We start from the raw sequence: 72,089 nt of genomic DNA on the forward strand, positions 1-72,089 counted from the left end.
AGAGAAAACAAGGTAGGACTGAGAACTGAAATGCACACATTACAGGGATCTCCTGTTGAAGATGTCTGTTGAATTTAAGGGCTAGCAGCACAGTATGAGAAAATGGAGGGTTACAAAAATAAAGAGGAAGAGCAGCCTGGTGACTTGTGTCTGGCAGAAATGCCTCTATTGTATTTGATTTGAAATTTACATAGATGCCAGTAGTTATGACATGACTGTCACTCTAAGTTCACTTAACTGGACATGAAACAATAATGACAAACAGTCAGAATGACAGTTCTCCTTCTATTCTGCACTGAGGTTCTTCATATCTCAATTCTGCAACATTCCTTCTGTTCACTCCGCCAGACAAATGTGCTTCTGTTATTATGATTTCTCTGTTTGACTCGGCGCAGCCTTGCTTTCAGGAAGAGTTTCTAGGCTTTCTATTCAGTTTTTTAGTCATACCATTTATCAAAGCAAGAGTTTCTTAGTAACAGTTTTTAACATTAACTCTTTAATAGTTACTGTGCTGATGTAATCCATTATTTAAAAACATTTTCTTGCGTAAGAATATTACATTATTTTTCATATAAAAATATAGCCCTCTACTTTTCTTAAGTTGTTTTTCAGAACTGGAGCAATGACTATACTCCATGACCATAACTCTTTTTATCATTCTACTATGATTCAGTAGCTTTTGCCGTCTTATAAACAATCTTACAATTAAGAGCTAATGTTAATGGAATAGATTGTTGTCATAGGATAATGGTTTCCTGCTGCTAGATAAATGCTGTGGCAATGCTAGGACATTTATTGAAAGTAATAGTGAAGACAAAACTAAAAGATTTATTTTTAAAGCAGGTGCTACAGATCCAGTGACACCATTCTGTTACAATTGTTTTATTTCTACTTCACTAAAAGACTGATGAAGATGGAAGCATTTTGCCTGATGTATGCAAGTGCAGCAAAGTGACAGTGGCTCATTTCACTGTTACTGAATAAGCTGCATTGCACTTGGCTCAGGAAGAGATTTATTGTGTGGTTCATCCAATCAGAAAACAGTTTATCCATTAACTACAGCTTTAAAATATGTTGTATTTCTATGAACAAGATGGGGCTTGATGCTTTCTTTCACTGAAGCAGTTAGGCGTAGTTCACAGAAAAGGAGGAAAGCGAGGCCCTACAGTGCTTGTTCCACCAGCCCATCCAGAAGCCCCCATTTCCTCTGTGCCACAGGGATGGCAGGCAGGGGAGGGTGAACCTGTCCATAGCGTGTTCCCCTCCTCCCAAATCAATGGCTCCTTGTCTCCCTTCCTCTGCATTGGAGGGTGTTGCCTCAGCATTGGCAGAGCAGAAATGGCAGCATTGTACTTACCAGCACTGCTGTGCAGGGGGTGGAAAGTTTTTGACTAGTGTTTCCTCTGTCTTTGACTTCACAGGATCCTGAAGTTTTGGAAAATATGCCTTCTTCCTTTCCCATGGCTTTTAAAATTGCTCACCCCTGAACACTGCAACAGAGAACCGTGAAAAGCAGAGCCTATAAAGCTTCCTAGGCTCTCTATCTGCTCTTGTGGAACTGCAGTAAAACACCTTGATTACCCCAAGTATCCAGCTCCTACAAAATTGGAGCTGATTGTCAGGAAGTGCAGGGGATCCATTCAATTCAACAAGCTTTCTCCAGAGAGGTATGCCCCAGTTGCCTGACTTAGGCCTCAACAGATCTTTTGTCTTTTCTTTTGAACTGTAGAGCAGCTATTCCAAGTGGCAGTGTTGTAGCTATGACAGCTTAAGAATATCCCACAAATAATAAAAAATATGAATCCTTCCCACAAACTCTGATCGTTCCAAAGCATTTTTAAAGTTATATTGTAAAACGGCATAATGACTTTATATGACCATAAAGTCCCTGCTAGGATTTCCTTAAGAAACAAACTCATTTTATTATTAAGGCCCAAGGACCTTGACATCAAACCAGCAATTCACCGTTCCAAGGACTTACTCTCTGTAGCTGCTCACAGCACAGCTCTGAATTAACTTATAAGACCAGAGCTTGCAGGCAGTAAACAACTTTAACCTTTTCTTGACCCCAGACACATCTCACAAACAGGAGTTCAGTAAATGCATAAATTTCACTTTAACCCACGTGCAGACATTCTAAGAACTAATCCATTCTTCATTTTCTGAGTTTTAGGAAAATTTTTATACAAATAAACAGGCAAGTGTTACAGAATTTGTGCCAAAGAGCCATCAGATAAGGTTGGTCCTTTGCTGAGACTAGCTCTTTATGAAAGGTGAGCACCAGAGAGAACATCATAGAGAAAAGCAGAAATGGGAGAGACCTGTAGTCCCGACAGAATGAATCCTGGCAGCTGTGAGGTCCGTCAGGTCGTCTGAAGAGCACACAGACTACAGAGCTCCAGCAAATACATACTCTTCCAACTAGATCATCTCCATAGCAGCAGTGTATCAGACTTGATCTTCTAACACTTGTGCCTTCCAGTATCAGTCTCTTATCTGAAGTTTAGAATTCACAGGAAAGTTCTAGGAGATGGAGAATTTCCACATCTTTAAAACACTGGAGTCACTTACCTAAGTACCTTTAAGGATGTGACTGTAAGTATTGTAAAGTCCTATGATTTTATCAAAATATTCAGTGTATCTATTTAAAGTGCCAACTCTGGAATCATGGTCTTTATACAAATGTGCTTTCAACTTTTTTTAATAGGAATTTTGAGTCTTCCTGGTTAGGTAAAAACATTATTTCTTAAAGATCAAGCAGAAACAAAAATAATTTCTTCCCATTTAGTATTTTATTTTAAAAATGATTCTTCGTTTGATCTAAGAAAGAGTGAGGAGTCATGGCTTCTGAATTTTTAGGCTTGCCAGTATGGTAATCAAATGTCCTATCACCACATCCTGAATCTGCTCAAGGAATCCTCCTCAGTTCAAGGAATTATTAAACGTATTTTGTTGATAGGCTTCTCCATATTGCATAGGACCACACACAATAAATCAATATTTAACTTCCATACTGCATATTGCTCCCACAGAGGGCCAGAATTCCCCATGTCAGCTATGCTATCTTAAAGCGAATCCCTAGCCTCTTGCAGCTCTTTTGACTAAGGCGGCTATGTATATCCCACCTGGATCTGGCCCAGATGCTTTATTTCTATTGCATGAGATGATTAATTATGTGGTTTCTTTCTGTTTCTCTGATAGATGCTGAGGTAAGAGAGTGATGGTTGCATAGTGCACTATTATTAAAAAGCTGCTTTTGATAGCCCTGAACAGGCTTGAGTTGCGTGCTACAACTAATCATAAAGCTGCTTACTTGGAAATGTAATGCTTGTTAATACTATACTGTACTTTTATAAGTAAACTCATTTTTGATTGGCTAGAGTTTAACTATAATCAGTAATTAAGGGTCAGCCATCCAGTAAACTCATTAGTTTACACCAATTACGTTTGGTATAGTAACTAATGATTTCAAGGATCAAGCCATTTATTTCTAAGCTTTCAAAGTATAATTGTTGTGTAAATCAGATAGAGTGTAAATCTTTTCCATACGTTTTGGTTGGTAATTGAGAAATAAAATGGTTTCCAAATGTATTCTCTGTCCAGTTTTTGTTCTGCAGTAGATCTCTCTGGGGACTCTTTAAAGTATATGGAAAAGGTGATGTCAACAGAAGTGTACGCTGGGCAAACTGAGACAGGATTAATTAATAGAGATGAAAGAGAAAAGCCAGCCCCTTGCAAATCATGGTCCAGGCCTCAACTTGGACATCACACCTTAAATGACAGTTTACAATCCTAAGCGTGAGTCACACAGATTGACAAGTATTCAAAATAGAAGAGAATTAAAAATCCTTTATGTTTAATGTATAAAGGCCTTTCCAATATGCAGTCTTTAAGATGGTGTAATCTCTGGAGCATTTTGCTTTGAAGTTTAATATGTAGTTCTTCACATCCACATAACATTTTCAACACGTTAAACAAATTAGTCTCTGGTTACAGAAGTTTTTAGACATTTACAAGTTGCCGTTTAACTAAATTTAATATGTGCCAGCGAAGTTGCTCATGCACTTGTTCATTTAGAAAAATGCACTTTTGGAATGATTAATAAACAAACCAGCCTTTCCTATCCCTTCAACTTTGGTGTTTATTTGAAAGCAATCTACTTTAAGAAGACATTAATATCCCTAGAATTATTATTAGAATAATTGCCTTTACTCTTCTTGGAACACACATTTTTTCTCATTTCCCTTCAGCACAGACAGCTTTCGACTCAAATACAAACTTCCTATTATTATTCCCCACTCCCCACCCCAAAAATGAAGAATAGGAATTATACACTTTTCACTAAGGAATAATTAATTTGTCTCAAGTATTAGAACAGAGAATTGTAGAATGACTTTGAATGGTAGTCTCTAAGGAGTAGCATTGTTTGTTCTCTTCGGTCTTTAATGAGCTTTAGTAAATGGCCAGGAAAAATTACCTTCTTTCTGTAATATGAGAGAAGCGAAGAATGAAGGAAGCTATAGAATCCCTAGGAGAAAAGGGAGCAGCCACACACACACACACACACACACAGCCCCCTGTACCACATTGCTTCCAATCGTTAGTGTTCTCCTTTGGAACTGAGCACTACAGCTCTAGATTTTCCATTACAGTTAAGACATATAATGTCCCTAATGTTTTTGTAGGAGACAAAATTCCTGGATGTCTCCCACATACTGACACTGTCTGGCTTATGTTGGGGGACAACTGCCTATAGCTGAGCTCTGGAAGTCATTCTGGCTTCCTCTGCTTTGGCATTGATTTTGTCTTTTAAGATTCTTTAGTCTATTTTTGTTGTATTTCCACCTTTAAAAGCAATTTCCCTTATAGTGCCCCAGCCTGCTGCCCTGTCTTTTAACAGACTTCTTTTCCTTCCGCCGTATATTCATTGTCACTCGTGTCCAGAATGGTAACTGAGGCAGCAGTGGCAGGTGCTTGTTTCAGCTACGGATACAGACTTGTCACCATGGGTAACAGGGTATGTTCATGAGCACCTTTTCCTTCCCTTCCCTCCAGCCTCCACATATGTCCTCACTACCTAGTCCCATAATGTGTCAGCGGTGCTGAGGCAGCTGCCATTGCTGCTGTGGGGTATGAGGGGAGCCAACCCACAGCAACCAAGTGAGAACAGCACAGTCTAAAAGGATCTTGTGGAACAGGGGCTCTCTCCAATCCATCCTGTTGGAGTTGTTCCAGTTTGTATGGAATAATTAAGTATTAACTGGATTGCCATGTGTGCTTGCTCTCAAAGCACTACTGAGAGCAAGAAACCTGAGTTCTGTTACCCTCTTCCAGGGAATACTTCCATACTTTATATTAAGTATTTACTGGGGCGGGCCCTGGCAGACGTGGTTTCCCCACCCAGGTGAGTATCTCCACTACAAGGCTGACAAGTCAAGCACAAGCTTTCCCGCTCGAGGAAAGGGCTTGGGTCACACTCCTTACCAAACAGTTGATAATCTCTTGGGTAGGGTGCTAATTCAGGGGGCAAGAGATTCAAGTTCAAATTGCCTCAGGCAGAGGCTGAATACAAGTCTCCCGTATCTTGGCTAAATTGTCCCAGCCGGGAGACAGAACCACAAAAGCTTGGAAGGCGAAGAAGGGCACAGGAGCAAGGAGGAGAGACGTGCAGAAGGTGGCAGTGCTATCTGTCATTATTCTGTGAGAAAAACCTGGCGCAGGTGTCCAGTTCCTAGAAAGCAGCAGAGCAAGCGTGGTAAGTAGGTAAAGTAATTCACGGTGTTACAACACCTTAGTCTGATCGTGGCTCTGGATCATGGGAGGTGCTCTCATGGCAGACATCAGATTGCTGACTAGAGTTCAGGGTCACGAGGGATATGAAGAGGTAGGATGAAAGTGGGGAGAGCTGCCTGGACCAATCCCAGATATTTAGGGAAAAGATAAAAGTAAAAAGCTGCTGCCGAAGTAAAAATCATTTGTCTCTATCATAGGCCCTCTTCAGTGCAATTGTTAGTGAAGAATAAATGGAGAAAGATGGTTGAAAGACAGCTAGGAGACAGTGAGAACAGGACTAGTAAGTGAGGCAGAAATGTTGGAAAGAAGACAAAGAGGAAGAAACCTAAGAAAGCAACAGGAGGATTGGACAAAGGAAAAGGAAAAGGAAAAACCATGACTGACCAAGACGCTTTGCCTCTCATTGCCTCAGTCTTCTGGCAATAAAATAATAACAGTAAGAGAATCACAGAGCATTTCAGTGACTTTGAAGTCCATAAATATTTAGGAGACATTTAAGTGTCCTGTTGATCAGGATTGGGTTAAAAAGAAAGCAGGAAAATTTAAGAGAATATTCTGACAAGTCTGAAGCACTGCTATCAGGAGGAACAAAAGGAACAGGACTTACGTGCTTAATTTTGTATGTGTAACTCAGTATTAAAATCCACGCCCAAGTGCACTTATGCTTTTTAATAGTAGAAAAGATTGGGCCTATTTCAGACCAATAAGAACACATGGTTTAAGGCATGCAGCTGCTCTTTCTTCGGTAACAACCTACTGCGACTCCTATAATTTATTCCTCCCAAGATTCATTTGAACATCTGCAGTATCATTATTTGAGTTTGTTATACTATTAGCTTTAAAATTTTATAAGCCATACAGTAGGATAGGTGACAAGTTGAAAAGTTAAGGAGGGTTAATTTAGAAGTTTTAAAGCAAAGCTATTTTTGAGTTATACAAGTGCAAAAAAGCATCTGAATCCAAACCTCCATGGTTACATTTAAATAACTCAGAAACTGCTGAAAGGATTTTCTTCGAACTTCACTCAAGACAAATCCCTCTGGGCTAAGACCAAGCATGAGAATTTAACTCAAAAGGTGATTGTTGTCTGAAGGGAGTTTTCTTTTTCCCTTCCCCCCTCCCCCCCCCCCTTTGCTTGCTTTTCTGTCAATGTTCTGAAAAAAATAAATAGCACTGAAAAATAAGGGTCTGGAGTGTAACTGTTTCACGTATCTTATCATTATAATAAGAAAAATGCTGTTTGTAAACTACCTTTTTATTAAAACCAGACCCCCTGCTTTGCCTTTGGCCATTACCAGCAGTCTTAGTTCCCACCTCTAGCAGGCATTTGATAATGCTATAACTGGGTGGCTCAAAAGAGAAGTATCACGCTGTACTCTCAGCTCCATCTGCAGCTTCTTTGCATGCCTCAGCAGCTCAGTGCAGCTATAATACTGCCCTAAATGGACAACTGAGGATTCCCCTTAACAGGAAGTCTTTGGAGAGCAGACAATCAGAGCTCTGCAGCACTCTTTCCCTCGCTTCCCATCCCCAGTTCACGGGAGGTGAAGCATACTCTATACCTGTAGGCTGACCTAAACTATGTTTTGATTTCTCACTGGTCCAGGATTTGGAAATCAAAAAAGTAGCTGGTAGCCATGCTTTTCTCAGCTCACTGTTAACTCGGTGCATCTGGCAACCTCATTCATTCTGCCCCTTTACAGTTAAGGGACTCACCTTCTAGTCATGTAGCTGTGGGAACCCCTCTAAAGGAAGAACCTAAGCAACAAAGATGGAAATTTCTATTTTCTTTCTCAAAGTCCTTGAAGTCAGTCCTCTTTAATAGCAGCATCATGGGTCCTTGTAGCCTGATTATCTGGCTTTCAAAAAAAAAGACAAAAAAAAAAAAGACAGTGGATTTCCACCCCCCCTGTTCATTTCAACTCTCTCCCACATTTTGTTTTCTACAAATTGTCCCAGGGCAGACAAGAGCCTTTCCCTCCCCCTTCTCTCCAGGCTTGTTTCTGATTCTCTGGCAGCACCTCCCACAGTTACTCATTTGTTTGTTTGTTTTTCCATTTGCAACTTTTGCCCCCTCCAAAGAGCTGGCTTGCCCAGGGAAATTACAGTAACTTATTTCATTTCAAATGCATTCAGAAAGGCATTTTAATTGTTCCTTTTCATTTAGAGCAGCATCCAAATTTGGAACTTGTGAAAAACTGAAGGGGAAGGTTTGGAACATATTTGCTGAAATAATTCACCACATTTAACCCAGGCAACTCAGATATATGCGGAAACAGCTTCCCTTGCCTATCTTCCATATACATGACCTGGATTAAAAGCTACTTTGAGCAAGGGCCAACTCATTGTTTGTGGCCCTAACACAATGCGGCTTGCAAGCTGTGGCAATACTGTAATACCTAGGGATTTGTTTCAGGAGACCCTCATTTTGGAAACAAAATACAGGTTTCCTGATGACTGCTAACACCAAACAGTGGGAAGTATAGCTGAAATGGGCATAGAGAGGAACATCAGGAATCCAAAGTCTTGGGTTCTGTTCTTACTTGTTTTAATTTGGGGGAAGTCTCTTGTGGCAAAATTGAGGCCTTAAAGTTGGTATCGAGAGGTAGTAGCTTACAGAGGGATAAGCAGCTCCTGGAAGCTCCCTGCTGTGGGTGCTGGTCTCTTCTGTCAGGTGGCTGGAGATAGGATGAGAGGAAATGGCCTCAAGTTGCGGCAGGGGAGGTTTAGGTTGGATATTAGGAGAAATTTCTTTACTGAAAGGGTTGTCAGGTATTGGAACAGGCGGCCCAGGGAAGTGGTTGAGTCACCATCCCTGGAGGTATTCAAAAAGCGCGTAGACAAGGCACTTCAGGACATGGTTAGTGGGCATGGTTGATGGTCAGACTCGATGATCTTGAAGGTCTTTTCCAACCTAAATGATTCTATGCTGTACCACCCTAGAGGAGCAGGCAAATTCTGGCAAACATAGAAAAAATGGAAGAATTTTTTTAAAAAAAATCACAATATTTAAATAAACAGAAAGCTTTTCCATTCATAAATGTCCCATCTGCTCGCCACCACCAAACTTCTGGGGTATCATTTTTCAGTCAGCACTTGGCACTCAGCACTTTAAGCTGTCTGCTCCTATCTCATTCATACAGCTTTTTCATTGCAGGTCAATATTATCTGACTCGGTTCAGATTAAATCTTTAATACACCGTTCATCTGGAAAACCCCAGCTCCAAGCACATTGAAAAATTGCAAACATAAACAGTGCAGTTTCTATGGTTGATGACGTATTAAAATGTATCCCAAAGGGAAGGGTAGCAGGAAAAAGAGGAACGTGAAGTTATGATCACAGAAGAGAATACTCTTCTTTTTCAGCTGGGATTTTATGTAAGAGTGAGAATGAATGTGGCAAAGAGAAGAAAGGTCTGTCTCCTCACTGCTGGTTCTGTAGCAAAGAAGATTTTCACATCAGCCATGGTAAAATTAGGCAGAGGAATAGCAGGTTTGAATATTGTATGGGAGGATGTGAAATGAGGAAGAGTTCAGTGCAATTCGAGAATGGCAAAGTATACTAAAGGCAAGTGGGAAGTAAGAGCTGAAATTGGAAGAGATGAGCTGAAGGAACCTTATAGGAAGACACAAGTTTAACTAATAAAGACAGGCAGAGCAAGCTGAACAGAGAAGACTCATTTAAAATGTCAAAATATATCTTTAGCTGTGGCCACTAAGGTGAAAATAAGGGCAAGGTATGTAGAAAAAGCATGAAAGTTGAGGAGTGCAAGACTGGGTTCAAGGCTAGGAGCGCTGAGAAAACCTGAGACTACACAGAAGCTCTTCTGGGAGTTGACAGCACTGTCTTTAGTGCTTGTTGCTGCCTTCCAAGTACCCAACATACTGCTCCATTAGCAAAAGGGATCACATGTTACCTCCTACTCTGTTTAAGCTAAGTCAGCCAGATTCATTTCACCTGGTGATGAACATGGATATGAGCTAACCAGGCTGGCTTTACTTGTAGTGCATTAGGGAATGCTTGCTTGGCTTCTCCTGATGGCAGAGCTATGGGGAGGGACCAGGGGCAAGCAGCAAAATGTGGTGTAGTTTTCAGCTAGTAAATGGTGGCTAGGCACTGGGGAGGAAATTTGTTTGGTCTAGGAGAACACATAAACATGTAAGACTGGAACCAATCCAACATATGGAAGGAAGCAAATTTCTTAAGGTTGAATAAGACTCAAGGAAAAAGTTATCATCAGCAATACAGAGTGCAAGAAAAGTTCACCTCTACATCTCACTGATGTAAGTAAGGAACACTTTTAATATCTTTGCTGCTAGTGCGAGGATAATCTCTGCAGCGGTGTATCTATGTGCTTGGGAGAAGTAACAGTTGCTGGTTGGTTAGTAACTAACAGGAACCATAACAGAAGAGATTCATGATTTTACTGTCTCTGGTCCAATAGAAAAAAAAAAAACTAATCTACGCTACTTAAGCTTCATATACTCAGCATTTGCAAATGCCAAGTAATCAAATTTTTTACCAACATAAAAGTGAGCAAAGTTGAAGAGCAACTGCACATAAGGGATCACTAGGACAATATACAGTGGCTTTCACTTCAGGGTAATAGCTTAATACCTGCGTTCCTTTAGGGACTTGCATCAAGTGAATTGGTACAGTTAGGCAGCACATCAAAAACTGAGCTTGCATACCATTAATTTACTTGTATTATCCAGAGTGGTTCTGTTCTCCAAGGTAGGTAGATCATGGGAAGTTTGTTTTGCTTCAGCTATTGCTATAACAATTCAAAGAGAGAGAACAAGAATTTTGGTTCTGGAAGTGGATACATTTTAGAAACATTAAAATAGCATCTTAAACTGAAACATGGTAATATTCTTGGCAGCCCCCTCTGTGGCGCTTCCTGTAATTATAGCTGAGAATAATCACAAATCAACTTTTTGTAAGAGAGAGGTCACCCCTTCTGCATTTTTAGAGGGACTGCAGCTTTAAAACCTTTGCAATTACTTTTATATCTATCTTCTATGTTATCACTTAGATTGAGGCTTTTAATATCTGACTCAGTAGGCCTTATATTGTTTAGTTCTCCAGCATTTATCTCCTTATTTTGGGTGCCTGTCATTCACATTTCTGCAAAGTTCAGCTGAAACCAGCAGTGCCATGTTCATGTTACTGGTACTTTGCATTGCAAATATTAAGAAGTAGAATTTGCAATCCAAGTCATTCACAGAACATTCTTATACAGCACATAATTTGCCAACAGCTAAATTAATCTTGCTTCACAATGTGAGGCTGTGTACATGTGGTTTCTGATACAAAAGGCTCCAGTGAAATCAATGGTATAGGCATCATATTAACTCAGACCCAGCTTTTTCAGGTCCATGAAGCTTAGTCATGTGCCTGCTAATTTAGAACTCAAATGTAAGCAAGAATCTCAGCTCTCCTTTTTAAACAGTGTGAAGTTTCAATCCAATTTACCTTGCATAGATGAAAACATAAATCAGTAGCTGGTCTCCACTGCACATACTAATTTAATGAGCTGGGAATTTGACCACATGTGTATATACACTCTGGGAACCTGAAGACCTTTCCCTCTACACTGCATTAGGTTTGGATACATGCCAAAGAACTACCTACAAGCTAAAGGGAGGAGGGAAGGGCAGTCAGGCCCACCAGTTAGCACCAGGGTCTAGAACAAGGGTGTGAGCCACAGCTCAGGGGTCAAGCACCATCCATACACTCCAACTGATGATCAGTTGAAGAAATGCATGTGCTGCTGCCAGCAGCACCACAGCCCAGACAGCAGCTCCAAAACACGTCTGAGGACAAGGTCTGGGGTCACCACTGCTCAGCTGGAAAGGGCTTTTCCACCACTTCCCTCAGTTAGGAGGGAATCCAGTACAACACAGATGATCTGGAAGAAAGCTCCAAGAAGAGGGTGACACAAAAGCTTCCTCAGACCTACGTCTCGGCTCATTGCCTGGCGTACTATAAAACAAAGCACATTTGGGGGTTTTGTCTAATAGGTCTTCAAAGAAGATGTGTAATGACAAGTGAGTCAGAATGCAAAATGAAGTTGATAGTAAAAAGACAGAGGATAAATAGTCATGCACAACCATCAGGTGTACTTTGGCACCATTCACACTGCATGACTTTTGTTGACCTGACAAGACTGTAACCTGAAATACAGACTCCAAAACAGCAGTGTCTGCTCAACTTCTGTCTCCTTTTTGCCTTGTCCCAAAGACCATTGACCCAGAGGGAGGAAGCGTTGCATTTATCATTCTCAGACCTCCATGCATCTGAGTCCATTCATAAACAGCTCCCTTCTGCTGAACTAGTCTAAACGAATTCTCTTCATACACTTGTCCAGGCAACAGCACATCAAATCCCAAGTTGTTGTTTCAGTTGTGCGAAATAGTGAAAACAGACTTCTTTGGGCAGATGTTCCTGAGGAGGTAATCTCAAAAACATGACTGCCAATGCCAGGTGTCTTTGGCTTCACAGAGGAGGTTGAAGTAAAGCTCAGAAAAAGAAGAATAAAGCTAATGAATAGGGGTAGGGTATAGAAAAACAAAATGCTGCTGGAACATTAATTCATCATTCACTACAAAAGCAGAGATTGCAAGACATGTTCAGGTAGCACTACTACTGGTCACCTCTGGTTAGACTCCTCCCTATCTACTACCAGAAGATTTAAATCTAGGCCAGATTTTGCTTAGGTGCCAAAGGAAAAAGTAAATTCTATTAAACATCTCTGTGATTCTGAACAACAGAATTAGTAACGATCTTTAACTTGAAATTTATTTTAGAAGTGTGTTTAGCTTAGCTTATCAGTTCAAGCTCATTAAAAAATAAAAAATCAGAAGTCCTGTAATGTGAGAACAAGTTACACTGAGAGTAAAAAGTCAGCACATCCTCAGCCCATGGGATGGGAGGGTTGTCTACTATCAATATTTAGGAAAGGTACTTTGGGTGGAAAGTTTCCTTGCAGCCCCAGGCTTTGTTACAGTAACTGAGTTTAGCTCTTAAGCTCTTGTTCCATCCGTAACTCTAGTTCAGAGCAGCACCTCAAATCTAGGCCTTGCTGAGGGCCCTAGTGTACTATCCTCTAAAAGGGGGTAGTCATCTATGCTGGGGTCTCTTGGTAGCATCATGCTGAAATCAAAAGAGCTTTGCACAGGCACAGGAATCCCTGCTGTCAGGTCCCAGATCATAGTATAAATAAAACTTGTCCAGAAAACACACACACAGATTTTCTCCCTTGAAGCAAAGCCAGCAGAAACAATTTGATTATATTTCTTTCTCTCTTAGCTATACAGGAGTGTCATTTATTTTTGCATATTTTCATTATGTAAACTCACACTGGACCCAACAGTGCAAGTATCCCCTTCATTCTGCTGGTGTTTGGCTTCTTATTAGAAAGGTTATCAGAAGGCAAACACAACGCACAGGAAGGTTAGCTGTGGACTAACGAGGTTTTAATACCATACCATGCCATGTCGACAACTCAGAAATGTTTTAACAGGTTAGAACTATTTTTGGTAATTACAAAGAAGCTGAAAGGAAAAGCATCCCCTCAAGCTGACAACATACATTTTATACAGAAAGACACAAGATATGAGACCATGAAAATTGCACAGACACAAATATTTGAGATGTAACTGAGAGGCAGAAAAATATATTAAAATGATCATTGATTGAGCAACATGGAAAGAATTCTCTCAGCAGGAAAAAACAGATTTTCACAGGTCTCCAAGAAAGCACAACAGACGCCATTTTTTGTGACAATACTTAACACTTCCACCTGAAATTTTAAAGCCACTTCTGGGTATTGATGACTGTCTCTTTTGATATAGCTATTATTGCTTTTTTCACAGACAGAGAAACCAGGTTTACGGAATGACTGAGAGGCTTCCCTAAGGTCAAACAGTAAGTCAGGGGCAAAGACAGAAACAGTCTAGTTCTCCCCAATCTTATTCTCAATCTACCCCATTAACAGATTGTACAGCCATGAAAAACGATCTCTTCCCTGTGAAAAGGTAGGTTTTGTGAGGAAAATAACAAGTTCCACCTGTCTCTCCAGCTGATATTAGCAATAGTGAAAATTTCATTCTGCAGAAAAACTGCCGATGCAGCACTTGTAAAAAAACTCCAAATTCATGTGCACATCAGAAATTGCCGGCGTGCTTTCAACAGCTGCAGCTACCACACACTTTCAGAGAGAGTCATTTGAACTCATCAGATCTGACTCTGGGACAGACAGCAAAGCCCAGATAGCTCGGCTGTACGTAAAACCCTTGTGCCTCACGTGGGGTGAGGCAACGCGAGGTTGGGGCCCTGCGGATTCGTGCAGGCCCCAGGTTAAGATGGGGCACACCAGTGCCACAGCCCCACGGACAGCCCCACCGGCCCTCCCGCAGTGCCGGTAAATGGAGGACGCTGACAGGATGTACGCACGTGCAAGTGTTTAAATACCCGTTGTTGGGGACTACAGGAAAGCCTACAATAGACATTTCACCTTGGGATGTTTTCTCTCTTGCAAAAAAGCAATAAAAATACGTGCTACTCTGAGGGCTCTTTCTCTGCTTAACCAGCCCCTTTATTATTATCCAGCCTCTCTCAGAATACGCCCTTTCTCCCAACAAGCCCGTACTGCTCCAAAGGGCAAAGCTCAGGTCTCAGGCAGGGGTTGTCGATGCACGCTTTTTCACTTGCCTGACTTCCTTCCACTACAGGTCAAACCGGGATGGATTTGAGGGTGTCCATCCGCAGGCCTGTACAAAGCCGACCCCTTTAGCGGGGTCAGGTAACCCTCGTGCACAGACGGGCCACGCGGGGCGTGAGCTACGCCGTCCCGCAGGCAGCCCCGCGGCCCAGCCCGTGGCGCGGGAAGCAGGCGGGCCAAAAAGGTTTTCAGGAGTGCTGGCCATCCACATCCCTGGCAGAAACCAGACGGAGCAAGCTTGGAAAGCCCAGCCCTTTTATTCTCCAGAATTAAGACTTTGATTAGATGCTGGCACCGGACCAAAACTCCATCTGAAATGCTTTAGACAACCCATCTGCGCTCGGTTTGGGAGTCTAAGGAGCGCATGCTGTGGCCCACTCCTCACCGGTGCCAGGAGAAGACAGGGGGGAAAGAAGGGGGTGACGACCTGGGTTGGGAGGGGCACTCCCTGGCCCCCCCGCTCTCAGGAGGAGCGCACTCACCTCCACGCCCACGCCCGCACAGAAAGGCCTCACACGGGACCCTCCAGGCCGCCCCAGGCCCACATGTCTGCCAGCCTGGCCAGGCCCGGGGGGCTCCCTGGCTGCCCTGGGGGTCTCGGGCTGGGTCCTGGCAGCCCCCACGCGTGGGCTGGAGCCTCGCCTCCACTCCTCCTGCACCCATGCCCATGCCCAGCCATGGCCACGGGGCCCTTCCCTCCCCTCTCCCTCCCCAGACCCCCATGGTCCTTCCTGAGTCCCCGCACCTCGTGATAAATTTCATAATTATTCAGCCCTTACTACCAACACCGAAATTCATCACTCAAAGCAAATTAGCCGAGATTCATTAGAATAAGACATCTAGTAGGCACATGTACTTTATTAGCCTCTTACACCAATAGTTTTAATTAGGTACATATTTCACAGCTCTAGAGCTACTCGAGTGAAGGGCTGCTTTTATCTCTTTTATTTACAGTAACAAGCTATCAAACAAATACCACCATAATTAAACTCAGATGCAAAAAAAAAAAAAAAGAAAAGAGAGAGATTTTTAAATTTTTATTAATGGTGGCCTACTCAAACCTCAGGCTTGGTAAGCTTGGGCCCTAATTTAATTACTGAACAAAATACCCTGCAGCCGGGCAGGATGCTGGGGCTGGGCGGCACTCACCCTTTCCCCTGCCCCTGGCCTGGCAGGCCCTTCCTCCATGTCACCTTCAGGTAGGGGAGGAGAGCTCTCCCTCGGATAGATACCGTCGTGATGAGAAAAGTGATTAAAATCCAGAATATTTCTAAATTATTAATGAGGAATTTAAATGATGTTATAAAAGAGGGAAATACAGGCGAAAATGTTACACATTCATGGAATTTTTACTCATGCATAATAATAAGTTGAAAACACTTTAGTTATAATACTTCCTAAATTAAAGGGCGGGGGGGGGGTACACGATGTGTTTCTCGGGCCCGCTCGCCCGCCCGCCCGCCCGCCCGCCACTCGGCGATCAAGGGCGCCACCTGCCGGGCGCTGCGGCGAACCGCGCCCGCCGCCGCCGCCTGGAGCAGGGCCGCCGGCTGGCGGGGCCGCTGCCCGGCCGGCCGCGGCGGTGGGGGGCCCGGCCGTGGCGGTGGGCTCTGCTCGAGCCCGGGGCGCGGGGGGGGGCGAGGGGGGCCCTGCCCGAGCCCCAGGGGCCTTGGGCCGCCGTCGCTGGGGGCAGCGGACGTGGCTGTCGCAGTCCCGCTACAGGGTGGGCCCCGGGGCTGTGGTGTTACTGCTGCCGCTTTACACGGCGTTATTTGCTTTCTCAAGTACAGTGTAAAGGCAGGTTTTTAACCTTACAGGTGTTAACAAAGCCTGCTTGCTTGGAGGGAGCACCTTGTCTGCATGCATTTAACCGCCTTGTCAACCTTCTGAGGCTAGTGCTGCTCTATGCTGTAAATTTGTTAAAAATACACAATATTGCAGGGACTAATCGTGAAAAGAGCCCCTTTCTGCCACCCTGCGTGCGCCGAGTCCGACGGGCTCCCTGGGCAGCCCCGCGGGCCCGGCCCGGGGGTCTGGGTGCGCCCACCTAAAACCCCACTGAGCCGCCTGCTTGTGATTTTGCATCCGTGTGAATAACAGCAGCAGTCGGTACCAAGCGAACAAAAGGTTTACCCAGGTCAATGCTGCAAGTGGCATGTACCTCACAGAGCTATATTTTTGTCTAAATGTCGATGCAGTCTTTTCTGCAAAGACTTCCCACTTGTCTCTCCAGACTCCCCGTACCTAAGTGCTGTTGTGTGATCCATAGAGTCACACAACACTTGAGGGTCTCCTCTCTAAAGACCTATTTAAGGTTTTACACAATCAGGCAGTCATTTGTATCATCTACCACAAATTCCAGGCATCATTTTCCTCTCCCATGGCAGGGGAAGAAACCTGCAAGCCCACAAAAGTAGCAATCACTGGAACACAACCTTAGCCGCAAAGTCTCTCAGACCTGCGTGTCCCTCTGGCTGAATTCCTCTGGGACATCCAGTACTTCCAGGTGCCTTTCACTCCAATAAAGCTGGTTTTGGTAGCTCTGCAAAGCAGAGAGCCACCAGCTGATTATAGTGGCAGCAAATAAGGCAAGAACAATCCCAGGCCATTCTGGACTGTAAGGTCTATACAAATGCTGCAAGTCCTGCTGAATGCTAACTGGCAGCTCGCACCAATTACTGAGTAATGGGCTCTCCACATGCCCCTTTACTTAATAAGTAGACACGGTCTGCACTCACTTTTGCAGCTCCGTTGTCTCTGGTTGTAACACCAACTGAATGCTTTGCACTGGGCTAGCCTCACAGTGACTAAAGCTCAGATCGTTATAGCGAAGTCTCAACCAAAAGAAACTGCCACACTCTTCTCAATTGGAGCAGATGAAATAAAGGCTCTTGGACACAGTTCCTACCTAGAGGCCTGCCAGAGCCTAATAATTGCAACATGCTGTGATTCTAAAACAAATGTGTCATGGAGAGATACCCAGGCTAATTCTGAGGGAGGTAGATTTGCCTGGATGAAACTCTTTGTTAGCACAGTGTTAATTTCTTCCACTGCTCCAGCCGCTTCTGGTCCTTTTTGCCGTGGCACTGCACAGAGCACATTTGTGATCATGAGCTACGGATGGCAGCCGTGGTCCCTCTGGCCAAAGCAGTGACATTCAGAACAGAAACAAAAATTTGTGTCTTTCTTTCCTCCTTTGCTTCCTATGAAATCTCCACTGAACATATTCTCATTATTCCTTTGCCTTAACAGCACTACCTAAAATTTTCGCTAATTTTGGGCACCATGGTTCCTCCACATTTTCTGTCACAGGAGAACTCATTCCCTGTCTTTAGCTAGACGGAGATGCAAACAGGGTTTCACTGAATGCTCAAGTTCCACATTTTCTCCCTAGATCTTCAAAGGAATATACTGAACAGAAGATAACAGAGAAGATCCCTGTGAAATCATGGTGCAACAAGAAGTTACTGCCAAAAAATCCCAAAGCATCTGAGATAGTTTCCACAAAGCAAGCAGCAGGGATTCCTAAAACACAGTTCCCACACATCCTTATTAGGAATGTGACACCATTACTTTCACAGTTAATGCTATGAAAGGCTGCTGAAATGTTCAAAGGAACTTTAGTAGGTTTATTTTTCTCTTTGGAAAACAAAAGTTATCACTAAAGGCCTTATAAAAAGTAAGAAACTTTCACAACGTTGAGTCTCTACAGGCAGCAATTACATGTTGTCCCCAGTTTATATCCTTTAGCTGGTTTACATTTTTGACACTGGGAGGAGGGGATTTGTAGCTAGGTAGTTAGAATCAGATTATTATTTAATGCAACCAGCTACATGAGTGCTATGCTGTGACTAAGACTTTTACATGCATGCAAGTCAGTGAATTCAAAACCATGGTTTCTGCAGCAGCCATGATTTGCGCCCCGTGTATTATGGACTATCTGACAGTATTACAGACAAGGAGCCATCTCTGTGTGTGCCAGAAGAGAGAAACCAGCCACTGCACTGAAGGCAAACTGAAGTTTTAGGTGCCCCAAAAGACACATTAAATTCCAACTTCATGGGTTTATTACCATACACTAAACTGATGTGGCCATCGCTATCTGAAATCAGTTTCTTCCTGATTTTGTATATACATGTGCAAAACAGTGAAGTAATGATGGCTGTTCCATATTCCTTCCCCATCGCGTATTTTGGTTCTATGCCTTGACATCCTGTTAAATGTAGTTACCAGGACAGAATTTCCTTTGGTGTTAGTTCTAAAGTGCATGTGGGAGGTGGAAAGAGAACCCACTGACTGCACTAGTTCATTGTGTGAACCAGGCAGTAAATACAGATGTGGAACTCCATATTCATGCCTCAGCACGGGTATATCTTCAGTGTCGCACCTGCAGGTATTTATATGATCACACACTGAAATAAATGCAGTGTGTGTGGGTGTGTAGAGCTGCACCTGTACTTAGAATGAGACATTCAAAGAAATACACCAAGTTTTGTTGCAATCCCACTTGACAACATTCTTGTACATTTTGTCCTGCATGTTCAGCAGCCTTATCCCTGCTGCTGAATCTTTCTCTGGACTGGGCTGGACTGCCCTATGTACCCATCTCCCTCCCTCACCCCAGAAAAAAAACCCTCCTACTTTGTCACTTCCTCACTGCTTTCATTCTAAAGACCAAATCCTGTGAACCATCTGCCTGCACAACTTCTGCTGACCTTAAAGTTGCTGGAAGTGAAACTGGGCACAGAAGGCAATTTGCACACCCTTTGGGTCTGCTTATTTGCCTGCTTCATAAAGATCATATGGGCTTTTCCTATAAGGCAGCTACTGACTGCCGAGTCCTGCTCTGGCACAGAAATATTATATATCCTGGGATTGGTTTTGAGAGCCCTCTTTCAGCCCGTGAAAGGACACAAACCTAAAACCTCATGGTTTATGTGCAGTGTAGAGCCTAGTACTTAGTATATTAAAAATACTATTACATAGTCAAACAGCACAAGGAACACAGACATTGTTCTCCCCGTTTTTCAGAGAAGGAAACTGAGCCAAGGTATCCAGGTAAGTTGCCCAATTAAGCATCAAACATTAGGCTAAATTTTGGAACATCCTTACTTACCTGGAATTTCAAGCTGTGAAGTAATTTAAAGTTCCTTAAGACTGAACAATCGCCTGCCAGGATGGGTACGCATCTCATCATCGGTGGTAACTTAGAGTACAAGAGAAAACACTGAGAAAATTAAACCATTATTGCTATGCAGAAGTGCTGTAACGACTGCATGTTGACTTAGAAACATTTGGACTTTGTGTTGCAGTTCAACCCCACCATAAAAACATGAAGCCTGTGTATCTGTACACATTTTAAGCAAACAGGAATAATAAGAAATATAAGTTACTCTTTCACACTTTATAACCAGACTCAGCATTTCCTAATGGCAACTGTAGAAGGAGAAAGTACTGCCTAGTCTTTAGGCCAAGGGACTGCGAGAAGAGGAACAAATTCCACTCTGATTTTTTCTCATAACTAGCTAAATCAGTCAATCATTCCATGCCTTAGTTAACACATCTATATCACAGATATTATAATATCTCAAAATATTTCCTTTTACCAAAAAAGAGGTCCCCTCATTGCCCAGCTGCAGATTCTGTTTCCCCTTCCCTTCTGACGGATGCTTTGGCGAAAGAGAGATTTGGTTTATGACATTTACTGTGTTTGTTGTGCTGACATCACAGAGTCAACGAGAACAAGTATTTATACTTCTATTACGCCTTCATTGAACTGAACAAGGTGTTCAACAGGACATTTTAATTATAATCCCACTTCTAACAGCATGAGTAAAGGTGTTTAAAAAACACAATCAAGCATGAAATAGAACAGTAAACATGCCATTTCAATTACAAAATTATGTATAAGCACATCCTTGCACAGCACATTTGAAGACTGCAAGAAATGCTAAAATCCTATCTGAACCCTGGGAGGTTTTCTGCACAGGGTTGAAGGAGCCAAAATGCTCTCTCCTCACACTCTTTTGTGCACTCACACTGAATTTTTGACTCCAGAGAGAAATTCACAAAGTCCCAAATTGCCAATTTTTGTACAGATTTCCATGGAGGAAAAGTAGCCGTGAGCTTTTTTTTATGTTGCAGTGTCATGTCAGACACTTGTTCTGTTTGCAGAGCTCTTTTTTACTTCCCAGCCCAATGGTGCTGAAATTGAAAAGGAAATGCACTGGCAGATCCTTGCATTGTTATCCCCCACCATCTACCTCTACCAGTACAAAGCGCTCTCCGCCAGGAATGCAATGGAGCAAATACTGTATCGTGTTTATAGGTACATGTGACCCACCAGAAGCTCCTGGACATCTGTGGCCCCTCTGGGCACAGCAGGATACTGGGCTGCCCTGCAAAGCGCTGGAAATCCCCTGGGGTGATTTCATCCCTTGCTCAACACCACCATACTGTGGACTTCACCAAGACCCTGGTTCAGGGAACTGATGCAATACATTGTTTTACAGCAGACGCTCAGGGGAATGTATTGAACTCCAAAGTTGCACCGTGGAAACAGCAGGGGAGCTGCCTTCCCGTTGCAGAGACACTCACTCCAGGAGCTTCTAAGCAAGTAAATGATGCCTCAATTTGGCAAAGTCTACCCTCCCTCCAGTGAATCAACATGCACTGCTTAGAATGATACAATAAGGTTGTCACAGAAGCCTGACAGTTGTGACAAGCTGCTGTAACTCAGGGCTTTTCAGCATTGGAAGCAAAAGGGAACGTTGGTGCTTTCAAAGCGTAGGGCTGGGGACAGCACAGGGAGGCCTGTTATGTCTGTGTGGAGGCAGTCAGGGGCAGACTCACCAGCTTTCTGCAGCCAGATGGGAACGTGGACACTGCCAGGTGGGACTTTCCTGTCCTTCAGGCAAACTCTTCTCTCCAGAGTAGCAGCACAACACCCGCCTGCCTCTCCAGCGCTCTGGAAGCACGGATGAAGCAGGCAGTGAGGCCACAATCACTTTGCTGCCCTAAATAATTGCCTGCTTGGCCAACGCGTAGAGCCAGCTCTGACGGGCATGTATCAGAAAGACCTGGGCACAGCACTGTCCCACTAAGCAAAGATGAATCCTTTTCTTTTCTGCACGTGATACCACTGGGCAGTCCAGGAGCAGTTGGCAATGCGGTGAATATTTTTACCAAAGCATGGCCAAACTACCCCAGCCTGTCCTCTGCAGCCCTTAGGGAGACAGTTTCTCCACACAGCCCCAAAGAGGAGAAAATTGGACCAACTCGCATTTCTGCCATGCAGATTAGACTTGAACTAATGCTGGATGCATTAAGTTCCCAAAGACATCTGGAGATCATAACGTAAAATCTGGTGCTATCTCGTGATCTGGACTATTATCTTTTCCACAAACCATACTGTTCTGTTTAATAGACCATGCGATTGTCCGTGGTACTGAGTCGTCTTCTAGGAAATCTGACCTGGAAATTACTCTGTTATTGTGATTTGAAATTAATAAACTTCTCAAGAATTTTATGGTCACTTAGATGAACCTGTAAATACAGCAGATAATTAGATGACGTATATAAGAATCAGTATTTAATAATCTGCCAAACATACATGTAAAAGCATTTAATTGACAAGAAACTATACTGGCATCTGTAGGTATTTAATAGCACACACAGCATTAAAAGTTTGACTGCTATCCCTTTTTTGAAATACAATTTGTTACTCTCTCACTAGCCTTTCAGAGCTGAAGGAAAAACTTGGCATATTTTTTCCGTTTCTGGAAGAACCTGTCTTTCTCAAAATGCCAGAGCACCTCATTAGTGGAAGCCTTGGTTAGCTTGTAGATAGCTGGCAGAGGTGCTTTGTTGTGCTTGTTTCCACTTCGTTTTTCCCCGCTATTATGAGTAAGTAGAAGTAAAAGCATAGTTTTCATTGCCTTTAATGGGAGCAGAATCTGCTTTTACTTCATAGCTATTTTCCATTCTTCTCCTGGCACTACACAGAAACGCATGTGAGGTGAGACACAGCGGTGAGATGACTTGGCGGTGAGGGCTCCAAAAGCCAACACTAAATGCAGATAACATATTTTTGACTAGTTATGCACATTTACAGGCCCTGACAGAAATTTAAGAGAAGCACTATATGGAGAAGTCATTAACTGAGATTTAAATTTGGGAAATACAGGAAATATGGGGAAACCTAAAATTTAAGGCCCACATTTAACATCTCTCTACTTCAAGCAAACCAGCAAATGGGGCAAGGCTGTGAAGTTCATTTATACTAGAAGAAATGAGTATGAGACCTACCTGATTCCTGTATCTTCTCCTTGAATGTACCACTTTTGTCAGAGGAAAGCCGTGCTGCTTTTGCTGTCTTTCAGAACTGCCGGAGCCAGTTCAGGTCCTCCCCAGCTTCTGGATAAATCAGGTTCCAACATCTACAACTGAACAGATCCACAGAAGGTTCTCCATCGGTTTCTCACCACCAGATATAACTTGGGGCATAATTAGAAATTGGCATCATAACTAGTTAGTCCTGAATAGTTATCAGAGGTAATGATGCATGGGAAGGAAAACATCTCATCCAATGAAGATAACATAATTTGCAGGGTCAATTTTAGAAAGCCATGTGTTTTTATCTGTCCGTTCAACACAGAAGCAAGCATGGAGCTTGGCATTTGAAAGTTCAGATTTTAAATTGAAGCCATTGTTTGAACATCTTCCTTGGCAATGAGAAGCAGAAACAGCCTAAGCGAAGACAATCTTAGTCTGACTCCCAGCTCCAGTCTGGCTCCCCTGTGCAATTCAAGAGCAGTCTCAGGGCTGCTCTACCTGTGCCTGCCTCCAGTAGGTGTTTGTTTCTCTTGCCCGGGCACAGGCATGCCCAGGGGACGAAGCCTGTGCAGGAGGACTTCCTGAGCACAGCTGCTTGGCATTGCTGAGCCCCAGAGCCCAAGCCATGGCCTCCGCAGCCACCAGCCAGGACACTGTGTGCTGCTTCAGGGCTGGGCACCTGAAGCACCAGCCAAGCTCAGAGATGGGGAGGGAGCGGAGAGTGGTAGCACCAGCTCATTAGCAGGCCCAAGGACTGTCAAGACCTTGCAGGCACGAAGGCAAAGGAGAGTGAAAAGGAGGTAGCTGAGAGATGACACAACTGCGTTGCAGAGTACAGCCACAACAGGAGCTGCAATCACAGAGAAAACAGAGTGTCTGTCTGAACACTATTTCTGCTTTATTGTGTAAATACAGGAACTATGACTTCATGTCTCACACTTCAAGAGACATACTCTCGGGCTTGTTTTCTTCCATATCAGAGCTCTAGGAAATCCAAAACGTGTGCCTCTGTTTCAGTTCTGGCTGGAGGTTAATCTCTAGAAACAAGTAATGTAACATTTCCATCTATCTTTTCTACTCTTTTGGCGGTTTTAATTATACTAATATGCTATGACAATTTAAACAAGACACATCTCAGCTTCTGGCCTGCTCTGTAATGGTTCAGCTGCTACATGTGCTCCAGCATATTTTGCTCAGACAGGCTGCTGCTGGAGGCGGGGGGGGGAAGCAGAATAGTGCCCTTCTGTCATGAGAGGTTTCATTGCACTGATCATTGTATGTTTGACAGATTCTTTGTCAATGTCAAGTGTCTTTTGTGGTTAAGCCCAGTAAAGCTAAAACAAAAGGGCTCCTAGATATTAGATATATAGCGACATTACTGAATTCACTTGGAGGCAGTAATTTTTTGTCAGCCTATGAAAAGAAAAATGGAGCTAATGGGAAAACAAAAGGAAGATGCTGGCGTGCCTTTTTAGCTATTTTTGTTTATGTCAGACATTGTGATTGACATCTGGCCCAGAACACCCCTTCAACCATTGAGGCTGGTGTCATGAAACTGAACAAAGAGAAATTGCCAGCCAAGAAAACACCACTGGCTCAGAAAGCACTGCTTTTTGTTTATTTTCTTTTAAGTGTTTAATTTTCAGTAATCAGTATCATTACATAAAAGTAATTCATTCACGTGCACCCCCCACTTACTAATTGGACTTTTAAGTTTCCTTCATGTTTGCTTTCTTCCTGCCTGCTTGAATGGCACCAGAGTGCTAGTTTGGTTGGATGACGGTCTGTCATAACAGTGATGTTTGAGGTTAGTGAAAACTGACATGAAAAATACAATCCACTGGCCTTTAACTGAAATAGCAGCTCTGGGTTTTGTGGCGTTGGCAGGCAGCATTTTTAAACCCTTTTCACGGTGAAAGCAGTTACAACATGTTTTTCTCTGTATCAAGCAGTTCCATCATGAAGTACATTATCTATGTCTGTTTTCATATCAGGATATTGCCTTTGAAAAGCAGTTTGCTGTTTCTTGTGTGGGCACTTCTCTTGTTGAAGTGCCCTAGAAGGGTTAAGGGAATTTCATGGTCATTCTCCAGGGCCAGGCCAATTACAAAGCTTTAAAATTTGTTTAAGAATTATTTGGGGGAAATATCAGTGACCAGAATAGGTCTTGCAGACACACAACACCAAGGAGCCTTTGTCACCAGTGTTCTGCAAGTGCTGTAGAATTTCAGAGACTTGGTCGAAATTATGTATCAGCAGGAGGAAATTATTCCTTACATTTCTAACTTCATCTTGAAAGTATGATGCTGAACATAACAATAACAAAAGAAGACTTTCCACAAGATGAGAGCAAGACAGTCCATCAGCCACTTCCCTCCATACAGTTATATGCTGAAATCATATCAGAACTTTTACCTGACCAAAAAAGATCTTAATCACTTAAAAAAATTCTTAGGAAGTTGGCCCTTGAATGCATCACATGTGCTGGAGCTAAACATGCTTGCACCTTTTTAATAGGGTACCTTTCAGTATTGAACACTGGGGTATATTCTCTTGTAGAAGCACACACTTAACTCCCCTCAGCATTAATAGCAGATATGCTCACACATCGAGTGGAGAATTTCTCTCTGTCTCTTTGCACAGTGCTCTAAAAAGAACTTTGAAGAAATTGAGAAAAACAGAAAGAGCAGTATATTAATTTTAAGGAGATGAAAGCAGTACATGTCATTCCTAAATTTCATGGAAAATGTACCGTTAGTAACAAAGATGAGTAGAAAATTTCAAAATCATTTTGAGCAGCATTAAAATCAGTCTTCCCTGATTTTCTGTTTTCCCCTTCTTTTCAAAGCACATACATTAAACTCATTTTATGCTTATAATGTATATAATGATTCTAGACAACATAAGGAGGACACTGGGATTCTTCCTATTTCAACGTATAAAGTGGCAAGCCAATTTATGCAGCTTAAACCATTGCTAAAGAAGATGTATCAAAAATTGCCTGTGATCATTACAAATAACAGCCTGAAATGTTCACAAGAAGCTGTTTGCTTATCATATTTTCATTAAAACATCTTTTCACCTGCTTTGCTTTTCCCATGCCTGTAACCTGCATTGTAATCAGTCTTATTAACTGAGAACATAAATATGATTTATTATGGTCTGATAATGGAAGCTGCATGGACCAAGAGAAGGGATATATTGTCCTTTGATAAAATGGCTCTTTTCTCTCAAATAGAGCTCTATCATGAGAGCATGCAGAATGTAGTGAGTGATTATTTCCTGAGGGTGAATGATGGCAGAACCCTACAGAAAATCTTCTTGTTGGCCATGACAGCCTCCGAGTGTCCCCAAATCTCACAGAGTTTGACAACCTGCAGACACTTTTGATGAACTGTATTCTTCTGTCAGAGACAGCCTGTCTGGGAGGAGAAAAGGGAACCTTTATCGTCTGATCTGCTATTATTGTCTTGATCTTTTATAAGCAATCTCTAATGCACATGAATATAATATCCCTTCACACAAGTGCCAAACATAATAGAAATGTAGTTAAAGGACCCTTTTCCCGGTTATGTAAATGTCCTAATACCATAATTAGAAAAGATGGTTTGTGAACGATAGCGGTAAGGAAAGGGTAATCAAAATGTTTTAACATTATCTTTCTGTTTTAAAGACCAAAATCTGTGATAAATAGCATTTGTGGTAGATACGGGGAACCAGCTTGTGCTGAAGCTTTTACCTAAAAGAGAATAGTTTTGAGCGTAAAACTGGTGTTATATTTTCATAAAACACATAAATGGCAGCTGGTCTTAAGCCAGGAATGATTACTGGCAAATATGACTTAAAGAAAATGAGTATTCCACTCAAAATCCCTCCATGGCTGTTATAGAAAGAACAAAGCGTTATTATTAAGTAGTGTATTTGGACAAAGGGGTGTTCGAGACTAAATAAAGTTCGCCAACAAATCTCTCTTTTATGTACGTCCAGAAGAACAAGCATAACAAAATCTTTTTCAATTAACAGCTGTACACATTAGCAAAACACCCGTCTTTCTCAGCTCAAGCAGTCTAGTTTATTTATCACAAAAAAATGAAATGTTTGGGGGGAAGGTTTCCAAGTTGCCCAATAAAAGCAAGATACTTGATTTTTCATTAACCTTTTGACATCTGGAGCTGGGATGTCCCAATATTAACTACTAATGGTCTTTTGCATTACCAGTTGGTGTTGAGAGAAGTCCCAGTTGTCAGAGTCAAAAGGTTAATCAGCAATTTCACACTGGTGATGTGGTCAGAGTTCGCATGCTACTGCCTGAACAGGAGGAAGAAGAAAATAAAGTCATTAACAGAAAACTACATCCCAACATTATTAAAGCCCTCTTGTATTTTTTTGTTACAAAATATTTCATGATCTATTTACTAAATATTCTCACTTTTTAGAGGACTTTGCAAAACTTTGCTGGGAAGTGCAGGTCCGAATATGTGACCAACTTGTTTCGTTTATTCTACCTTTAATTAAAAAAAAAAAAAAAAAAATTTACTCACCCACCAAGTGTTCAGCCCAGGCCAGCATGAGGGAAAAGTCTTCCAGGTCTGTTACCCATGGAGATTTTAAAAAAACTATCCAGCTGGGGCTCATTCAGCCTGAGAGTTGTGCGCTGTCTCCTGGAGGTGAAGACACCTGAATGCCCATTCATTCAGGGTGAACTTCATAGTGCAGATGCCCTATCAGGGATGAAGTGTGTCCAATAGCAAAAACCTGAGTGTAGACTTTTCCCTCCTGCCCCCTTCTGTCTTGATTGTAGAAAATAGGTCAATAGCAGCATTCCTTTAAGAAATATGGACAACAATATTATTTCACGTGAAAGTACTCGTATAAACAGCCATGCCAGTACCTCAGCTGGTATCATTTGACCAGAAATAGTCATAGCATACTTTGACTTGTGCCCCAAGAGTTCTCCTAGCCATAGCAAAACCAGATATATTTTCCAAAAGAAAATATAAAATATTGAAAACATTACAGCGTGACATTTGCTACCAATAACAATGTTCACGCAAAATGACTTCTCATTTGCCCTGGCAATATCTGAAATTGTTACCCATTGTTTATCTTGTATTTAGCCTTCTGATGTCACCATATGGATCAGGCCAGTTGTTCTATGTCTTTGGTACATTCTATCTTTTTCCTATGGCTAAGACAAATAAGTAGTGAATCTTGCCTAAAACAACATCCTTCATCCTGGATATTTTCTGCATCACATAGTTCCTCTTGTCTCTCTCTCTAGTTCCAACAAAATCTACAGCTAAAATCTTTCCTCTCTTGATTGCTTCTGTTTTAATGGGGACAGGATTTTACCCTGAAATGTTCTGAAAAAAATTATCAATCTTTCCAAGTGCCCTATTACTTAGTCCACCAATTAGCTGACTATGGAGCCTGAGTGTCCTTGTACATCTTCCCAGTCCCCATCTGTATACTTGGCTGCATATGTTTATGCAATTAGAAATGGTGAAAATCTAATAAAATTAGGACAAACCTGAGTGAGCCATAATTCTGTTTAATCTCTCAAACTGGATTGTTGAAAGCTTGCTGAATTCCCCAAACCTCTCTCAGGTGCCAGTGAATGAGTCAATATCATACCAAAGATCTCACGGCATAGCAGACGTAAATTGTACTTCCAGAATCTCATACACACCCTCAAATAATTAATCTAATGTCTCTAAAGTAATGTCAGGGGGAAAAAAAAAGCAGTTTCTTCCAGTTACCAGCATCGTACTTGGTGGCCCACAGTGGAAAAAAGGAGCGTACACGGCAGATTTGCATGGGGAAGGAGTGGTAACTTTAAAGGCCTGTGCCTTCCTATGGCAGTACTACAGCAATCCAAGCCTCCTATCTTCAGGGGAGGACCACTGACATTATCACACTGGGCTTTGCTAGATCCCGTTGGCAAGCCCTGAAAAACTCAACAAGATGGGAGAATGAAGCTTTCTTTCATCTCAATGTGATGCCTCTCCAGACTTTTCTTTTAAAAGCCTGTTTTACACTGTTTTGTACTGCAATGGTAACTGGTGGTTTGCATAGAAATAATCATCAGTCTGGAATAATCCCAGGCCACTTCCTACCTGTGTCCTCTCATCACCCACCATTCAAGAGAAGCCAGGAAAGGAAGCAAAGAATGATTTGGGCTGAAATTAGGGGGAATTTTCTTTGAAAGGGAGAATAGCATTATTTAGAGTTGAAGCACAGTAGAGCAATTAATAACTCTGTTCATGGAAGAAAGACCCCAGGATCTTTTATCTCAAGTTGTGAAGGCTTTGGGTCTGTATCTAAGCCAAACTATGTATTTGTTGCAGAATGGGGCTCTTCGGTATGAAGAAGAAATTGTAACGGTTGTGGCATTGGGTCCATAGCTCAGAAGAAAATGTTGTCTGCAGATCAACCAGTTCCTTTTCTTTTTTTCCCCCTGTACTTTCATCTTCCTCATAAACTTCATCTCTAAGTACATGTCTTGTTTACTCCGTGAGATCTTACAGAATTTCAGTGAGGAGGTGACGGGGCCAGAAACAGGTTTCCCATAATCACACAACTCAGGTACTGCTCCCACTCACACACTTTGGGATGCTGAAGTTGTAGAAAACAGAGCTGGAAGGGATCATCCAATACCTGACAGTATTTCCCAGATTTTTGACTGCTCTGTCATTGAAATTCTCCAGTGATGGAGACTTCATCACTGGAGTTCCAGTCAATTATCCCAACAGATAACTGTCTTTTCCTAAGTGACAAATGCAGTCTAACAGTGAGAGAAACTGATTGCTTTCTCAGACATTGTATGTTTTGCTCAAATACAACTTAAATGTATTTATACCTTTCACCTTGTTTCTTCTCCATTTATTTCTATCTCTGTTACCACTCCTTCACCATTTTTTTCCTTCATCTTTCTCTCTATTACCTTACCACTTCTTCCTTAAGTCACTCCCTTTCTGTTTTTGTCTTTTGAACTATGTGCTCTTTGGCACCCTTGTATTTCTTCTCTTCTTGTGTCTTTCCAAACACATGAAAAACAGACTCTCACATGCCAGTAGCCTCGCTACAAAGTCCTATCGCTTGTCATGTCCCCAGAGGGGAGCCAAAATGCCACATTTTCATTCGTTGCATCAAAACCACTTTTCTTAAACAATGAGAAATTATACAGATGTATTCAAATTCAGGTCTAAAGGTGATGTTCTTGAGGTGTGACTGAAGAGCATAGCTAGCTACGGGAAGCTCACAATCTGCTCTGAACATGCACATGCAGGGGTAGGCATTACATAGCCTCTAAAAAAGGAAATCAGAACTCCTGACAGTCATGTTAACAGATGTCTGTTTCCTGCTGCCTGTTAGGGTATCCTATGTACAAAATTAGTTACAACACAGGTCTGGACCTACAGGTTCAACAACACCAGATGAAGTGACTTTGTCTCTAATTTATGCCAGGGTACCATCAAAAAGAGTTAAGGTGGAGCATCACCATAGGCAGAGAATTGTTTTACTTTTGGGCCCTCAAGTCAGGCCCATTGCATTATTTTAATGTACATGTAATACATAAGTACGGTAGCGTCCCCGTGGCACTACAGACTGCTTGGCCTAACAGGTATTTGGGAATGTCAAGATAATCTCCAAAATTCAGTGCAGCTCAAACACCAGTGTTTCTTAAAAAACAACTGTTTCAACTTATTCTTCCAATTTCTGACAGAAAATTATCAAAGAGGCGACTAGCCCTGCCATGGCAGGAAGCAGTATGATAAGTAAAGGGGAGGACTAAGGAAAGCTTATTCCACGCTTAAGAGTAGAAAACAAGTTTGTTTTCCAGCACATCTGTTTCACAGCGCACTGTTGCTGCAATATAAATTTTGTGAACTGCAGTATTTTCCTATCTGCTTTGACCAGGGTCTGTGCTTGAAAGGGCTGAGTGCAGTGGTCTGAAGCAAGACTATTGCGAGCATCTGATAAAGGAGCTGTTTGCATTAGCACTGAGGATCCACAGCAACTCAGCGATCTCAGACTGTGCCTTTCCATAGACAGTCTGAACATAAAGCAGGGAAACTAAACTTGGTCTTGGGAGGCAGAGGTTCTTTGTCCCCTGCATGATCTCAGACAACATATTTCCTCTCTCCAAGCCTCAATTTTTCCCTGAAATAGGGACTGACAGTTTCCTGTCTTCTCTCTCTGGACTCGTGGCTTTTTTGGCTAGTGGCTGTTCCTGATTATGGGCAGGTCTGATGACTCTGAGTCTGACCTCCAGGAGGCCTCTGGACACTTCTATATTATATTTGATAATGAAGCCTCCTGTCTTATCCAATCAAGACAAAAAAAGTAAGTCAGACCAGAGGAAACTGGCTCAGCACAAAATGGCAGCCTCGGTGGAGTAAAGTCAGAGCCATTAGCTATTGACTACTATAGAAATACTGAAACTGCATCAGGGATTTCTTTTTTTAATTGCTATTTAGGGATTTAAATGAGATTTTTAAAAAGAAAGAAAGACAGAATGTTTAGTCTACAATCACTCTTTGCTGCCAATACAGGCTATCATATAAATTACTTGGACACTTTTAAAAATACATTATTTACTCAATAACCCATAATGGGTCCAGAGCTCCTTTTACACGCTATTATAGAAGTACATAATTGCTGAATTTTCAAATGGATATTTCTTCTAGGCAATAGTCTGTAATGGCTCCTTCAAAGCTCTTAGGCTTTTATCATATGAAGGCCTAAGTAGAAAATGTTTAGTTCACTGATCATTGACCTAATAGAGAGCAACAGCTTCTCTGGAACAACTGTTGTCTGCTAGGGCAGATGATGTATGAATGACATTTTAAAAAATTCTTGGAAGTATGTGCTAGGGAAAAATTACTGTTCATGTGCAAAGCAAATACTGCTGATGAGATCCTCAGAGTTCTTTTGTTTGGTTCTGCTTGATTTAGTTTTTTAGTTTCTGTGTGAGCCCAAGAACAAAAGAAAACAGTTGGGGTTTTGTATGAAATAAGAACTCAGTCTGGGATCCATTCAGATCAATGAGAGACATTTCCATGTTCTCAGAGGTCGTTCAGTTCAATTAAAAATTGTCTCAAATGAAAATGCAAGTATTTGCTACACATTACAGTGTAAGAAGCTGAATTCTGAAATCAGGGAAGTAAGGGGTGCTGCAGTGGGGCAAATCACATTTCTTAAAGTCATACCGAACACAGCAAAACCCACAGGTCTATCCTGAGCTTGATCCAGAAAGGAAACAGGCAACTTGACACATTTTCAGCACTATTGCTATGAATCTCACAATTATTGATCTGCTGTTCTCTACTTACATTTAGCTTTGAAGTCTGCTGCTTCCATTTCAGACACAAAGAAAAGTTCAGGTTCCTAAAAGCTTGGTGTAAGAAAACATATTTTCTCTCCTTGCACACTTCAGGCAGTGAAGCCCAAGGAGGCACTACTACCGAATAAATGTCAACTGGGTCCAAGTGCAGGACCAGAGAGGATGGATGTGAGCTGGGGACAGTCAGGCAGAGACCCTCAGAGAAGCTGAAGGACACCTCCAGCTCTGAGCCTGCTGGGCCAGGGGAGAGGTCCTTGCTGCGTGGCACAGCTCCCTCATGAGCTTGGGGCTGGTGACAATGGGAAGTGCAGCTCACCAAAGGAGGCTACTGAATAGCCAGCTCAGGAGCTGGATGTGAACTTAAGACCTTGTGCCATCAAACCAGACCAACTATCCCCAGCACAGCAGTGGTTTATATGTGACCTGACATAAGAAGCTCTCCCATGCCTTTTATCAGGGGATTTCTCCAGCCTAGTAAGGCTGCCTGGGACTCCTAGTATTCTGGCATGATTAACAGAAAAAAATACAGTTGCTGGCAATTCTAATAGTTCCTTCTGTGTGATGCATCTGATCGAAGAGAAACTGAAATCACAGACCAATATGCAACCAGGCTGCACCAGTTAGCCTCATCATGCAAATGAGGCACACTTGCAGGTGAACTTATTAGAGATCAAATAGTTTTAGGCACCGCAGATAATGAAGGCAGAGCTCTTATGTTGCAATAGTCAGAGCTGGAATTTAATCACGTTGTTGATACCTACTGCAGTAGTGAACAAATACAGAAACAGCCACAAAAATGAAACCGTTAGAATGAAAGGAACGTATAAACCAGATAAATAATAATAATAAAAAAAAAGACCCAAACCAAGAAACATAGTGGTTGCAAGGAGGAATAATCTTGCAAGTTGGATCTGGAAAGACTCTGAGCCCTGCTTCTTTTGGCTGAGCAGCTAGAAAAGTGGGGGTTGCAAGGCAAAGCTGATGGGGTGTCACTGCCCGTTCAAGAGAGAAATGGCTCCTACCTGCCTGTGGGGATGGCCTTGCAAGGGGAGAGGGGAATGCCCTGCAGGATGATGCCTGGAAATGAACCACGAGGTGAAACGTAGCCTGCACTGGGAAGCAGCATCTCCTAGGAAAGAATTCAGAAAGAAACAGCCTCCTGGGGTGGAGTTTATAACAGAAGTTACACAACTGACAGGCTGGGTTAGCAATCTGGTAGACATTAAGAATAAATAAATTCTGCAGAGGCATTAGACCCTTCTGTCTCAAGAAAACCCTCATGCACTCCCACAATCCTTTATGCAAACACCTGGAAAGACCCCGAGCAGACCCACAAAGGTTTGCTTGTTTTAAGGAGCAAAGATGAGATCCAGCAGGTGAAAGCTGCAAAATGGAAACATTTGGATTCCTTTTGGAAGGCAGAAATGGCTACAAATACCCTTTGGCATTTCTTCTAATACCAGTTGGTAGTAGAAGAGCTCCAAAGATGTCAACAGGAAGCCCTAGAGGTTAGAGCGAATGATGTAACCGCATGTGACATAATGCTTGGTGTAGAGATTTCCTGGAATTGATTAGTGCCATTCACGATAACAGCAGCCAGAGAGAGTGTGAGGACTGGGTGAAGGCCCAGGCAGCATTCAGGCATTGGATATTTTTCTTTTGCTTTTAACGCGATGTCTGGTCTCGTTGTTTCAGATGCATAATACAATAACTGCGTGGTATTCCCATGCAGCTTTGTCTGGGAAGATTTTGAAGCAGCACACTCACCAGCAACGTGCAGCTACTCCCACGCAAAGGGTCATAGAGAGACAACTGCAGGGGTGGAAGGACAAAGAAGACTCCTGGGTCCTCCTTCCTCTAGAATATCCTCCCCTCCATTCCTCTCTTATTCCTTGAAGTGTAAGATGCAGTCAGGTCGTCCTCATCAGTATATTGTTTTATGCCTAGTCTATATACAAAAGCTATGAAGTGCCATCTATATTTAACGGGAGGCCTCTTATCTATGTGAGTGGGTGGAAATTGATAGTGAGTGACATGGATGCTGACAATGGCACACAAACTCCGCGGCGCTCTTAAAACTTTTAATTGCATTTTAAAGTAATGTAACAAGGCAATGTGTAATGAGTACTTTGTTTAAGAAATTCTGACTTTATAAGCTAATTAAAAATAAGGAAGGGTTACTGCACCAGGGCAACAAATCCAGGCTGCTGAATGTCTATACTACAGCAACATGTAGTTCACATTCAATTGGCAGCCTTGCAAATCTCCAGCCAGCCAGCATGAATGATTTTTTTTTTTTTGACTGGCAAATAAATTATTATTATCATCATGATTGTGTTAATAGAAAAAAGTAAAGGATAGGCAAGTAGGTTTTTTGCCAGGGCTGGTAAATTTTCATGACACTTTTTGCAAAGCTGTCATATGGTTGGGTTAGATGAAACTGGAAGGCTTTATGTGCGTAGCATTTAACTTTAAACATTCTTCATGGAAACTTACATGGCACATAATTTACATATTCAATACCAGTGACAATTTACTTCTCCCATCTGAGCAGGGCTTTCAACTATGCCACTTGAACTAAATTAATAAACAGTAATTAGAGAATGTTGTGCGAGCGAGCTGTTGATGTTGAGAAGATTCTAATCAACACCTTCTTTTAAGGGCCAATTAAAGCTGAATGTATGCAATATAAACATCTTCTTGTATTTAGACATGAACTGGCGAACAAGGTAAAAAATAAAAATCAGAACAATTACAGCAGGTTAGAGATGATCCAATGGAATGATGAATCTTCATTAGTTGTGAAAGCAGCAGTAATTTCTAAAAACCACTGGCCACCTTCCATGGTGAAGCACTAACAACTTGTGCAAGTTAATTCCAACTAGGACAAACCTTCATGCTTTCATTGACAGGCTTTTCTCTGAAAGCAGCTCTGCATCTGCCTCCAATTTGCACTGCAGTATTCACCTATCTGTAAGACAACCCTGCATCTAAAGTGAGTCCAGAGCTGCAGTAGAAAGAAGGCTTCCCTGGGGGGAGGCAGTAAAGGCGAATGTACCCATCCCATTAACGCTGCCGCGTAGCAGAGCCAGAGGCTCCCGGGCAGGTGATCTGGGAGAGGATTTGCACAGCGCAGCCCCCACCAGCACCACATGGTGGAAATACAAACACAAGGGTGAGCCTGAGCGAGAGGTAAAGCTGCCCCAAATAGTCTCACATCTATTACTGGGGAAGAGCAGCACAGGGGCAGTTACGCCTGAGCAGCTAATGAACCTGTTGCCCATGTGACTCCTTCACCTCACTGGAAACATAAGGTGGTTTATTCCTGAAAAGTGAATTTAAGACAACCCTGGTTTCCAAAATTCCTGAAGGACAGAGGAAAGGCCATCTTTGATTTAAACAGAGATGATCCTTAGTGTACCAAAGGGAGCCTGCAGTAACAACACAGACTTGTGTATCACCATTATGAACTGTCAGTAAGTTAAAAATAAGCATAACTTCACCCAAACCACCGCTCACTGCTTCCTAAAGCACAACTGAAAAAAAAAAAAAATCATCTAAGCTGGTGCATTGAAGCACATGCAAAATTTGTCCTCCAAGTTAGGAGATACAACAGGCTAATAAAGGTAAGGGAAACATCTGTTCCAATACTGCACCAATATAATTTGGAGAAAATGACTGCATCACTTACGGCCATTTGGTATCCAGAAATACTACCACAGTAATAGGATGTTGTCACCTCAGGCTCTGCTGAAATCTACAGGATTTTTACTTGTTTAAGAATTATAGGATTAGGCACATGATCAGTGTTTCTTCTCTTTGAAAATAAACATTTCCACTTACCATTTCTATAACGGTGCGAGATCATTATCTCGTGACAGTATTTGGTTCCACTGGCATTATCTCCTAATTAGCTATTTAAAAATATATGTAAGAGGGTGGAGGTGGTGAGTGGACTTGTAAACCTGACAGGTCTGATATGTTCTTACAAGCTCTGCTAATCCCAACCATTGAAAACATGTTAGTAAGGCCAAGCTAGTGCTTTAAAGAACAGCGCAGCAAAAGCCTCACATCTTGAACTCCAGGAGTTCAGCATGCAGCAGAAGGGCTCTCACACCCACAGCAAAGCCGGGCAGGGGAGAAGAGCGGGAGCAGGGAGGAGTGGGAAGCAGCATGCCAAATGGGAAACCAGCCCTGGGAAGAGGGCACCATTGAAAGGCTGACAACCTCTACAGTGTGGTCAGCCCCACATTACAGGAGTATCACCACCTAAGGTGTTTGGTGTAGGACTTTGGGGGACTTCTGAAAAGCCAAGCACAGAGAAGTTTACCAGGGTTGAGAAGGTACAAGTAATACAAAGGGAAAAAAACTAACAGACTGTGTTCGATATCCTCTGCACTATCTCTATATCCTGAGAGGTGATTGCATTTATAGGCACAAAATCCTAACAGCTTTCATAATACATGAGCAGGTCTGGGATTTCAGTCTGTGGCATGGTAAGAGTTAGGAAGATGGGTATTCTGGTATGCTGGACTTGTTTTTTCTCCCAAGAGGTAGGTTTAATTCATAACAAACTCTCTTTGTAAAAATGAAACTTGGACACATGTATACACAACAGGTCATTTTGGAGGTACTCAGATGCACGCAGAAAGCACCCCCTTGGCAACAGCATTCTTCTAACCTTCAGCAGAGCTAAGAACTATGATTTGTTTCTGTTTCTGAGTTGCTTTTAAACCTCAATTCAGTAAATGTGTTGGTGATTTTCAGGGTGTTCTGAACAGCGGAAGGCAGCAAAGTAAATGTCTGAAGAATACTGATAGTATGAGACAGGCTCTAAACTGCCATTTACTTCAATATCTGCAGTTCGATTCAATATGCAGCATGCAATATGATTTTTATTCTGGTCAGATGGAATTTCTAGGCCCGAATCTGCTTGCAATAACCACGGTCCATCAGTAACTTCACAACAAACAGGGAGGTGCGGAGGAAAAAACTGATGTAAGCAGGAAGGGAATGAGCCTACATTAGTGTCCTCTACAGATAGATTTTTTGTTTTCCATTGAAAGTTTTCTCTTGCCTAAAGTCACTTCTGTCCTTTTTCACACCTCTTCAAGTCCACTTGGTGAATAAATTAAATGAAATTCCTCACTTGGTCTTAATATTTTTTAAATGCAAGCCAAGCCTCTTGGCTTTTCATACCTGGACATCTACTTTTTTCAAAATGCTATTGGATAATTTGTCTCTCTTTCATAGGCTGGTGCTTTGGCCCGTATGCACCCTGTGCGCTCCCTAAGGCTCATGCATAACTGCAATGGACGATTAGTCCAATTAAGTCTCCAGCAATTTCAATGGCTTATGCAAGAGTAGATGGGGCACAATATGTAATTTCAGCTTTTTTTGTGAGGGTTTTCAATCCTTCCATGAACTAAATCATTTTATCAGTTTCTCTCTCTTTCTTTCTTTCTTTTTTTTTTTTAAATTTGTCCCATTAAACTACAGAACTGGAACATATTCATGAATAGTTTCTTTCTGCTTTAACTCAAGGAGTTCCTGACATAACAAAAACTGGTAATTAACTGGCTCGAAGACTTTTACAATAGCCTCTTTAAATAAGTCCTAGTATGCGGCACTTGCAGCACTGACTTCACATTGCTGATACCACTGCAATGCACCCTCTATTAAACAAGGTTTGCTAGTCTACCTCAGCATCAGTTCTTGGCTGTTTTCTCCACTGCTCTCCTACTTGGAAAGACCAAAGTCCTCCCACATTTCTTTGTGTGGCAAAGGTTAACCAGCCCCTCCACGATGGGTCTGTGCTCTCAATCCACTTGGCTTTGTGCTGCTTCCTAAACACTCCGGTATCAGAGGGCCACTTGCCACCAGCATAAGGACGGCGTGGCAGGTCTCCAGCAGCTGGGCACGGCTAAGCCTCTCCTCCTGGCTAGTGTCACGGGCTGCTCTGTGCTTTCGGCACAGATGCAGTTTGGCACACTTTGGCAGTCCCTGGCTCCACACCTACGCAGAGCAGGGAGGGGCTCTTCCTGGTAGAAGAATCAGACTTCGATTTTTCAGATTTCACTCAGCAGTGTGTGATTTGTAGCTGCTGCTGCATGTTGGCTCTAAGCATAGTTGGTTTTGCCTACTCATGCTTATCTCCCCTGGTTACGATACATTCTGTTTCTGATGAAAATATTACTCTGATGAGTGTTTCTCTGGCTCCACCACACTTTTGTGCTTCCTGCTAACTAGCACAAGCCTTATTGTTGCAGTTCCTAATATTTGGTATCATTTGTAGATCTAGCGATTTAGTTTGTAAATAGCATGAAGAAAAGTATTAATGTATCTCTTCTCCCAGTGCTCCAGACAGACTGGTTCACTGTGGAACAATTACATACATATGTGCTAGCCTATATTTCTTGTAAAATCAAATCATGTAAGGATGCCTCAGCCAGAACAAGCCATAAAGCTAGACAAGGCATGGAAAAAAACATCCCCAAATATGTACTGCTTAAGTTACAAAACTATAAAAAAATAAAGCAAAATTGAAAAGGGCAAAGGAGACAAAATGTAAACACAAGGTTTTATACGGTCTGTGTAATACAGAGTGAATGTCATTTCGACATGCTGATATCGTGAGCTGCCAATGTAGTTCAGAAAAGAAAGGGATATCTCCAGAATTATGGCAATGTTGCTTTCTCGCATCAAAGCCAGTTACAAGATCTCTGTCTGTGGTTGCCAGGTCTAACTGCCTACTTGGAAACTAAACCAGGGGAAATAATTTCCAAAGTAGTTGTATTTAAAGTGACCAGAAAGATCATGAATCTTCAGAACCCCCTTTGGAAACGCAGCCCTTTTAGAGGGGGCGAACCCCCTCTCAGTGCAATGAGTGCTTCACTGCAGCTGAAAGCCCCCCAAGACCTGCTGCACTACGGTAGGACGTCAATGAGGCAATTGTAGTACATCACTAAGTTGATTTTGCGACTTTGAAAAATCTTCTCCTTAACACAAATACTCCATCAGTGTCAGCTGAACATATTTAACTTTTGAATTAATGTTATTTTCAAGAGGTCAGGCATGTGACAGTAACAACAGTCTTTTGCCAAGCCATGCATTTCAGGTCTGCATCTGAATTTCCCCAGAGCCCAGTATTGTTTAAAATACGAGTAACTGACTCTGGCTCATCGCTAATGCAAAACTGTTCTCTGAACTCTTCAGGCCTCTGCGCAGGCCTTGCTTCCCCACGCGGGCATGGGGAGGCAGATCTGCTCGGTGCCATCTCCCACAGTACGCACTGCTTAGCAGGTCAGAGGGACCTAATAGCCAGCAGCTAAGAATAACGACAGCGTCTTTCCTCCCATTTTGTCCCCATCCCGAAGACTGCCAGGTGTTTCAGCGGAGATTTAGATGATAGCCGCAAGGTTTGCAAAAACTCATGCCTCCACCAAGGGCCACGGGTGCCAGGCTGCCCCGGTCGCTGGGACGGGAGCACCTCCAGCGCAGCAGCCGGTCTGCCTGGCGCTCGCAGGGTGGTGGGAGCAGCAAAAGCCTCTGGGGACAGGGACAGTGGCTGCCTACACTCATGGCTGGGCTCTCACAGAGGAGGAAGAAGCCGGTCTCCACTCTAAGGATGGTCTATTTTAGATTACATTGCAATTGTACAAAATACCAGACCAGTGCTCTGTACAGTGTCTTTTGGTGGTTATACAGATCTAGGACATTCAGAAGTATTTCAGGAAGCAGTATTTGTGGAGGCACGTGCAGCTGGGAGGTGCCTGGGCTCTGGCTTTGGTGGAAACAAGTAACGTGTCTGCCCCACTGCACCAATCCCAGTGATTCCGGCAGCCGTCGGTTAGTTGCTGTGGGCTGTGGGACAGGTCTGGTGTTCGCGTGGTGCCACAGCCCAGTCCCCATGGTAAGGAAAGTCAGAGATTTCTGCGGTACAGTTTCACAGCGAGCCTGCTCTCACCGAATTAACTATTAACAATACCAAGCAATATTGCATAAACATTGACATTAGTTTTCCCCATGCAGTAATGCTATAAATCCCGCTCTGCCGCTGTGAGCTGCTGAGAGGATTTTGGGGGGCGCAGCCCCCCTCTCCAGACCTACCTCCAGGAGCTGTACATGGCCAGTTCCTGGGACTCCGTTTCTCTCCGTCTTTCAGCACAGGTGGGGTCCAGATCTTCTGTCAGTTGAATTTTATTTTCCAGCCTGCTTTGTAATTCAGATTGTGTTTTGGTTCACTTGGCTGGTACAGAGTATTTTCACCACACCCTTGTCTCTTCAGACAAACAACCTCTTTTCTAACCTCTGGCAGAGCTGAACCTAGTGAGTAAGAAGAAACAGTAGTTAAGGCATAATAAATAAAGCCACCCTGAAGAAATACCTACACAAAGCAAGATGAATGGGCATCATCTACCTGGACAGTGTTGCTGCTAAACATTGGAGGAATAAATCAGACGTGTCAGGTGCACTAGGACACCTGACAAACAGGGAACGACGTTTCTTGAAGCCGTAGCTTTATCTCCGCTCGTTTGGATCAAACACTTGTAATAGTTGTGGATTAATTTCCTTCCCATAGTCAAAACAATAAAAGCCAGGCACCATTTTATTAATTTCCAAACCAGCGTCAGATAAGCAGAATTGCATTTAAAAAAGTAAACACCCTGCTATAGAATTGGAGGATATGTAAGCGTTTGGGGCTTTTTTTTCCCGTGTCTATAAAAGGGGAGGTTTTTAGCATTATGAATAGATTTCATTTTCTAAGTTGTGCTACAAAGCACTGATAAGGCAATGGGAAAGCAGCAGAGATTGAGGCAGAGCAGGAAGAAATACCACCCGTATTAGGAGACAGCCACTTACTTAGTCGCTCCCATTTGAATAAAGATGCCATTGTTCAGCCAGAAGAATGCACATATTCACAGGCCCGGCACAGAATAGCTCAGTGTATCTAGAACTCCAGAAGTGTCCAAATTACAGCCCCAGGGCCAAAACTGCCCTTGAGTCTTTCTGAAGAATGACCCTCTGCTTAATTAATCAGTGCTTTAACTGTGAGTGATCCCAGGACACACTTTTCTCAGGCCTTTTTCTTAGCTCTGCTTGTTCAGAACAAACCTTTAAATGTTCTCTGGCTGATTTTTGACCATTTTTTTCCCCTTTCAAGATTATTATTTCCTGTTTTACTGTGAAAGCTCATTAGAAACGAAGACCAGCATCTAGATGATCTCAGTTCAGTTTACTTGGACAGCAAATGATTGACTCGGCATGGAGACACACTGGCTCCCTTTCAAGGCCTACCAAAAAAGATTAAGTCTACAGACTCCCAGAATGTTGCTACTGCAATTTTCTTTCCATATACTAGGGAAGAATTATAGCAGGGCTGATGAGTTTGTACATGCCATTCTGTTAGTCATATTTGATCCCGCCATAACTCCAGCTGTGGTTCATGGGATCCTTACCAAGATCTCTTTCCCGTTTACTCTGCACAAGACAAGTTTGAATTTACAGCACTGAGAACTCCTCGCTGTCACAGTACAGGTTGTCTGGATTCTCATAAAGCTTTTTTCCTGTCTGGAACAGAACTGAGATTCGATGGCAACTAGAAATGCATGAAGACAATGAAAAAGGTTGTGCAAAATTTCTCTCCAAATTGGACTCCACCTTGTCTACCTAGCTTTGATAAAATTCATCCTATTCTAATTGAAGTTAAAGTTTAACAGGGAAAGTCAAAGGTTTTGCTTAAAATGAAAACAGCGTCTTTTGGTGTTTTTTTTTTTCACAGTCATCTTTACAGTGAAAACCAACTGAATTTGGACCATCTTTACAAATGTGTAACAAAATATACCAACTAGAAAATGTCAAGGTTTTAAAAAAGTCAGCATGAATGTTTTGAAAAGCTATAATGATAATATAATCTGCAGCTAGGGAAGCTGGAGCCATACTGTTTGATAGGCCCTATCTTATGATATCCAATATTAAGCTAAGTAAAATGATATGACCGGATGGCCTAACTAAATTTAGTAGTCTGGTGAATTGCCATTCTACTAAATTTAGTCAGCCCATAATGGGCATTAGATATCCACAGTCCAAATGATAAAATCTGTCTTGCTTTTTTAGGCTCCCAGTGAATGCACAATATACTATGTTGCACTATTGAGAAATAAGCAAATCTGCAAGGGAAACCAGGGGAAGGGGGGAACCAGGACCTTGAGGAACGCAGAAGGAATTGGGGTGTTCAAATCCACATCCTTATGCTGAACACTACCCCAGCAGCAGGTGAAGGTGCATGGGTGCTCCCAAGAAACAGGACCTGAAGGGAGGGGAGGAGGAGGAGGACTCTGTACGTGCACTAATCCTCCCCACCGTAAAGCTGCCACTCCAAACGTAGGTTAGTGTTGGAGCCGTGGGAAGAGGAATGATTACAGGTGGGAGCTGGGCTCTCTGAGCCTTCCTGCTCTTACAAAACATATGCTGGCTGCATTTTCATACCATTCCTTCTACATTTTCCTTTCTGAGCTTTGTAATCCTGATGGTAAACAGGGCAGTATATTTCTACATAGATTTCCATGCATCTGTGAGCCAGCTTTACAGCTATGGAAACTGCTAAGTCACTTTTCTCAAAACCATATTCAAGGTGTTACTTACACAGTTCCTGCTGTTTAAAGGGATTTCTGCTTATCAGTCCATGTGTGCTGTGACCTCTCCACTGGTGTGAAGTCATGTAGGACACATTTATTTTTTTTAAATATGAAATCTAATAGGGTTAGAAGCTTTTAAAAGTTCTGATATTAATGAGTAGAGAAGAATAGTAATTGGACATGAAAGGGAAGCACCATAACATTATTCCTGTGTCCTTAAAAACAGTTTCATCCTTTTGTTCCCATATAAGAAGCTACTGGATGCCTCATGTAACTCAGTGATACTTCTTGATTACAGACAAGAAATAGTGCCCTTGTCCTCCCTTCAGCTCCCAGTACAGCAACGGAGACATAGCCCTGATATTCAGCAGGTTCTGCAGATCTAGCTTGATACTGAAGGTTGAATATCATAAACTCTAAGTTAGCTTTAATCCCCTCCTTACAATAGGCAAATTTAACCTGTCTGAAGTTCTGTATGCATCATTCTCTGCAAGAAGCAATTTTATTGATCATAGCTGGGTGTACATGTTCAATGGCCAGAGACTCAGAACAGTGGTTTTAAAAAATAACGTATCTCAAAATAATCAGTATAGAAACTCGAAACTCCCTATTTCCTTAACCCTTTACACTAAAAGGGAACAAACAGCTTGGAAAAATACTTTGTCCTTTTGGCAGGGGGAGCTTCTAAAGTAGTAGTTAAGAAGTAGGTATGAAAATACCTACTATTACCTGTATGGAGTCCATCCATGTAGACACTGTTTTGGAAACAAGAGAAAGGAGAGGGAGAGGGGGACAGAGTCTCAAAATTCAGAGCATTTTGTTCATTTGTGACATTCCAGTTTTCACTCAGAATTTACCCTTTCACATGATTTTTAAATCTGAGTTCCCAATAAATGGATGTGGGAAATGTGATCACCCTCTCCACATCCCTTCCTCCTAACTTTCAGAAACGTTGGCCATTTTGACCCCAGTTGCATCTGGAGGTTGTGTAGGTCTCAAACACACAAGGTCTATCACAGGTACCACAAAGCGCACCCCTACCAATGCCCCCATCGAGGCGTCAGCCTACCCCCACCTTGGAGGGGCTGTCACAGAGGAAACCTATTAGACACCAGAGAATCCAACCAGAGCATCTAAACACACAGCGAACCAGGGTGGCCTAGTTCTGCTGCTCACACAGTAACTTGTTTTTCTTTTTATAATTAAGTCTTAATCATTCTTTATGCTGAAATAATCATAACATATTTACAACCAGAGTCTATTTTAATTTTTATCTTCAGATCACTTTCTATGTGGCCTCATACTGCCATTTCCAGCCCAAATGACACCCTTCCTATCAAAGCCAATTTGGATTTCTTTTCTCAGACACAAGTTTGTAAGGTATTTTTGTCAAATGATTTACTCAAGTTCAGATGTTACAAGTAGACCTGCTGGTGTAAAGAGGTAGAGCAGCAAGTCTGGACCTGACCCAGCAGGTATTGGGTTTGTCATTGCTGTATTTTGTAACTCTATAACAAAACCTCATTTGTGTAGCATGGCTTCATAGCCCAACAGACATGATGCTTGCCTGCTCACTCCAGTTGTGCTTCTCACTTTTAGTACAGGTGAATACTTACTGGCCAGTAACCACCAGCATTGTTTTCCAAACACCATTAGCTTTTTTGTGGCTGCTGCTGCTTTTTCTTTTCTGATACAACTTTTCTCCCATCTGTCATGGTTTTTCCAAACTACTTGTAAATATTTGGAAAAATGCATTAGTTTTGCATTGTTCTTAAGATGAGTTTCATCTAGACTTGCTCATTTACATATATTCATGTTTTACAAGTTTTCTCCTCCTCGCTTTTTAATCCAACACCTGTTTTCACAAGGCCTTCACTTCTTCCTAATTGTCAGTCCTTATTATTTTTGTTAAAGATTGATTTTTTTCTTTCAAAAAAAGCGGTTCTATTGCTCATCCATTTTAAAATCATAATTAATTTGATCTCCTTCCTCATTTACTAATGGGTCTATTTTCTCTCCAGTATTTCCTTTTCCCCTGATACACTCATAAACTCTCTCTTGTTCCGCTCATCCCCTTTGGCTAACTTTAACTCATTCTGCCTTAAGCCGGGGAAAGGGAGGCCTTCACAACACAGCACTTAGAACTTCCACACCGTTTTATACTTTCGAAGTCTTTTGCAGACATCAACTCATTAACTTTCATAACATGCCAGTCAGGTAGAGAAGTATTATTAACAGCTTTATTTTGATGAGGAAAGTGAAGAGGAGGTCCTGAATAATCGATGCTGACTGCAGATGGGCTGCTCCAAGAGCCGAAAACCGCGTCCGTGTCATGTGCTCAGGCAAGTAGACAACTAAGCCTGCTAGTGGGCACTACATCAGCAGCAGCAAAGTCGGAAAGCTGAGCTCAGGGAAGGCAGTGCAAAATTTCTCTTTCAGCTGCCTTTATTTCAGTTTATTTTTTAGGTGAAGACTCCACAGAGGTTACGCACCTAGGTTTCTGTTCAGTTCTGCTGGTCAGATGTTCCTACGCAATACTAATACGTCTGGTTAAAAATGCTATGGGAGAAAGCAGTGCAATTGTTTGCCTAGAAGGTATTTTTAAAAACCTGCTGTCGCTTTATACAAGTGCCTGACAAACATCTTTAGTCTTTGATAGCCATTACTCTTAGAAAAACAATTTCAAAACCATATGCTCAAGGTGCTTGAACTAAGATTTAACCAGCCCCGTTTACACAGGGGCATATCAAGGATATATATTCTCATGCAAATATGCAAGCCTGGGCTTCCTGCAATTTTCTTCAGTTTTGTTATACCCACACAGCACTATACAGGATTCTTAGAGTGTTTCTTAGCTTGTGGTCCATGGACCACTACTGGGCTACAAGACATCAGGAAGTGGTGGATGAAACAACTGCACATTTTCCGAGGAAGGCTGAAAGCCTAAGCCGTGCAAGCATGTTCCAGTGAGCAAACAAAGAGAAGGGGCTGAAATCAAATAAACGAATGAACAATCAAAGCCTATCTTAATTTTTAGTTGGTTTGCAAATGACAAGCATTGTGGTTGGACGCGCAACACAGCCTGGGGATATTTTTTTCATGATCCTGAACAGTGGTTAAACACTGCTTTGTGTGTCTGGAAATCTAAAAAGTTAAATGATCTTCATGAGACTCTTTTCTTCTAAGCTGGTGTCAGCAACATCTTCATCACCCTTGCTTGAACTGTGGTGCATCACAACACTGCTCCCTAGCATGGAAGGCCTAGAGCTTGTTGTAATCCTGCACCTTACACTAGCTGACCCAGGGGATCCTTACTGAGCCCTCTGAGGAGTCCTCTCCCCTTCCCCTTCTGCCCATGCTGCCCTCCATGCCCCCCGTGCTTCTCTCCCCCAGGCACAGGCAGGGCGGGCTGCCCTGCAGCCAGGGGCTTCCAGAGGGGGAGCGAAAGCTGGTGCCATGCTGCAATTTATGGGGCTGGCAGCCAGATGAGGTACAGAGCTGTGATTTTCCTCTCCCCTGGGGGACTTCCCAGGGGTGGAAAGTGAGAGGTGACGGCCTAGTTCCTCCACCTCCAGCGCCTTTTCCAGAAAGAGGTCTAAGTTAGTTCCTGGATCTCCATTTGTGTGTGTGTGTACAGAGGGGAAAGCAGGGGAAGTATCCAGCCCCTAAAACCAACTCGGTTAAGTTCTGCTGAGCAGGAGAGGCTCAGCACACAGCCTGCTTAGCACTCCCAAACTGTGCTGGGCAAGTACCCAGTTCAGATGTTTATGGAGGTTTCTTTCTGAGGGCTGAAAGCTTGCATCTGTGCTTCCAGTTCAAGTTCTCTCACAAATTTGAACAAAAAGCTTGTAAAGTTCAGCATCTTCCAAATTGCCCCATATAAGTCACTACTGAAACCATATCCAAATGGCTCCCCCCCCGCCATACCTTCCACAGAAATGACCTAAACTTTGTCAGGTTCACATGTCCCTAGAGATGATCTCATTTCACTGCTTCAAAAGAGCTTTGGTCTGCACAGCCTGTAGCAGCAAATTTACACTTCAAAAAGCAGACAGCTTTTTCCACATCTTATTCACTTAATGGGTGAGAATGTAAAATTAGTTCCGTTGCTGATGAGGACCTTGAGCCAAATGAAAAGTGTTCATTTGTCAGCACAGACTTACAGCCTGAAACATGATTATATAGCTAATCCAATAATGGGTTTTGATGCTGAGCATTTATTTATATACAGTATGTCTTGTTATCTGTTGATAATCAGGCTCTACAATTTACTCTCTTTTGTGTCATTAGACATAGCAACATCTTCCAGACATATTACATTTGCGTGTCAACATACAAACACACACAGCACCTTTCTGACCAAAATACTCTTTGCCTATTTGCCTTGAAACAGCGTTTGAATTTGAGCTTTTTGTAGTTTAAAATATTAGTAGCACATGAATCATTTTAGACTGAAAATTTCTCTGTATCTTAGAAGCCTTAATAGATTAAAATTTGAAACATAAATTTTGTTTCCTTATCTATAACATCATATGAACTAATGTATTCTTTTTTTGCCTGATGTGAATACCAATATTTAATTATCTCAGGTATAAATTTGTATACATTAAATGGTCCCTGTCCTAAAGTATTCCATGTCCTAACATCACATGGTATCTTAGATTTGCTAACTATGCAAACACCACTATTTGATGGCTGAACAGATTCATCTTTTATAGAACAGGAAGTAAGTATAACTTGTTAATAACAGGCATAGTTCCTACATCAAGTACATTAAAATCAAACGGAAAACCAGAAAGTTGTTTGTTTGCTTTTGCTTTTTCAACTTTTTGACTAATTTCTCTTGGTACCTAATACTCCTGCAGTTCTGTGGATGACTGTAAATATCTAACACTGAATTACTGGGACAGCTTACTCCTCATTTAAATACAGAATACATAAAATTCAAATATTTAAAATGGGCAGGCATTTTAATAGCTATGCTATAGTATGATACATTGTAACATTCACCAGATATTAAAAAAAAGTCTATGGGAAAGTAAAATCACTCCAGTATTAAACTGGGAGTTAATTGCAAATGTGGGGCACACCTGCAAACTCTGCGAACAATCCTGCAACACTACACAAGGCAATTCCTGTGCTAAAGGAAAGCTCTGCCTGCAGAAACACCCAGGAACACCTCTGAAGGTTGGGTGAAGTCTCCTCTAAATTTGGCAGTTAGGAACCTTTTAGAAGTAAAGCTATTAAGCAAAATTTACCTCAAAGAATACTGCAAATCAAGGGTGCAGGTGAGACGCGAATGATGTATGAGCCAAACTCGAGCTTTGCCACTGCCTCTCCTATGAGCAGGATCAGGCCTCCCTGTGTGCTTTTGTTTAGCTGAAATTTACTCTACAATAAATACTTATATATTGCTGCAACATGATGTTTTATTGGGCTGCACTAGTTTACTAAAAACAGCAGGCTGGTAATAGCAGTGCTTGTGGTTTTGCCTGTAATTCATTTGTGCATGGTAATGCACAGGGAGAGATATGATACAAGATAATAAGGCAAATTAAAAAAACGACTAAACTCAGTACTTGCAATATACAGTATATTAGGACCATGTTCAGACAGGCTGATTCTTTGGATATTTTTATTTTTTGTTTTACCTCAGCAAAGTAATTCATTAGGTATTCGCTTGGGTAAAGAATAAATGAATATAGCACACATTACATCCTCACTTTAGTTGCAGAAACAAATCTTTCCTGTACCCGCCAATGTAATCTTCAGAGTTTTCGTTATATAAAACACCTCAAGAAAAATGCACCTCAGTAAGATTTACACTTTATTACTCTAATGATTCTACAAACACTGCCACAATGTGATGAAAGGCAAAGCAGTCCTGATCTGATTGAGAGCTAATAAAAATCAGTACTGAAAACTGAAAATAGCACCCTTATCATCTTTCTTTCATTTAGACCTGATTACTAGGGGATTATAATGCAATCACAGCTATGTGTGAGAGGTAGCTATGGGAACCAGTTTTAACTGTTTATCTAGCCAAAGATCTTAATTTAAGTTTGAACACTCTGATTCATTTATATGTAAGACACCAAGGAGACAAAATGCAGAAGAAACAGATGCTCACTTGCTCTTTCCATTTAACTTCATAAGCTACCAGCCAATTTGTCTTTCAGGGACAAAATTAATTTCTGATGACAATGTGAGCAAGTAATAAACTAGGAGTTCCTGTCCTGGGAAACTTGTTAAGGCCATGTAATGTTCTGGAGTTATTTAGAAAAAAACAATTTGCTCATAGACTTGCAGGGACATCTGTAACAGAGTTTTCTTTGTCCCTGTGCTGTTACTCATTTCTGGGGGCTTTATGACACCTTTTCCAGAGGTTGATTTGAAAAAGTTCAAAAGGAAACATATTGCCCATTATTTCTTTCCTGTGGGGTTTGTTTTTTTTTTTTAGACTGCTCTTTTTTTCCCCTTCATATTCACAAATCATGCAAACCTCAACCCACTTGCTTTGCTACTTCCACACAGCCTGAGAAAGTAACCACCAGCCAGGAGGCCTAACAAAATTAATCAAAAATTATCTGAGGAAAACAGTTTGTCAGAAATTTCAAGGCAAGTACACACCTGAAAATATCTGACAGAGCACTGCAAAAAAGTCTGTTGCGCATTTAGATGGAAAGAGCTTTGCCCATTAATGCTGTTAACTCTGTTAAGCTACCATCATTAGCAGGGGGAAAAAATGCCAAAATGAGGGGTGAAGAGAGAAAAAAAGAGAGAGACATCTACTCTCAGAGCTTGCATTTTCGGTATGGGCTGTGTGTACATGCTCCTGCATCAGTTACTTAATTAAAATGTTCTCTATCTTTCATTATCTTTGCTGGTGCTCTTTCCCCATTTCCGTATTTATTTCGCATGTACAGCTCTTTACTCTGGTAACACTTTCCTATCATTTGGCTCGTTCATTGGGGTTTTATCCCTGCCTGGCAGTCCCCCCACATCTGAGGTAAATTCCTACAGTCTAATGTCTGTCCATTAGCACATTTAAAATCGTTCCGTCTGCTGTGCTTAACATTCGTTTACAGCTTATGTGCTTCACATGAATGTTCCTTTTCCAGCAGTTCTTTTGAAGAAAGTTTAAAGTAAGTTGCAAAATGTTTCTTTTTCATCTAAACAGGGAAATGAATTTAAGAAAGGAAGAGAAGAGCCTGAAGGTTTAGCTCTTTCAAATTTTAAACAGAATTCAAAACACTGTTGGAACACATCTGTCAGAGAAAGCACGAGAGCACCTGCATTTTAAGAGTGAATCTCTTCCCTAACTCCTTCCTTGATAATAGCTTGCACGAACAGCACCTTTAAACCACATCAATCCCAGACGCTTTCCATCCATCCAGTTATTATTTCCCTTGGCACTGAAGTGCAACTACCTCTAGACTGAAGCTTCTCAGTGATGTGCAGCCCACTGTACAGCACCACGGCTCACAACAAGACGTGATTAGAACCATTGAGCTGAAATTATAAAACAAGGGGAATTTTAAGCAGGTATTTCAAACCGGAGTTTGGCCTGGATACTGCACGGAGCAATACTAACTCTTGATTTAAAGGCCAGAAGGTTTCAAATATAAATTATAAGAATTAAGTCTGGAGAGGAAAAACTAAGAATTCAATGACAATTATAAAGTTTACCATGGTTCTGTTTGTATTTACGTAGCAGGGCCTCACCAGCCCTGCCCAAGTGCACAGTACATGGCCTGACTCTGTATCTGTAGGGAAGGGTGCACCATGGTTCAGCTGTTTCCTACTGCGCTCCTTTACCTTCAGTTAGTTTTTAGTGATCAAGTTAGTGCTTCAAGACGTGTCCACCCACGGGTGGTGGCTTAACTGAGCCACCATTAACTGAGCACCAGTAAGGGTGTCAGCGGCAAGGACCGCTGCAAACTTCTTATCAGTGGGACTCACAGAAAATTTAAGTTCATTGCTTTAACAGTGATTTGTTTTCATACCGTCCTTGCTACACAGCTTTGAAGGCTTGTGTGCAAAAGCAGGATACATACTGAGGCCATACAGACGAAAACAGAGCATTAATTCATGTTTCAAGAGCACAGAGTAAGGAATGTTCACACACTTTAGAAAAAAACCACAACCTTTTGCAAATTAAATTAGTGCTTGGGAGAGATGAGATCAGCCAGTGCTCTGACATCCTCTTGCACAGGCAAGCAGGAGCTGTAGCAGGGACATGACGACAGTGTTCCTCTAAGGGGGGGCTGACGAAATTTCCCACCTAAGACACTCCACAGGTTTGGCACATACTGATTACTGAGGCAAATTTAATAAAAAAGAATGTAAGGATATAAAAGAAAGACTCTGTCAGGAAGGTTTGGGTGGGAGAAGTTTGACTGGTTATTTGTGGAGCTCAGTGACAAGTCTGAAAATTCGTGTTGGCCTGCTGGGAAGCACAACAGTCACCTTGGGAAAACGGTTTTCTGGGCTGCAGGCATAGGAGGGAGGCTGGGGTAGGGCTACTGTTTATATACTATTAATACTCCACAAAGCAAAATGTTAATTAGCATGCAATTAAGGTGGAAAGTATCCTTACTTAGATTTAAAAAATCCTAAACCAATAATGTAGCTTAGTCATACAGTACAAATATTGGGAAAACTGAGCATTTCAGTTCACTTCACCAGTCACTCAGAGCCCCTGGCAAACTAGCTCAATAAGAGCCATTTAAGGTGGGGAAGTGCATAAAGGAGAGGGGGTAAAGAGATGGGCCGCGGCAATTTTGGGGAACCTGTTCCACAGAATCACAGCTGCCACTTCCTTTCCTGTGAGGGTCTGAGACCTGACTCAACACCACAGTGCAAAATTTCTTAGATATATCATTTTAAAATTTGCAACAGTCTAATGATTTACTTTAAAAACTTGCAGATCAGGAAGACATTAGTAGAACAATGGAAAACTTGGCACCTAAATAACTCCATAATGTATTTCCAAAACCAAACAGATATTTTCCACTCTTCCACAAAACTCAATATTGTATAATATATTACACATTTCTATGCAGAAAGTCTTACATAACCTGTCTCCATTTCAATGAAGCTGTAAATTTGGGGGTTGGATATCTGAAATGCAATTTTGATTAAGTTAAGAAGTGGGAATACCACAGCTGGGCTGGAGTCAGGTGAATCTGAGAAAAGAGAGAGAGTCCACAGGCCTCTCTAAAAAGCCCTCAACACAGAATGAACCTCTAAGATTGCCTTTACAGTGTTGAGCCCACAAGCCCAGAGGATGACAAACTTGTTTAGGGTGGGAGATGTTGAAGCAGGAGGCCCATGCCCTGGCCTAGTTTAGTGTTTTCAGATTGTAACCACCATATTCCTGCTACAACAGAAGCAACATGAGCTCCCTCAGCAGTACATTAGGGTGCAAATTGACAACAAACAAGGAAACGTTTCTTTTAGCTCCAAAAATCAGTGCAAAAAGCATATGTGACCTATATGTGAGCTGTGTCACTAATACCTCAGTCTTCAGTGAGATAATCCCAGTCTGGTTCACCTCTGGTCTTGGAGGGTGTCAATCTTTGGAAGACCAACAAGTCAGCAGATGCTCATCCTTTCTGCAATGCCTCAGTAGAAACCAGATCTTTGTTTCATGGTGCATAAAGGCTGTGAAATCCATGAAGCTCGGAAATCTCAAGGACTACAAAATAAATCCATTCCTATGCAGTGCTAATACAGGAAATTCCAGTGCGAGGGAATGCAGCCTCTGTCCAACATACCGTCACAAGCAGAAGAATGTGGCTTCAGAGGAAAAAACTTTTAACTGGTTCCTAGTGGGCTCGTCCATAAGTTGACTTTGCATTACAGTAAGAAGCCTATTGATCTATTCAGTCGTGGATGTATTTCTGCTGGCCTTGCCGTGAGAGCAGCAGAGCCATGGTGGACAGCCTGCTGGGCATCCCGTGTGGGCAGGCCGCCCTTCACCTGTGAGACCAGGCACACGCAAAACATGGAAAGTGTGATTTTCTGGTCCTGATGAGCTTACGGGGAGGCAGGCAGTACTGTGAAAGTCTCTCCCTTTGAAAGAAATTGGTGAAAACTAGCCTGAGGCTACTCGCCTCTCCCCCTCCTCACGAAGCCAGTAAAAACAATCAACACCAAACATATTAATTTAACTAAGCAGCAACTATAAATTGAAGCTTAACATGTACCATGAAAAATGCTTTTCAGCATCTCCTGTGGCTGGCAAGATGACCAGTTAGCACACATGATATTGTCCGTACCTGCCTAATAGGAACCTGACTACCGAGACCTGAGACTCAAACCATGCAGACCATATGTGGCCTTCAGAGAAAACTGTTCTGGAAACGTCGGGGAAAAAGGGGGAAAAGATGAGAATTGGACCCTAAACCTGGCATAAATTCCAATAACGGCATCTTACAGCCTGCCATTCTCATCTTTCCTCTGATAAATACCTGGCAACAGAGAGCAAAAGATGCAAACCTTGGGCCTGAGAGCCCCTCTGAAGGGATCCGAGCGCAGCGGTGCCATGCCCGGGGGCATCGCGAGGGTGGTGGCATGGCGTGCGGTGGGGTGCAGGTCACAGTGCCTGCCCCTTCATTCCCTTCCAGCTCTACCTGCCTCTGTGGCATGGGGCAGGGACAGCACGCACACACCTTGTGCTTTGAATTTGTGACCCGGGACTGTCCTTCACAGCGATGTGCCAACTCAGCTGCAGTATATCTATTTTTTTAGGTTTAACCATATTATAAATGTTAGCCAGTAATCACAAAAGCAAAATCTCCCCCTTTTTACAGAAGGGCTCTCTCCATCACCCAGGTGAAAGCTAACAACCTGAGAGCGACTGTTACTGACACATGAAAGCTTGGTTGTTCCAGCTAGATGAAAGGCACCAAACCTGAGACAAATATTTTGTCAACCCTCATGGGGAATCTTGTAAAGCCATCTCCCATCCTGTAACCGTTCTGTGGTTAAATAGTAGCTTCGGTTCTCTGATGTTGCAATCCAGCACCTTTCACAGGCATTAAATTCCCTCTAAATTAATTCTAAGAAAAAAAATGCATTCTGCTCAGAGTTATTTCTATTGCCCAGTTATTTTCTATGAATCTGATAACTAGTTTCCTGCTACAGAGATTACATCTTGAATACTTAATGCCAATTTGGAAATTTTTTAGACAAAACAAAAATAGATCTAAAATATAACACACACAGTTTAGCTAAGTGTAGAACATTAATGCAAGGCATGATTGGGAAAACAGCAAGTAAATTGGAGGAGGAGAGCAGATTCAATGGATATCTCTCAGGGTTAGTACATGCTGTAACTGGTCATTCAGGCATTTCTGGTTCTGAAAGCACATTTTTCTTAGCATAAAAATCTCAGAGTTCAACAATTCAAAAAAAAAGTTAGAACGAAGGATAGAGTGCAGCCAAAGGATAGCCTTTAACAACCATTTCAAAATGAAATCTAAATATGCTTACATATTAGATAAATGTTGGCTTCCAGGGAAGCTTTACAACACTTTAACTCCATCCTGGACTGGGATATATGGAAATGTTTTGAATTTCCATAAGTGTCCAGAGCGCTCTGCTAAGCTAACAAGCTGATATTTCTATTCATATAAGAGCAGCTATTTTTTCCCTGAAGTAACTGACCAGGCTCTCTTTGGTGACTTTTCTTTCTTTTTTCTTTTGAGCTGCTGTACAATTTCATTAATAGGACTATAGAGTAATTATTCTTCTCATATTCTCATCAGCTACTCATAACTCAACTGCCCTATTTTTTGCCACAAGGATTCCAGCATCTACATTTTTTTTAAATGTCAGAGGTTTTTTCCCTCTCTCATTACTTAAAACTCAGTAAAGCTAGTGCTTTGCATATAGGTAGAACATCTTCTCACTGGCCGCTCTCAATCCCTCCCCCCACCCCCGGCACACTTAAGTTCTTTGCAAGTTTTTTCTTATCCTTCATAGCCAAACCAGCAGTGACCAGTCCATGACCGATTGCCCATCCCACACACACCACACGCACATGCATACAACTCCCATAGAACAGACAAATTAAGGCTGGCCTTAACTCTCCCTAGCCAAAGATGGTGCAAGGTGAGCAGGGAGACCCAGTGAGCTGTCTGAATGCTGCAATGACCCAGGGAAAGTGTGGGCAGTTGTACTCTGCAACAGATGAGGAAAATGCAACCCCAAAGTCAAAAAGATCAGCCCTAGCTGAGATTTGCAAACACCTGAGAAGAGCAGACTGGTACCCGTTCCCAGGACACGCTAGGCATCCTTCCATCTGCATTTTGTCCTTGTTCATATACAAGTAAAATCAGTTAAAAAATCCTGTAACTGGCTAAATCAATCAATGATTCTTAACAAGAAACAACATATCAACAAATGCCTCTTGACACTCTACCTTCAGACTGGTACAGGCAGCCCGTTTCTCACTGCTTGCCCCGCTGATGCTGTGGCTGGCTCCAGCTCATGCAGAGCTCAGCCGGCCACCACGGCAGCTCGCATGCAGCAGCCGGCAGCGCACCGTCCTCCCGCACTGTGCCAGCGCTCCTCGGAGACCTGAAAACAAAGCAGCAGTGGTTCCTCCACAGGCAAGACTGCTCAGCCACTGCTTTCATGGGTACAGCACCAGCAGCTTAATACACAAATCCCTCTTGAGGAAGGTACGGCCGCAGAGTCCTTAGGCTCGTGGGTGCAGCTTGCAGTGACCACGGGCCCTGGTGATGACAACCTATTTACCCGCACAGACTTACAGTATTAATTTGCAAGCAACGGACAGAAGCAGGGCTGTCAGCCAACCAGTAATATTTTGTAGAGTTGATGCCATATGTCATATATTAAAGGTCTTACTTCAGCAAAGCCCATGGTTTAATGCTAAGCCCAAGGGTGTCCCAGTGAAGCCAGTTGCACTTCTCATGGTCTTCAAGACAGCTACCTGAAGAGCTGTATAAATGGGGTTTTAGTTATTTTACTATAACTTTTTTCTTTATATTAGCCTTCTTTTTCAGTCTCTGTGTTTAAAGTTGAAGGAAATAACATGAAAATGTAGAAGATAATTAAAGTAGGATTCATAGCAAAGAAAGCAGGTACTTTGATTTTAACTGTACTTAAAATTAGGGAGGAACTTGAAGGCCAAAGAAAATGGCCCACAGTGCTAAGCAATTTTTGTAACTTGTCATTGTGCGTGATGCCTTTAAGCAAGTCCACCACTGAAGGCTGTACTCTGTCACTGAACCTGAAACCCTATACAATGTTTTTGTCTGGTCTAGCTTCCCATGGCTAGTGTATCTCAAGGCAGGACGGAGATCTTATCAAAACAGGAGAGATTAGGAGCAGCAAGCAAACCTGCTCAGCAAACAGATACGAATCTGGAGAGACACCCTCTCCTCACAAAAGCAGAGCCTACAGATATGAGTTAAAACAGGCAAGATGACTATGTCAAAAAGATGAAAAACCATTTGGCTTCTGGAGACTGGAAGGTGATTCCACACTGTAACTGCTCATTGGGCAGGGGCACGTGCAAACCCTTTAATACGGCTGCCCAAGCAATAGCCCAGGAAGAGCAGCTTTCACAATTTGGCAGCTGGATGTGGAGATAATCGTGCGGATATGGGCACTGACCTCTCTGCTAGAACAGATAATAGAATAAAAAAGAGGAAGATGCCAAGGAGATACTTGATTTCTTTGGGTAATTGTGACTTGCAGTTTGTTATCACGCTCAAGTGGAACATCAACGGGTTTGGGTTTTTTTGTGAATTTTTAGGGAAAATTGATAACATCAGCAGTCAGCTATCTCCTATTGCCACTGTCTTGGTTCCTAACACAGCTAATAATTCAGACCTGATGGGCTCCTTATGATCATTTTGGGTCAAGGTCTGGGGTAACAGAAAATGATTGCAAAAGAAGGCAACTGAGAGGAGGCTGTCCTAGGCCACAACACTAACCTTCTGTACAACTGAAAACCCACGCTACAGATACGGCGTTGCCCTTTGTATTCCCTCCGCTGCCGAGGACCGTGACTACCCTGGCCAGGTGGCCTGTTCCCTGGATGCAGGAACCTGCTTGCATCAGCCCTTGCTTTCTCTCCAGCATCACAGTGAGGTTCCTTCGCCTTTGAAAGACTGAAGTGGATACCTCATTAGGCCTTGATTATCCTCAAGCAATTGCTTAGATTTCTGCCCTATTACCGATCTGCCTTTCTTAGCAGAGGTCGTGGAATGGGCAGTGGCTGTCTTGTCTTCGTTATAATGCATCATTTGAAACTTTTCAATTAAGCTTCAGATCAGGCCACAGTACTGAGACCGCTTTAACGAGGGTGAGTAATGACCTTGTGCTGCACGTGATTTCTGGCACACCATCAGTTTTAATTCTTCTTGATCTTACTGTAACCCTTTGATACTTTGGATCAAGGGTTCTCTTGAAATGCTTTAAGCACATCGCAGGACTTTCAGGGACTGTTCTGACATGGTTTCTATCCAACTTGTCTCAACGTAGCCAGACTGTCACCTGTGAGTTTTCCATATAAATTCAAATTGCCAAAGATTAAAGGGAGCTGAAAATCTGGCCTGTGCACAGAACCAGGGAAATCTGGTGTGGGTCCCCAGAGTAAGTGAACCTAAGGAGGATTCTGCTATGAGAGCAAGGTAACCCCTTTGATGTGCCATGCCCAAGTACAGCAATGCTGATTAGAACAGAAAGCTACATTATGCTGGAGTAGTGAATTTACTAAGAACTACTGAGAGAGAGAGACTTCCAGAAATTTAGACTTCCCAGTTAATACCCATCTTTACATTACATATAGGTCAAACTAAAACTCTGTGGTTTAAAACACAGTGTAGACCCTCATCCTGTTAAGCCAGCGATAGAAATCACATTGACATCAGCAGGATAAAGATCTCGCCTTTAAATTAAGGGATATTTGGACCCAGATCCAAACCCAAGCCTTGTTGCTGGAACCAATTTTTAAACAGGCTGTGTGTGGATGAAGCAGATCAACCTTGGCATTTTCAAGGTGCTTTCCCAGGTCTTGGCATCTCATGAACCTGGAATTCCTTCTCCAGTGAGAAGGAAAAGGATCTAACTCTAAAATTCATCTCAGTAAGTGTTTCCTAGAAGCCCCTTGACTTCTCCAAGGTTTGTGGGCTCTCAACAGCTGACACAAGACTTCCATGAGCATGAGGTGATGAAACAGCTAGAGATTTGGTCATAAAAACTCATATAATGCTTCCATAGCTTTTAGGTATGAATGTTTCACAATGTCTGGATGCACAAATCCTCAAAACACAGAGTCCTTTTCAATAGGAGCAATTGGTTCCTACTAACAGCACAAGACCAGGCACCAGATGCACTGGTGCCAGACCCAGCATCCACACGGGAGAGGAGGAGCTACAAGCCCCCACCCCAAACCATGGGCAGTACCAGCAACTTAGCTATCAAGGAGACAGGCAGTGAGAATGGGACTTCAGCCTATGCCTTGCAGGCAGGTATGTGGGAGCCATCACCGTTTGGCCCATGGCCCTGGTCTGTCCTGTTGAGGTACCCAGCACAGGGACTACGCTTGCTGAGCTTGCCAGAAGGGTATGAATTTTTAGGTAGCTGTTATCATCTGAAATCTCCCCTCCAGGCACCCCAAAAGCTCCTCTCCTGGCTCACAGGGCACGTCCTGGGCTGTTATCCCTGAGCAGGCTGATTTACATCAGGCTGCTGACAAAGACTCAGAAGCTGCCTACCAACAGAGCAAAGCAACAAGATGTTTAACAGTTCCCCTCCTGCTATAGTTTAGATATTGTCACCCTTAAAAGCAATGGACTGAGCTACTTAAAAGTAATAACTCCCTGTACCTTTTTTTTTTATTCTTGAAGCCGTTCTTACATGCAGCATGAGGGGGGGTTATCTGGAAGCATAGCAGAGAAATCCATGTGTTTTATTGCAGTTGGATGGCACTACCAGGAAACTGAAAAAGCTTTCAAACTTGCTATCAATCACTTGATATATGCAGGAGGTGATCTTTATTGATATGCCTCTAGTCACCAGCTGAAATGGTTTGTCTTTCATTATACCCTTTATAGGAGGCCTTTTTCACTGCACTTGCGTGGCAGTTTCTGCAGACCTGGTAACAGTGAACAAAACTCATTTCCCAAACCAAGCTTACTGGATAGAATATACATGTTTTTCCTGGGATGTAGCAGGCAGAAAACACTCTCATCTGACACTTTCTTGGCTGCAAGGAGAGCAGGTCAGTGGTACCATTAGTGTCCTACAATAGCATGCATAGAAAAGAGGTGAGGAACGGATTTCACTCTAGACAAAATGATCATTGCTATGTCAGGATTGACTTCTTTGTTAACCCAACACTGTCATACCTATTAGCATGAAAAAAGGCAGGGGTCATTTAGCACAACCCTATTTACTGAGCACTGGAAAACACACCTTCCAGCTCCTGTGAGTCTTAACAAAGCTGCAAAGAGCAAATCGCAGCAGTGTGCTCTATCCCCATCTCAGGTCCTCTAGGCAGCAATTATAAAAAACGGTTATGTTATCACCACATTTCAAAGTCAGAGTATGGCCACGCTGATGTGTGGCTTTAAACCCAGCAGAGCTTGATCTATTAAACACATAAAGGGGTCTGTGTGTCAAAGGAGTCTGGCCTAATCATGGGACAGAAACCACAAACTCCCAAATTCAAAACCCAGGTTTCTTTGGCTATTTGACCAACACTTCAGAGCACATCCATACATTTTAAATTTCACACTCTAATAGGAATACATAGCAATGCTCCTTTCAGAGGTGTTGCATTGATTAATAAGCTTGTCACCGAGGATGGAAATTGCTACATAAGTGTTAAGCGCTGTTAACTAACGAAAGACAATTCCATACATTCTGGTGGAATCCAGAGAACTTCAGCAAAATTTATTAGTTTCATTTGCATATATACTCTGTCTGACAACAGTGATCAAGCTGGTGAAAGTTATTTCAAATGTTTGTTATGCTCCATGACTGCAGAAAAAAATAGAGTCAAAATTCTGGCTCACAAGGCAGAATTGTGCCTGCTGAAAAATCTTTAATTTCTGAAATATATAGAGAGCACAAACAAATACTTCTCTCGTCAAATTTGCACACGCCTCAGTGATATTTAGCTTAATAACTGTGCAAAGAAGGAACAGTATTGATGAAGTTAAAGTACAGAACAGCATTCTGCAGGAAAACTGCTAATGCTTTCCGTTTCAGCCACATGTCCTCATTAAGGGCTCAGGCTTCTTGGCAAACTAGAGAACATCTGTTTCAGGCACTTCTAGCTCAGTTGTTTCTGTGATTCACCTTCAATGCTGTATCACCAATGTGAAACACTATGGACCAGCTGAGACTTTCCTGGCACAGGTCTACAGGCACTGATTTTGGATTCTCAGAGGTCAAACCATGGTTTTCCTCGAATAAAACAATTTGACAAATCTCTGTATTTCTAGATTGTATCATCCTTTTTGCGAAGACTTCCTGTGGCAGAGTTTGGGATTAGAAACTACGTCCTTAAACTCCCATTTCTATGCCTTTGCCATAAAACCATGGTTTCTCTTGATCAGCTTTGTAAACAAACAAACAAACAAACAAACAAACAAATCAGCTGAGCAAGACTGGAGGCTTCTGCCTCCAGGACTTCCAGAGAAGAGGCCCGCTGGGTTTGCGAGCTAGCAGATGGGAGGCTGCAAGAGTCTCAAGAACATAGGATACTTGTCTGACACTGGCCTACTCTGTGATGAAGCAAATCATTTTACACCCAGATCTTTCCCTTTTCGTTTTTCTGGGCCAAGGCTGTCTCTTAATTTATGTTGGTGCTGCATCACCCAGTACAACAGGGTTTGGATGGCTCCATGTGCTGCTGGAGTATGGCTTTCTCTGTGTCTCTTTCGTTCTAACCAACCATTTGGAGGTGAAGAGAGATTTATATCTCTTTCCATTGCATTGCTATGGAAAGAAAAAAGCAAAAAAAACCCCAATAGGCATAATTTCCTGATATATTTGTACACACCCATTTTGCCAAGGGATGTGCTGTGCATCTACTGTGAATTGCTGAAAATGTAAGGTAGCTGTGAAACACGATGTTCTTGTGTTTACCAAGAACCACCAGCCCTTTGCCTTTAACAGAAGATCTGTAGCCTGAACAGGCAGCTTTAAGAGCTCTCCTGACTCAGTTGCAATCAAGATACCATCTACTTAAATAAGCATTTGTACTCCCAGTGATTTTAGGAGATGAATTACTGATCTTATTACCATAGTAAATACCCTTGAGGCAATGCACAGGCCAACAGAATATTGCTTTCTGCTGGTACAGTACCCATTTCCAGGAGAACTCTAGGAGTATTTCTAGCCATATGGTAATAATAAAAGATTTGCTTAGTCTATATTTGCCAGAAAGTCCCATTTGCAGAAGTGGCTTTTAAATCTTTGACACTGTTCATGGGAAACAGCTTGTCAGCTATGAAAATATTCCTACCAGCTCCTGTATATCAGCCTTACCGGTGGGGTACAGAGATTTGCAGGTGGCATAGTGCAGTACCAAGCAGAGAAAGTTTTCAGCTGACATGATGACTGGCAGAGTAACATTACCTTGATGGGCAAAAGCGGTTCTTGCCTGCCAGCAGCGGTGCAGCCTGCAGTGCCCTTTGAGGACAGTCCCCTTTCCCTGCACCGCTCTGTGTCCGGGCAGGCAGCAGGAGCCGGAGAGGGGCAGGGAGTGACAGCCTGTGGGAGGCCTCCAGCTCAAGCACACTCCATTTATTTATGACTGAACCATCACCTGGTCAACAGGAAAAGTTGATAAAACTGTTGCCTCCGGGGCTCCGTTCTCCTTGGGAATAACGAAAAGGTGAAGCTGGCTAAGGTCAGTGCACAGGAGGCCCTACTGAAGGTAGGAGGAGCAGGTTGGCCATGAATTACCGAGCATCATCTGGTATCACAGATAAGCAGAATGGGTAAGAGACTAGGCAGGCTCTACAATAAGGGATGGATTTAATTAGCAGTTGCACAGAGGGAGCAGACCATAGCATTTTGGCACAAGGACATCCTATATCTGACAGTTACTTAAAGAGACGGGGAGCACCCTATTATAAAAAAATATATTACTCCTCAATGTATTTTAAAAATTACACAAGAAACAATAACATATTGTATTACCCATTCTCTCCAGAGCTGCCTGGTTACACCGGCACTGAGCAGAGCAGGATCTCTGCAGATATTCTGCACCGGGGCCTATTTAAAAACATTGGTCCAAACTTGGTTCCAAAAGTACAACTCTGCTGAAGTCAGGGGGTTGTGCAGATGTAACTAAAGGCAGATGTTGATCCATATTAACTAAACTATTAAATACATCAATCTTACCCAACCATCTGATGCCTTGTCCCATTTCCCACTATTTTGTTTCCCAAAAGTTTATTTAAATTCAGCCAGCTGACAATTTGCAAGCTTCTGGGTAACCCCTTTTTTGTAATTTCTTGCTTGGGTTTGGGTTTTTTTCTTCTCTCTCTCTCTTTTAAAGTTATTATTTTAATGTTAAGTGAATCTTTCAATTATTTTGAAAGTTAAAGATGATTATCATTGCGCAGTTCTAGCTATTCCTCTCTTCAGTCAGTAAAAAAACGACCAACAACAACAACAACAAAACACCCAAGGAAAGAAGCTGAAACAAATCAGAGTTCAATTCTTATTTCTTTTCACATATGTGTCAGCAAAACAATTAATTAATTCACCAGCTCCTTACCTCATGGGTCTGCATTCAAAGAGCAGACAAGTGACTTCGATGATCCCAGCCTCAGTGCCAGCAAATGTTTAACCACATCCCACAGATCAATACAGCTTGAGCAGATGGACCCTCCTCCTGAGGAACTGAGCATGGGACACACCATTCCTAAAATGGGCATATCTGGAAAATAGAAAAGTACATCCCTGAACACACCTGCCTGAGTAAATAACCTCTGTTCTTCATTCACCTGAATAAAGCACTGCCCAGTCATTGGAAACAATCAACGAGGGGGGAAAATTATTTACTAATCAATCTACAGGAAAAAGGGTTCACAGAGTTCAGAGCTTCCCTACTGGTAATGCATTTGATTTTCTGTGTTATTACACCAGCTTTGAGACCATACAATACGACTTACTCTGGGCCTTTTCACTGATGACAAGCAAGACCCACCACTGTATCTTGGTCCTTCTCTAAACACATCTGTTTACTAGAGCCCATCCTGTAGCAGCAGATTGCTTTTTCTGAATCATATTTAAAAATCAGTGCTGTAAAGTGTACTCTTAAAAAAAAAAAGGCCATAGAAAAGGTGTGACCTGAATGCATAAGAATTTTTTGAATGAATAGAGCCCTTAATATTTAGTTTTGCCTAATGAAGTAAGGCATGAATGTAAAAGGATTACTATTCCCGTAATGTTCAATTCACACACACAAAGTGTAATTCATGGAACCTGGCTTTAATTTTTTTCATATAAATAATTAATGCTGCATTTAAAGCATGTTAAAATGTTTTATTTCTTAATCAGCTAATTTGACTGAGAAACAAAGATGCCTTTATTTTCATTTTCCTTGACTAGAGTTACTGTAGTAAAAGGTCCCCTCTAGCTTTGGCCTTCACTCTCAAGTTTGCTGCTGCCAATTAGTTTTCTAAAGTCACTATTTAACAAAATGTTTCTCACTTTTTAAAAAATGTAATTGAATGTCTGTACATCACAGAGTTTCTTGTGTTCAGACACGGGGTGTTAAACATTCTTTGGGTTGACTTGGGTCAGCTTTAAAAAATCTCAGACACTGAAACTTGAGAAGCAGTCGTGTGCTATAGTGTTTTCTCCACATCCTGTTAAGTATTAAGTGGTTATTTAAAATAGAGTTGTTATACTCAGCAACTGACTTAAAGTGCTCGATATAGTTTACAAGACGATTAATTAAATGAGAGCATTGCATGTGATGCACATGTATTTCCATAATCATTCACATTGGCCTATAGTTGCCCTTTAATTTTCATACTAATTAAAGTAACACATTGAACTGCAAATTGTAAATGGCTGCATTTCTCAGTAGATGTTAACACTGATGTAAGCTGAATGGTGAATAAAAAACCCCAAGAATTAAGCAGAGTGGTTTTTGACTCTGATCCATTCAAGTTTCCCTACTTATTCCATTACTGGACCATGTCCATATTTTAACAAGACTGCATTTTTTTCTGTGTTTTCAGCCCCATATTTTTCTGAGGTACAATGTGCTTAGTTTTTTGTATTGTGGTGTCTGGTTAGTTGGTTTCCATCTGATACAATAAAGCAGTTATACAGGGTTCACAGTTACAGATTAGGTTTTTTAAGTGGTGGTGGGACTGAGGTTTGTAATCTGATGGGCAGAAAAAAAGAAAACCGAAATGTGTAGCTATTTCACCAGTAGTTTTACCTCTTAATTACATCTGACCCATTATCCTCCTTGATTCTTGTTCAAATCTTGACACGGCTGACTTGGAACCTGAAATGCAAACCGGAGGCTGTACTTTCAGGTTGCATCAAGGAAGGGGGAAGTTACTCCCTAGAACATTTACTGGGACTTGGAAAAGAGAAGGAGCAGATAGGAACAATTATCCTGTGGCTCACACAGCTGCTGGCATTTCGACTTGGCACACGCTCTGATGGGGACCACTGCATCCACCTCAAGCAGTCTCCAGCATGTAATGGACATATGGTAATTGCTATTGAATGAGAAGTAACCTTGGACTATAGGCATATGAAAGACACCTTTAAAAAAAAAAATCCTTGACAAAAAAACCCTCTGTCAGGGCCAACAGCTCAAAAATTAACAACTAATCACTCCTTTCAATGTGTCCTCCATCTAATTGCTTCCATGATGAGGTGGGGTTTTTTTTCCTTTCAGAAATGAGCATTATAAAAGATTTCTTTTTAATTTAAAATGAAAAATTCCTCCACTCCCAGGTGACCTATCCAAGAGAAATAATAATAAGCACTCGATTGCTCAGAGAGCATCAGCTCTCACACATATTACAAGGCTGAGCGTTCATGCTCTCTTACATCCCCCCACCCTGCTCCCTTCCCGCAGCGTGTCCTATCTCCAGATCCTAACTTGGCTCGGCCCAAGATGTTATTTGTTAAAATTAACTTTCAGATCAGACTGGAGTCAGTGTACTTGGCGAGGAGGAGAGGAACCAAGACTGCAAGGGAGGGAATGGCTTCTGGAGGCGGAGAGGGAAGCTGCAGCCCGGAGCAGGGGTTTTTGGGGAGGGGAGCGGGCCACAGCAGCACTGCAGCAGGACACAGCAGCAGAGCTGGGTTTGCTCCCAGGTTTGTCGCAGCCACCTTGAGCACCGTTATCGCGGTTTAACCCCAGCCAGCAACTAAGCACCATGCAGCCGCTCACTTACTCCCCCCCACCCAGTGGGATGGGGGAGAAAATCGGGAAAAAGAAGCAAAACCCGTGGGTTGAGATAAGAACGGTTCAATAGAACAGAAAAGAAGAAACTAATAATGATAATGATAACACTAATAAAATGACAACAGCAATAATGAAAGGATTGGAATGTACAAATGATGCGCAGTGCAATTGCTTACCACCTGCTGGCCGACACCCAGCCAGTCCCCGAGCGGCGAATCCCTGCCCCCACTTCCCCGTTCCTATACTAGATGTGACGTCACATGGTATGGAATGCCCCCTTGGCCAGTTTGGGTCAGGTGCCCTGGCTGTGTCCTGTGCCCCTCCAGCTTTCTCGCTGGCTGGGCATGAGAAGCTGAAAAATCCTTGACTTTAGTCTAAACACTACTGAGCAACAACTGAAAACATCAGTGTTATCAACATTCTTCACATACTGAACTCAAAACACAGCACCGTACCAGCTACTAGGAAGACAGTTAACTCTATCCCAGCTGAAACTAGGACAACCGTGCTGTCCCCAAGTCCCTTCTTGTGGGCCAGCAAAGGCTTCCCCTACATCTGCCCCCAGCCCCCCTGGCTGCAGCCACGCAGGGCTGAGCCCCTGCTCCTGCCTTGGTGAGGGCACCCCAATGTGACCGTTCCCGTGATATGCTTTATTCTAGCAAAAGTCTTCTGAAGTTCAATCGTGGCAACGCTGAAGCGCCACGCATTGCTAAATGAATGGAGTCACGCTGAGGGAAGACTGATAGACTATGGTAATAATGCAAGACCTTTTTTTCCCCTCATAAACCAAATTTCCCATACATTTCTGGAAGATTAATTTAGATTTAGGGACGTTTTGTGTGAGGTACTGGAAAAAAGACTCTAAATGCAAGGCTGGTTTCCACCTGACCTTAACTACTACATCAGCTACCACTGCTCCAGTACATTTATATATGGAAATGTACATGCACTTCAGCTTAATTACCTAAGAACTCTACAAAAGAAAGCCTTTAAAATGTTTTAATTGCAAATTTAGTCTTTCCAAGAGCTACACAACAGTGGTATCATCCATTGACTAATTAACCATGTATTTCAGCAAAAAAATAAAATAACTCTCAGCTACATGGATGCAGTCCTGCTTGCCTTAAGTAGATGATGCATGTAAACATGTGCACATACAGAATTCATTTGAGTTTGTTGGATTTTGTTTTTCCTTTGAGACTGGTTGCTGTAAGTGTAATGTTAGTTTTATTTTCAAGTTTACCCTGAAACTCTGTTGTAAGAAAGCAGGGGTTATAAAGGAAGAAAAAACAAATCCTAAAAGAAAAAGCTCTTGAAGCTTTCCAACTCCTGTGACACAAAAGGACTTGATGCCTGCTACGTTTCTGAGTGGGAGGTCCAGCTGACTCTTCCACTTGGACACAAATCTCCTCCCCCCCTCTCTTGCTCCCCTAACTTTCCTTCGCACTAAATATACTACTAAATAAAGCGTGAACTTTCTCTTCCTCTGTTGTAGCCTGCAGAGATTGCCTCAGGTGGGATATGGCTGGTGAGGCGCAGTCGGGCAGTTTCAGTTGCTGGCAGGGCAGTTTGTTTTGCAGAGTGCCAGGCTGGCACTGCAGCCCCAGCGGGACCACGGAGCAGCCCGGAATAAAAGCAGGGCTGAGCAGGGCTGCTTCAGCTCAGCAGGGTGCTGGGCATCTGGAAAGGGTGCTTACACAAAAGCCAAGGGCCTGGGAAGTCTTTCATCTTTCCGGAATCAAACCCTTTTTACACAGACTCATGACAGCTGGTTACGATGAGCAAATTAAAACTAATTTCAAAGTTACTCTTGGGCACAATTGTCAGGCTTTCATTCAGGAAACTCTCTAAACAAGCGCTTAACTTTAAGCAGGTGCCTAAATCCCATTGAACACAGTAGGATTTATACACCTGTTTTAGTGTTTTCCTGGGCAGGGATGGCCCTCAGCAAGTGGTATGTCACATCCCAGGAGTCCCAAAGTCCAGGTGGCTTATTCTCATCCAGGTTTGATTGCCAGTGCCCAGCCAGCACTGGGATCACACCACCACTAACCGGATTTTTATTTTAGTGCACATCCTGCCACACTGCAAACCTGCTGCATCCCTGCAGGCAGCTCTCCTGCTAACAAGTTGCAGCACGGAAATCTGAGCATGAGAGCCATCTAAGAAGGTTCACAGTCACAAACTGCCACTGTGGATAGCAATGCTGTTCTTTCAAGCCACGAATAGCACATTAGAGCCATTCCTTGAAGTTGCAGCTGGGGCTTTTTTCCCTTTTTTATTCTTCTGAAGACCATCATCGCAGTCCTGGCACAGCCAGGATAGCACCGGGAGCCCCAGCGCCAGAAGTCCTCTCCTACTGCAGAAGCAGAGTGTTGGAAAGGGTGCACATTGGTGGTAATCTCCCTTTTACAAGATACAGATGAGCCTGCTCAGCGGCAAAATTAGCATGCTGAGAAAAGCTCTTCTCACCCTAGACCAGCAAACTGCAGAGCTGGTGGGAGGAGAAGGGAAAGGAAAAGGGGAGGTTGGCAATATGACAAGTAGTGTGAAGTATTTTTTGGAGCATTAACACTGACCTAGGCAAGACACAAAGTTGAAAAGCAGCAAGCATTTTCAATGAATAACCCTCCATGTTTCATAAACTTCCAGTCATTCTTGTTACTTAATTGGAAAGCAAAACCAGAGTTTTCATTTCTCTTCCTCTTTCTCCGCTGGCAAGAGGAGGATGGGGAAGGAAACAGAGAAAGAAAGGGTCACCACTAAGCTTTCTAAGGTCCTTCCGTTAGACACTGTGACTTGCTTTGGTTATTTTTTCATTATGTATTTTCACTAAAATAAAAGGTCTCCAGAAATGCATTTGTTCTTGTTAAAATCAACATTAAATCTGATCTACCATTCAGGGAAAAAAACTACTGGCTCCAAGGAAGACCACCTCCGTATCAGTGTGCTTACTTGTTAAAGAGGGCATGTGTGAGTCAAAAATGCACTGACAGACCAGCATAGGTCAGATCCGTGAAAAAAAAAAAACGGATTTTTAACAATCTTTCAGCCCTCTCTTTATTAGACCTTAATTAAATCAGTGGGTCAAAGCAACCGCGGGAAAAAAAGTGGTTCAGCTAGGGGACACTAATCAACCCCTTTCAGTGGACTGAAAGATATCTCAAGCAAGAACTAAGCTTTAAACCAACATCTGCCTCATGTAACACATAATCATAGACATTATTTCTTAAGAAATAAGTATTTGCAGGACTACCTTTTCTTGAAAATAAAAAACTATTTATAAAAGAAAATATTGCTAATAATCACAAGGTAAGTCAGTGAGCATGCTTGAATGAGGACAACCAGGCAAATCTTTTGGGTTTTGGTTGAATGCCATCCTTACACATGTTGTGAATTTTAGAGAAATCAGTGCTGAACTGAGCACCAGCTCTTGAGTCAGTTGGTGTTGTTGGATTCAGATGATGACACAGCTGTGTTGACCATTAGACCTGTGAGTAGTAACTGAACCATTTAACTAGATTAATTGAAAGTCTGGATTTGCCTTTTTTTGTCCCCATACACTTTGGCTAGAAAGCTGAACACTCCGTAAGATCCCACCCTTATGCATGACAGAAGGGACAAATTCGGCTATATCAATGCAACCTCAGTAGCATCAGGAAAGCTGAAAGGCTTCATCCCTGTGATGGCGGGTGGCACTTGAGCCACAGTGGCCAACATGACTGACAGAGTGAGTGCTGGCAATACTCAGCAACAGAGCCTAGCCCCCAAACTAGCATGTAACCACCCTGCAAGAGCTGTATTGTAAATACAGGCAACGCAGAGAGAACACATTGAAAGAAAATGGTTAAGATGAGCACCCTGCTTTGAAGACATAAATCATTACTTGTGAAGATATTCAAACACAAAACCACCATCCCTGTTCTTCACAGCATACGTACAGCATGCTTGCCCTGCAGGAGCCAAGCCAAGTGGCGAGGCTGAGCTGGCACACAGAGAGCTCATGTCCCTCTGTCCCAGCACGAGTCCAGGGGAAGGAAACATGACTCTGAGCCAGAGTTTTCTCCCCTGCTCACTCCTGGCTGCGGGGCAAGTCGACTTCCCCCATGCCTGGGTTGTGGCTGGGCACAAGGAACGCCTCCCCACTTCTTGTCGCTCTGCTGGGTTTTGTGCAGATCAGGGTCATCTTGAATACATTTGTCTGAGTCTTACCCTAAACGCAGACCCAGGATCCTGGAAGCTCCTGTTATGGCCCTGCAAAAGAAAAGACAGATTTATTGCCTTCTTGATTTATGCCACATTAGGAGACAATCTTACATCCTAAAGATGAAAGAGTAGATTTTGATTAAAGTATAGCAATCAGCAATGAACAAAGACCGATTCCCAATATTTATCTATTAAATAACATATAATACCTTAAATTAGCTTACAATTGCAAACCTGCTCGTTCAGGTACTGTTGGTCATGGCTTGTTCTGTAACACTACTAAGGGAACTACTCTCTCTCTTACCTGAAGAGCATTTGGAGCTGCATTACATGCGCCATTTAGCCAAGGAGAGTGGTGGTCTCTCCAAACCCCTGAACACCTCTGTGCAGTTTTCATGACAGGCTGCATCCAGGAAATATCACCATGTTGCCATACAATATCTTGCTTTATTATAATAATAATTATTTGTCTCTACTGCTTAAACCACCGTTGCATGAGAAAGTTAATATTTCCAAGGCACTGGGTGGGATACCTTTCCTGGAAAACATGCTCTCAACAGGAAACCCAAACACAGTGCTAGAGAGTTATCTTAAGTAGATTTAAATAATTAAATCCAAAATTCTCAAACCACTTGCTGTTTCAAATTTATTTCTTTAATAACAAGCTTGTTTCAGCAACACACTGGATTAGGGTTTCATTTATTCAAAATTTAAGGTCTGTCCCACTCCGAGTGTTATTTTAAGTATTTAGAGGAATTTTTGTGCTTGTGAAAACCAAGAGATTGTTGCATTATAAATTCATTTCCTCTGTTATTGCACAGGCCATGCACAGTGCAGCTGTGAAAGCGCCGCAAGAGCCCCAGCAGTGTCCTCAAGCTCAACCTAGATGGGCAAGCCTTTGCTTTTGCACAAAGAGGAGCTGGCCCTTTCTTACATCTTCAGCTACAAGTACTTCCTAAACAGCGATGCCGACACCGCTCGGCTGTGCTGAACGAAGAGGGGGCGTTTAATGACAGCGACGACTGCCCACCGGGGAGGTGGCCCAGGTGCAAACAGCCATTTTCGTGCAGGACTTCCAAGAGGGGTTGAGCCCGGTGCCCGCAGAGCTGCACCAAGTGGCGTCAGCAGCTCCTCCAGCAGGTGTTACCTCGTAAGGAAGGGCTCAGCAGCGCTTGCCATCCGCACGAGCAATTTTACAAACAAGCAAGTTTCTTATACGTTCTTCATCACCTCCAGGCATTCATATTCTTTTTTAGTACAGGAACATTAATTAGATTTTGACCGCAGACCCCGGATTTGACTTACCCCGACAGGGTTTCCATTAGTGTAATCTGTAGGGGAATTCACTGTTTTAACATCTGTGCGCCTAAGGCCTATCTCACATTTACTGCCGTAGTCTGAAAAGCCTCCCTTGTATGGCTGTGTGTTTCTTCATGCTCCCAATTTCACAGAAGTCATTTCAGCACCAAACGGTAATTAGCAAAGGGATGGGCCTCGGCTGACATGAATGCAATTTATTGTTTTCCACAAGGCCCTGAACCGAGCAAACAAAGAACGCAGTCTTGCTGTCTGGCATTTTATTAACTTGTATTGTGCGACGTACCTTTCTGAAGGGAGATCTCCGAGTAAATGCAGCAGCTAGTATGCAGTAACATGTGTGCTTTTGAAGAATATTAATTTCAGTTCAATTAGGCAAGTTTTGCAGGACCTCAGCCTCTAAAATAGGACAGCCACTTTTATAATTATCTTCTGTATTAACTTTATCACCACCCGACTTTTTACATAAATGCAACCTTTCATCTTTAAAATGCCAACACTTCTTCAATTTTGGCAACCGTACAGCATTGCTAATTATTTGCTCATTATGTGTGGTTAACTGATGAATCATTAATAAATGAATGAATGGCTAATATATTTTTATGGTAATTGGAGATATAACTGATTGCAGACTTCCTTTGCTTCTCAAAACTGCCCTGAATGAGCAGTAGCTGCTTAATTGTTTACAGATGATATTTATGCTACTGACAAGCTCTTCCCATCGCTGTGGTTTATCAGAGGTGAGCCCTCCCTGTGCCAGCTGCCGTGGGCATGGAGGGGTGATGCTCTCCCTTCCCTGCAGCCTCGCAGCAGACAGGCACGCGCACGCATTTCGAACGGGTTTCCCACCAGCTCCCAGCGATGGCTGGGAGCAGGAGTACTGACACCATTGCATTTATTGTTGGCATTTCCAGGTAATACCATACCGTGACATGGAAATGATGCCTTTCTGCAAGTGTTCTCCCGCAATCTGGTTGTCTGCAGTGAGTACCACAGGTAGGGCAGAGAAATCAGGCTCCAGTGACATTTTGTTTTAGCTCCATACCGTGCATTACAGTAAATGGCTTATATAACCTCTCGCTGCCAGTGCGCAGTTAATGAATTCAGAGATAATTGCTGGGTTGATTTCTTTCTTTTTTTTTTTTTTAATAACCTATCTTTCCATAAATCATTCTTAGGGTATACAGTTCCAAAACACACCATTTAAATCTGCTTGACAATTCAAATCAAAAAGAAAAGATAGTAAGAAAGATGGCCAAACAAGGCTTCTTTAGCTATGCACA

The 72,089-nt window shown here is 42.4% G+C and overlaps 1 long non-coding RNA gene across 7 annotated transcripts; it reads right to left on the bottom strand.

Moving 5' to 3' along the window:
- Positions 1-16,070: 16,070 nt before the first annotated feature.
- Positions 16,071-55,569, bottom strand: LOC128148362 (uncharacterized). 7 transcript variants are annotated; one of them, XR_008237271.1, is made up of 8 exons: positions 55,267-55,569; positions 40,309-40,524; positions 36,043-36,113; positions 33,222-33,328; positions 27,395-27,677; positions 22,827-26,275; positions 19,636-22,064; positions 16,071-17,061 (listed from the first exon to the last, which is right to left on the bottom strand). It is a non-coding gene; the product is annotated as an uncharacterized LOC128148362 (long non-coding RNA). The 7 variants fall into 7 exon arrangements; XR_008237274.1 differs by lacking the exons at positions 33,222-33,328; positions 36,043-36,113 and having other exon boundaries at positions 16,075-17,061; positions 19,636-19,725; positions 21,372-22,064; XR_008237276.1 differs by lacking the exons at positions 33,222-33,328; positions 36,043-36,113 and having other exon boundaries at positions 19,636-21,486.
- Positions 55,570-72,089: the final 16,520 nt, after the last annotated feature.

The sequence above is a fragment of the Harpia harpyja genome, chromosome 11, assembly GCF_026419915.1.
Source record: "Harpia harpyja isolate bHarHar1 chromosome 11, bHarHar1 primary haplotype, whole genome shotgun sequence".
Classification (NCBI taxonomy): Eukaryota; Metazoa; Chordata; class Aves; order Accipitriformes; family Accipitridae; genus Harpia; species Harpia harpyja.